At 35.7% G+C, this 72,089-nt stretch overlaps 6 protein-coding genes, 1 non-coding gene and 1 pseudogene across 7 annotated transcripts in view; 4 read left to right on the top strand and 4 right to left on the bottom strand.

The window, feature by feature from the left end:
• The first annotated feature begins 27,591 nt into the window (after positions 1-27,591).
• LOC113718055 (receptor-like protein Cf-9 homolog) lies at positions 27,592-31,938 on the top strand (annotated as a pseudogene).
• Positions 31,767-38,795, bottom strand: LOC113717954 (putative late blight resistance protein homolog R1B-17). Its single transcript, XM_027242813.2, has 4 exons — positions 34,040-38,795; positions 33,423-33,567; positions 32,336-32,538; positions 31,767-32,199 (listed from the first exon to the last, which is right to left on the bottom strand). Exon 1 carries the CDS (start codon positions 38,527-38,529, stop codon positions 34,054-34,056), a length of 4,476 nt encoding a protein of 1,491 aa, XP_027098614.2. The 5' UTR covers positions 38,530-38,795; the 3' UTR covers positions 31,767-32,199; positions 32,336-32,538; positions 33,423-33,567; positions 34,040-34,053.
• A 2,781-nt stretch (positions 38,796-41,576) lies between these two features.
• Positions 41,577-45,052, bottom strand: LOC113719191 (small ribosomal subunit biogenesis GTPase RsgA 1, mitochondrial-like). The gene is made up of 5 exons (XM_027244317.2): positions 44,152-45,052; positions 43,257-43,478; positions 42,949-43,143; positions 42,608-42,801; positions 41,577-41,958 (listed from the first exon to the last, which is right to left on the bottom strand). Exons 1-5 carry the CDS (start codon positions 44,884-44,886, stop codon positions 41,766-41,768), a joined length of 1,539 nt encoding a protein of 512 aa, XP_027100118.1. The 5' UTR covers positions 44,887-45,052; the 3' UTR covers positions 41,577-41,765.
• A 262-nt stretch (positions 45,053-45,314) lies between these two features.
• On the top strand, positions 45,315-46,807 carry LOC113719192 (signal peptidase complex subunit 1-like). The gene is made up of 2 exons (XM_027244318.2): positions 45,315-45,446; positions 46,372-46,807. Exon 2 carries the CDS (start codon positions 46,372-46,374, stop codon positions 46,648-46,650), a length of 279 nt encoding a protein of 92 aa, XP_027100119.1. The 5' UTR covers positions 45,315-45,446; the 3' UTR covers positions 46,651-46,807.
• Positions 46,808-51,850: 5,043 nt separating this feature from the next.
• On the top strand, positions 51,851-51,923 carry TRNAK-UUU (transfer RNA lysine (anticodon UUU)). Its single transcript has one exon. It is a non-coding gene; the product is annotated as a tRNA-Lys (tRNA).
• Positions 51,924-55,139: 3,216 nt separating this feature from the next.
• LOC113718056 (peptidyl-prolyl cis-trans isomerase FKBP17-1, chloroplastic-like) lies at positions 55,140-64,864 on the top strand. The gene is made up of 6 exons (XM_072071936.1): positions 55,140-55,196; positions 55,348-55,421; positions 55,737-56,070; positions 59,238-59,354; positions 62,448-63,854; positions 63,950-64,864. The coding sequence occupies exons 1-5, from the start codon at positions 55,140-55,142 to the stop codon at positions 62,568-62,570; spliced, it is 705 nt and encodes a 234-aa protein (XP_071928037.1). The 3' UTR covers positions 62,571-63,854; positions 63,950-64,864.
• On the bottom strand, positions 64,108-68,058 carry LOC113718057 (putative late blight resistance protein homolog R1A-3). Its single transcript, XM_027242979.1, has one exon. It carries the CDS (start codon positions 68,056-68,058, stop codon positions 64,108-64,110), a length of 3,951 nt encoding a protein of 1,316 aa, XP_027098780.1.
• Positions 68,059-71,978: 3,920 nt separating this feature from the next.
• Positions 71,979-72,089, bottom strand: part of LOC113718058 (putative late blight resistance protein homolog R1A-3) — a 3,784-nt gene continuing 3,673 nt past the window's right edge. The window contains exon 4 of the mRNA XM_072073042.1: positions 71,979-72,089. This exon is cut by the window's right edge and continues 400 nt beyond it. The gene's annotated coding sequence lies outside the window, so the exon portion shown is untranslated.

Genomic DNA, 72,089 nt, shown 5'->3' with positions numbered 1-72,089 from the left:
TCTTTCTGTCCATGTTCTTTCATTCCTCCATCTAATTACATGTACAATCTTCCAAGTTACTTAGGACCATATTTCCTGATCTGAATCTATACTCATGTGATCCTTACCAAATGATAAATAGATGTGTCCTTTGTCCCAAAAATTCTTCAGTGGATGAAATTAATGAGATGATGATTGCAAAATTCCCTGGATGTCTTCACAGATATATAAGCTGTGATAGAACTGTTGATAGGAGATATCAAGCGGATTATCAGGACTTTCTAAATTCTCTGAACCCAAAAGGTCAGCCTCCTCATGAACTCTTGCTCAAAGAAAACTGTCCTACAATACTCCTCAGAAATGTGAATCCAACGGATGGTCTTTGCAATGGCACCAGATTAATTTGTAGACAATTGGCTGACCACACAATTTCTGCCGAAATTGTCTCTCGTCCTCATAGAGGTAAAAAGGTTTTCATCCCAAAAATTCCTTTGCAAACTTCTGACACCGAAAAAAATGGTATTCCATTCATACGGACACAGTTTCCTGTCCGTTTATGCTTCGCAATGACAATCAATAAATCTTAGGGTCAAACTCTTGACTATGTCGGAATTTACCTCCGTGAACCGGTCTTTTCTCACGGCCAGCTTTATGTTGCTCTCTCTAAAGCTAGAAATTCTTCTGCAGTTAAAGTTTTGATTGCTCCGGGTACTTCTGATGACGTTAAAACTTATTGTAAAACAAGGACTGTTGTCTTTCAAGATATCTTTAAATTCGCTAACATATGATATATGAGGTATGATCAGTCATACCATTGATTACTTATTAGTTTATCGTTTAGTCATTCGCACCCTGTTGCTAATTTCTCATTTTCTTTCTGTTTTTCCAAAAAACATGTAGGATGCACGATGTTATCTCGATCAAAAACATCCTGCCTGGATCTCAGGGTTGGACCTGCAAAGTAACTGTGCAAGAGAAGCAGCCGATAACTGGCTCAACAATGACGCCAACAAAAAAGCAAAAACTTATTTTGCTGGATCCAGAGGTCTTCTTTCTGCTATCATTTATATCTACTTGTTCATACTGCATCCCTAAGCACTTCGCTGTTAAAAAAGCCGCATTAATCTACTCCTTAGATTTCCCTTGTCATTAGAACATGTTGTGTTTTTATGAGCAGTTCAATACATCCATAGCTGCTTACTTTGTGAATCTTTTGTATTTTCCTAGGGATCACAAGTAGAGGGAATTATATTCAATAATGACATCCCTAAGATCAGCCCTCGCCTTCAGATTTATAAAAAGCATCTCATTTCAGATGCTATTGTAAGACTAATTCCAGAAAAATATCAAACTTCTGACCTGAAGATCCAGTGCGTTATCACCAGCCGAACGGTCATTGAACGAGCCAATGATGATGATGACATTCTCCTTGTGAAGTTTAACTATACAGAATTCAGCAATCTTGTGAATTTCATCGATGACAAAGAAAAATCAGTTGGTCAGCTTCAGCATTGTAATTTTTTCATTTACTCACCAGTTATGTTACTTTTTTCTAATTGCTATTGTATTGTTCTCCACCAGATGTTCTTGGTATAGTTGTTCAGTCACTAGATGTCGAGAAAATTCTTAAATTGTGATGAAAAAAAAAATTATTCTACAAAGGGGGTAATTTTTGAAGTTGGTTCCAGACTTGTGATCTTCGCATTTGTGAAATGCGAGTTCAGATACCTCGCATTTCACAAATGCGAGGCAAGTGTTTCCACAAAAAAAGAAAAAGAAGATCGCATTCTCCAAATGCGAGTAATAAGCTCGCATTCTGCAAATGGAAGCTTAAGAAGCTCGCATTAGGAGAATGCGAGATTATGTACCTCGCATTTAAGAAATGCGAGGTACTCGATCTGAAAACAATCAGAATTCCCAATTTCGCATTTCTCTTCAGTCTCACTCTCCCTTCACTCTCTCCGTGCAGCCAAAACTCCTCACTCTCAAAATTATCTTGGTCTGAGCTTTCTCATCGGAAATCAGAGTCACAGCTTTGTCGTCAGAATCTCTCGGCCTTCTCCTCGGAAGCTCTTCAATTTTGTAGAGTTGCGGAGTTTCTCCTCATGTGAAATCAGAAAGGCGGCATTTCTTCTCGTCCGAAGCTCTCATCGGAAGCATCGGAAGCTCTCGGCCATTGCAGAGCTTCCCCTTTGGGAACCCATCTCTGGTAGCTAGCTCCATTTAAGTCCGGCATCCGACTTTCTCCATTTGCCATTCCTTTCACCAGAAACAGCACAAGAGGTAAGAATTAAATTTTTTTCTAAGTTGTAATTTTTTTCTGGGAATTTTTGTTTTCCGAATTGAAGTGGCTTTTATGATTTGGCAATTTATTGGACATTGTTGTTGTTTCGGTTGGTCTCTTATTTGGACATTGTACATTGCTTGTTATCGGAGCTAAGTTTCTTCTTGTGGTTGATTACAAGAATGGCCTGTCCTAAGAATGTCTAATGATAAATGTAGACAATAAAAGATAAAAGCTTTTGCATTGATAACGCTGATCCTTTAGGATCACTAAGAGCAAAAGAATTGTTTTTCCCTTTCCAATACGCTTAGCAATCTGCTGAACCACATCAGGTTGCTGTTCTAGTCATTTACTTGATTGTCCTCTGGTCATCTCAACTATGTGGCTTTGTACAAGAAAAAAAAACTAGTGCAAAGTCTCTGGCATAATTAGAGATAATGATGAAGTACACATGGGATGGGCTACATCTATACCCCTATAACCTAAATCCAGCCCTCTAATGCATTAATCATAAGTACTACGAGCATGATAATTTGTAATAGGAGCATTAAAAGTTATATCAGATTTAAATTTAGACCGCAGTGGTGAACCAACATAATAATACCCAAAAGGCCTTTGTTTGGAAAGCCATTTTCCTAGAAACTACCAAGTTTTAACCCATGCACAGCACCGGGGAGTATAGTCAGTACATTTCATTTAAGGAGAGAAAATGTAATTAGTCCAGTTGATTTGATTGGTTAATTAAGAGAGAGAATTCTTGAAGTGATTTTTTATTTACCACGATGCATTAGTATCTTTGATTGCGTAAAAGGTATCCCGCTTTCATTTTAATGTAGTTTTAGTGGTGGTCACATTTTCTTAGCTTTGGACACGTTGCTGGAAATATTGCTTGGATTAAATGTTGTCTATTTTGGGTTTGCTGGCAGGGAGTTTAGTCCACTTTTAAGGGGAGACTCTGTCAAAATTTTTTCAAAATAAAAAATATATATTAATCATAATAAATTACAAGATAAGCATGTATTTAATAAACTTATATTCAATTTAATTAGGAATTCTTGAATAACATTTTGGCATGATGCGTAATAATGTATAGGGGGTTAGAGGGAATATTAACTTAAAATATTAACTAAAAATATGTATACAAGACAAGCATGTATCACATTTTCTTGTACTACTAAAATATTAACTAAAATATTTGTACCATAGTCATGTGCTACTAATTCTAATTTATTTTTCCAGTTGCAGAGAATGGACACTCGCTTGGCACGTATAGATGATCATTTAGGCATTACTCCACCTCAGGGTGGAGCTGCAGATGAAGATGACGATTGAAGCTGCACCATTAGGATCACTATATTATTTGTACATGGATTTGCTTGCATTTTGTTTTTAATCTATGGAATGTTGGATGTTTAACTTGATTTTACTTTTTCTATTTTTTAATTTACTAAAGACTTGTGCTTTTGCAGTGGTTTGTGATTATTGGCTGACAAGTTGTTGGAAATATTGCTTGGATTAAATGTTGTCTATTTTGGGTTTGCTGGCAGGGAGTTTAGTCCACTTTTAAGGGGAGATTCTGTCAAAATTTTTCCAAAAAAAATTTATATATATTTAATCATAATAAATTACAATAAACAAATAAAATGTTTTTCAAATATCCTAGTGAAATAAATATATGTGGTTTGGGAATATTTTTTCTCATTTAATTTGAAAATGATTATTATGTGATTATAATTTTTGCATTTATAGGAAAGTATATCTTTTAATCTATAAGATAAATAATCACATAATAATCATTTGATAAATAATCATTTCGCAAATGCGAGGACCTCAATCTGAACACAAAGCCAAAGCTTGTTTCCAACCGCATAAAGAACTATACATGTATAGTTATTTCTTTACAAAATTATTTAATAATAAAATTAGGTGTTTTCAACCATATGATTATCAAATCTTTTAATCTATAAGAAATATAACTTTTTGGTTATTTATATACAAAGAATTACTAGTACATAAAATTTTGTACTGAGACCTCACATTTGTTAACTTCTAACTCATGTGAGTTTTAAAATAAAAAGGATTTATTCCTCTATGATAAAATGTCAATGCAAAAACAAAAATGATTGTGTGCTCCTAATTAAAAAAAAATTGAATATAATTTTTTAGGAATTCGCTTTTATCGGATGTGAGATACAATAAAGCCGAAAGCATACTAGTTCGGTTAAGATTTATTGCCCCAAATTATTATCAAGTATTGATGGCAATATTATGGGATCTTTTTTTTTCCAATTTTGATGAATTTACAGCCTTAGGTAGTAAAATTTGTAGAGATTTTCATTGCAAATTGTAAATCATTTTATAATTTGCAGTGAAATCATAAAGCAAGGGAAGGCCTGCATTGGAACTGAAGCAAAAAGAAAAATTATGGCAAAATCTAGATTCATGTTCTTGAAAATAATTTGAAGATGGTAAATAGTGAATTTTGGCTCCAGTTTCATCACTGGCATGATGAAACACGCACGGCTTCTAACTTATGTCAATTGTTTGAGCAGCCTTTTTATGTAAAATTGCAGCTTGCTCACGCTCACTGGACCAGGGGCTTCTTTCATCACAATGCTCGCTAAATGCGAGCTGAGTTGCCTGGGCGAGAACCTCGCATTTAACAAATGCGAGGTCTGTTTTTCTTTTTCTTTTTTTTTTATTTGGATGCTAGGAAAATTCAAGGAAACCTCGCATTCAGCAAGGAGCTCGCATTTGCTGAATGCGAAGACCCCCTCGACGGAATCCCATACAAAAAATGCCCCCTTTGTAGAATTTTTTTAAAAATCATCGTAATTTTAGAAATTTCTCCTAGATGTCAAACATATCAACAAAAATGGAAAAGATTCAGTGGTCTAAAAGTTTGTCATTGTTAACAAAGAGTAAGTTTTTCCTTACAAATTTCTTCCTTATTATGTGATGCCTTTCTTTTTTCCTGATTTTCCAAAATTTTATCTTTTCCGTGTATTAGTCTGCAGACTGTTGTCTTGTCACTGTGGGATGATTTTGTAACTCATGAAGGCTATCAGATGACGCATACCATCCAGAATCAGCCTATTGTTGTTTGTCGCAGGTTAAAAGTTAGCTTTTACAATGGTATGCCGTTTAACATTTCTATAGTATGTCCCTTACATTTAAAAGCTCAAGTGCTTATTCTCCATATATCTTCTTCTTTTTACCTTTTCCCTCACAACTGCCCATATTTTCCTCCAGGAGTCACGCTATCTACCTGGTTTGACTCTGCAATTCTTATTGATCCTCCTATAGAAGAAGCTGGAAACCTAAAGAAATGGTTACTAATTACTCTTTTTGCTTTGTTCCTTTCTTTAACATACTCATCATAACCACTTGTAATTATTAACTGATTTCTCTTCTTTTACACAGGGCTAGGAAAAATTCTCAGGTACTTAGTGACCTTGTAACTAACGCAGCTTACATGAAGTTCAATCCTGATGTGACTCTTAAACCAGATCAGAAAATTACTAAAATTATCCTTTTAAAACCAGCACAAAAGGTAGGACTTCTCTATATTATACAATTTACTGCCATTCTCACATGCATTTATCAAAACTGCCTCTTCTTTCTCTTTCATTGCTACTTTTATGGCAGAGCTCGTGGGTCAAAGTGTCCTTCTCGTTTGAGCACATCTTCCAGAAATTCTGGTACATGGGATGCAAAAAATGTTTCCGCTCTACAGCAGCTCCGCATGGAGTCATTTTTACATGTAATTCATGCAGAGAAAGGCATCTAGCTGAACCAAGGTCTTTACCATACAGTCCACCACTTTTAACTGCCTTTTTTTTAGTCTCGCCTGCTTTTTGATACTAGGATTCCATGTGCCTGTATTTCTTTCGCTTACCTTTTGTTAATATATACAGATGTCGCTTCGACATTGATTTGACTGATACAACAGGCACGGTCACTGCTTCCATTTTTGGTGAATTAGCTGAAACTTTGCTTACTTTCACTGCACTTGAAGCAACGGACCACTTCACTCAGGTTAACATCTGCACATATAATAAAGTATATATATTTACATAATTTCCCTTCACAACCTTTTCTATACTCATAATTCTCATGCTCTCTTTCCCCTGTGTTTTAACTACCAGAACATTGAACTTCCCTTAGAAAAAACTCATGCTGAGCTGAAACAGAAGCTTTTTCTAGCTCATATAAGACCTGTTCAGTCTCAACTGGCTGATGCAAAGCAGCGTTACACAATTATATATTATTGTGAAACTACTGACCACCTGGAATCTGAGTTGCTAGATATCCAAGAAATGCCTGATAATGTTTTGACCTATAATGAAACTGCAAACAGTGCTTCAATTGCTTCAGGACATATTTTTACATTTGTGCATTCTGGCTTTTATACCACAGCTTATTATAGTGTCACTGATCCCTGTTTCCCTTTTTTAATATTGTAGTAAACGAAGGTTCTTCTTCAAGAGTTAAATCATGCCTTGCTAAAAGATTTGAAGAGTCAGAAGGTGACTGTAGACACCAAATTTTTGGTGTAATTTCATTTACTGTTTATTTTTAGTTTTTTATTTGTCGTGCTAGTTTTATTCGATTTTTAGTTTTTAGTTTATGGTTTTATTTTTATTTTTAAGTTATTAGCATAGAATTTCTTGAAATGAAAAAAGAGGAAAAGGAAAAATCATGAAAAAAGAGGAAAAAGGAAAAGAAGAAATAGCATTTTTGTTTTTATGTATCTATTTTAGTCATTTCTACTTAATTTAAATTTTGTTTTTGTTTGATTCATTTAGGAAAAGAAAAAAAAGGAAAATGATGAAAAAATTGCATTTTGTTGTTTCTAGTTTGTGTATTTTATCCAATGTTAATTAAGTGGGTTTTGTTATTATTATTGTTATTATTATTATCATTTTGGGTTTTGTTAAAAAAAAAAAAAAGAAAAAAAGAAAAAAGAGACAAATGCAGAAAGCTGCGTTTTGTCGCAGCTTTGCAAGAGAGGACCTGGGCAGTCCCTTAGCTGCAAATATAGGAGAGATGGCTGGGGTTTTAGGGTTGGAGATGCTGGTATAAATAGCAAAGGCAGCAGCCGCCGCAAGGAGGATGGCATTGGAGCGAAGGTTGAGCAAAAGAAACCCACGGAGGATAGGGGGGACGGCTAAAAAGGAAAAACGGTGAACTGAGAATAGAACAGAGAGAAGGGGAGAGTTCTTTGAAAAGAACGGCAAAAGAAAAACACAAGAGCCAACGGGTAGCAAGAGAGAAATCTGGGGGTAAGGCGGCGAAGGAAGAAATCAAACAACAAAAGGCGGCTGGGTAGACTTTGTGGCTTACGAAAAGCATTGAAAGCTGAGAGAATCAGTGGGCTAAGAGTAGAGGGAGTGTGTGTGACCGGAAAAGGAGAACCAGCAAAAGGAAGGTGATTTTGGAGAAGCCATGAAGAGCGGCGGCTGAACAAGAAGGAACGTGGCTGTGTTCCAGAAATTTCTTCACCAGAAACCTGTGGCGTTGAAGTTGACATCCTCACGCAAGTTATTCGATTTCTGCTTGGTTCACAGGATCCCCTACGGTGCTAAAGGTAATCCCTTTACTTTATATCTTCTAGCAAGCCCAACAAATATGAGAATTATGTAGGTTTGAGACTAGTTTTGATTCATTCTTGCCGTTTCTTTTTGCTGTTTCTGTTTGTTTCTGTTTGTGTGCTCTTCTCATGACATTTAATGGTTGGTTTCTTGCATTTTTGGGATCGTGTTTGGGAGTTTAATGGACTTGGATGATTAGTTTTCTGGTTGGTTTGAAGGTCCGAGGGAGTGAAGTGGTCACTTCATGGTCCGAGAATGTTTTCCTGGCTGCATTTTCATTGCTAAAACAGATATCTGGAAAATTTGTGTGCATTTGATGATTAAATGGTGGGTTTTAATGAGATGTTTTCCAAAAAGCCTACGATGACATTTCAGCTTACATAAGCTTTGTAGCTACAAAACTTCTTCGCAAAAACAAAAAGAAGCTGCATTCTCTGTTTTTTCTATTCTGTGATTGCACATTCGGTCCTTTCACCAAAGTTGCAGGTTTAATCTGTTTTGTCCTGAGGTGGGAAGTCTAGTGTTAAGATTGAATGGTTGGGTCCAAAAATATTTGAGCTTTGGCTGAATGTTTGCTGAAAACAAACCAGTCAGGATTGCCGACCTTTTGCCCAGAATTTTCCAGTTTTTGCATGATTTTTCTGCTATGTTTCGGTTGGTTCGAATGTTGAAATGGTTATTATGACACTTAGATTGGTCTTGGGAGTTTGTGTTTAAACAAACTTGAGTTGGAATTGAATGCTTGCTCGTGACATAGACAATGTGTAGCCGAATCATTTGCATGAACCAAGAAGATTGCATCAGTTTCTGCAATGTTTTTTGCTTGGTTGGTGTCCTTGTTTTTGTTTGCTGCATAACTGGGTCGCCATGGACATCTGCTATCAAAGCTGCATTTAGAATTTTCCTGTTGGAAACTTAGAGACAAAGGTCATCAGCTCTTTTTCATGCGTGAAACCAATAGGGAAAAGCTGCGTTCGTTTCTCATGTTTCTGTTTTGTTTACGGTGCTAAAGCTCATAAGCTGGTTTTCGTCATCCGGTTTGCTAGTTCAATCTTGTGTTTCAAGGATCAATGATGAAGTTGCACACTTGAATCTCATTTGCATTAATCGACCTCTATGAGGTTTTCCTTTGTTGGCCGCCACAATTCATGTGGTTTGGGACCAAAAGCCTCACAAGAGACATCGTAGAATCTAGGATTGCATTTTTCTTTCCGTTTTGCATTCATATGGTCATATCCAACATGCGAACATACATTGGGTAGAAAACTAGGAAAGGTAAGGTTAAGTCGCGCAACTAGCCTTGGCTAGGTCGGAGGGGTGCCTTGGATTTTTATCCTTGCCTTCCCCTTCGTCAAATGTGACTCCCGAACCTTTTTCTTTGGCTTACGTGGACTAGGAGTCGTTTTAAAAAGGGTTTTGCTACTTTGTCTTTAAAAAACACTTTTTGGGTGACTTGGTACACCCCAAATCTATACCAAGTGGCGACTCCATTTTCATATTTAAAAAACCCTTTTTAAATTTCATTTGGCCAAATCGTCGCTTTCCAAAGTCCCATGGCCTTTTACTTTTCATTTTGCACACGTTCACACCACACTTCACACATCATCACACACGATTCAAAAAGTGGGGCGCGACAGTGACTACTCATCTGCATCGCCTCTTGAAGCTGCCAATTCGCCTAAGAGAGCCAAATTATCTTAAACATGCATAGTCACTAGCCCATTAATCTTGCTGGCTTATTATTTTGTTCCTATTCAACAGTACTGCTTATTTTGTGTTACCCATTACATGTTCAGCCTATCTTTTGACTCTGCTTTTGTTACAGCTTGTTTTTACTACCTCTGTTTCAAAGTAACCTTCTTATATTTGACGCATTGGTAGTTAACTGCTGCTTTCATCGTAATTCTATGCATTATCATGCCTATTGCTATATCCTGTTATATTACCTTGGAATATATGAACTTCATTTACTTAAATTGTGATAGATATAAATCAAACATCCTCGCCTTGAATTAGACAAGGCATTATCTATTCACTCTGCAATATACATTAAATAAAACATCTGATTTTTCGCCGGCCTTATCTCTAAAATGCACACATTTTTTTACCTTTCGCACACAACAAACAAAATCTGTCCCCCAATAACATAGTCCAATTACTAAAGTCCAATTGCCCAATTATGTCTACTAAGTTTCTATTATTTCTAAAGCAAAAACAAAAAGACATTATTATGCGAATCATATGAGTTAAAAAGGTGTCAATGCATAAATGCAATTTTACGTAGTGATATTAAATTAAAAATTAGTTTTGCATTCATTATTTACGGAGTTAATAGCTATAATGCATACATACAAGCAATATCAATCCTCAATTGGCATGCAACTTGCATTTATACGAGTATGCCAATGTACTTTGTCACCATGGCCTTTATATGTGCCAAAATCAACTATGAATTTAACTTCCGAATGTTACAACCAAAGCTTCACATTTTATTATCAAAATTAAGGATGATACTATCTAAAACACATGATTCAGATTAAATTGACAAAACTCCGATAAAAAACAAATATGACAAAGGAATTATCAAATAAGTAAAGACGCCAATCGATTGTTAGGCCATTGCTACTATTCTTACTTATAGTAAAATTACTTTTCCTTTAATTGTACCTTTATCCACACTATCCCGAAAACTTTCAATTTTTTATATATTTATTGGTGACAGATTCTGGAATCATGTTCTAAACTTAATCTTCACAAAATAACACTCTTCTAGAAAAATAAAAAATCAAAAAAAGGACAAAAAAAACAGTCTTTGCTTTGAGTTGATTGAAGCTCAAAAATCACAACCAAAAGGTTCCGAATAAATTTAGTTACTTAGCTTTCAAAGAAATCTTCAATATCAAAGGTTCCAACAGGTTCCAGAAAATGCAGCCAATAGTTTCCAAAAAAAATGAGTTATTTAGCTTCCAAATGAATCATCAATATCAAAGCAATATAAAAACAATTCTCTTTTCTGAACAAGGAAATCCATTTTCCAAATAAGAGTAATCAATAACTTTATAAAAAGAAAGAAAAAATATTACATTACAATGAACACACCATAAAAATAAATTCACGAGGAATACAAAAGTATGAACTCAACGCATGGAAGTTATATTTACATAGAATCAACATCAGGACAGATATCATTTCAACATAACAAGTAAAAAAAAAAAAAACAAAGGCCCTTTGAAAACTCCAATATTTCACATATACTGACTTTTTGGCCAACAATTCTCTTTTCAAAACCATTGGACGGTTGGGCAACCAGAAACACTGTATTTGCTGCAAAGGCTCTCATACTCATTGCAGTCCACCTACAACAGATATAATTTGATAAAAGTTCAAAACCTAAACTTATTTTTGTTATAATTCACAGTTAAAACATTGATTAATCTTTTAAGTACTGAAATTAAATCAAATGCAAAATAGAAAATTCACAACAGCTAACAAAGTTAAATTGATATTGATGCCAACAAGCAACCAAATAGCGATGGTGAGGAACTCTCACTGTTTCTTTCCTCTCATTTTTGTCTCTTTGCTTATGAAAACTGATAGATAGTTCAATGTGACAGGTTATTGGTGTCATTCTGAACAAACTTCAACTCATTTGTCTTTTATGAATACATGAATGCACCTACTATTACTATATGGCTGCACAAATTTCAATTGTATTGTCTTTCAAGAAACCTGTATTATACACATTTTTCTGTGTTGACCAAATGCATTTCTTAATACATATCAGTAACACCTTTGTTCACTTTTGAGTTCATTTCAATCAACGCACCCTATATAAGTAGTAAGCCTCTTGTTTCATATATTCATTCACTTCTAAAATAAAGCATCAAAGTAAACTCTTTGCTATTTATAAGATTATTTCTGCAATATTTTCGATGGCAATGGACATACAGGGCGAAAATTCCTCCGGCCAGCAACGTAATCTTTGCAATGTTATTGAAGGTTGTTTTTTTTTCAGGTGCAGCCAGCATAGAAAGGTAACAATTTTCCTCCCACATGTAAATATACCACCCAGGAAAAAACCTTCTATTCCAGCCCTTCATCGCTTGCACTTTGCACTTGCAGATTGTAACCCCCAGCTTTCACTATATGCTGCAACTACATCAAAAAAGTAGCATAACTATCATTCAAGGGCATGAGAGTTGGATTGTTGAAGTTATAGACCAAAAATTTGCAGCTGGATGGACAGAGTTCCAGACAACTAATTTACTTAACGAAAAGAGCTATATTCTGCTACGCCACATCAGAAACTTAAAATTTGATGTTATTCAGTTCACAGAACTTAAAATGCACACTTATCTCAGTTGGACTGTTCCTCTTGCTAACATTCTCCAATTGTAGTATTCTGCAAACACTCATGGTCAGTACAGATGGTATGCTGTTTCCTGTCCAAGCTACCTAGAAATTTATTTTCCCTTATTTACTCACTGTTTTTCATCTCAGGTGATATCAAGCCTGCATATATTCTGTACCAGCATGTATCCTCTTCCATCAAGCCAGATATAACTCACGACATTATGAATTCCATATCTTTTTATCAAGTTTACAATGAAAAGAACAGCCACAAATTTGTAAGTAACATTCTTTTATATATATATATATATATATTGTTCTTTTATTACATATTTTCACCATTGTCATTTTCCTTCCACTTCTAGAAAATACCAAAGTTCGTTAGCGTTTTCATAAATGAAACAAGAACCCCGGTGATTACTCTCAGAGCTGGATATAAGCTTTTTCAAGTAAACATAAATGACCGCGCTTTCACCGACAACTGGTCTTCTTTTGTTCTTCAACATGATTTGCAGCTCAACGAAAAGTTGGTTTTCATACCAGAGACTGTTTGTTCATTTACCGTCCAGGTCTACAAGACGGATGGAGCCGAAAAAATTTTCCCCTGGTATCATAACTACTATGTCCATTCTTATCTTTAATATCCGCCTTTGTAAAATATATTCGCATATCAATCCAAATGTTATTTATTATTTCTCCTTGCAGTTTGATCTTCAACCTTATTTTCATTAATAATAATGTTACTGCTATCCTCTCTCACTTTTTTGCAGTTGATTAATTCAGTATTCATACTGTTTGTATGAATAATAAACTATCATCCCTTACACGCCTTCTCCTCCTAATCTGCCAACATGGGTCACTTTTTTTCAGTTCATTAATCTATGTTTGTGTTCTCTTCCCAACTTCCCAACTGCTGTACTTTATGCCTTAAATAATAAAGTATCTCAATTTCATTTACCAATCAAACCACAGACATTGCTGTCAGCTTTAATTCAGTTTACAAACTATACAAGATCAGCTAGAAATACAATTTTACATTCATTTTCCAAACTAACCTTTACCATATCTATGTCACTTGAACTCAGTTTACTGCACTTCTTGCCTTTTCTTTTTTTCTCCCCCTTTTTTTTTATTCTTCCTTTTCTTTTTCTTCTTCTTTTATTTTTGCGTATTTGTCGATTTTGTTAATTCAGTTCTCAAGTCCCATGTAAAATCTGTTTCCTTAATCCACCATACCAACGGTGGCCACGACAGAGTTCGACAAAGCAATTATTACTATTATTCAATCATATTCAGTTAAGTGAAATCAAGTACATAAATTCAATTACATTTTTCATGATATACTAAATCTGTATTTTGCTCGCTACAAAGTTTATGATTATTGCTAATCAGAATGAGATAACAACGTATATTAATTTTATATTCAAACCACTGAGTTTGAATACAGTATTATTCAGAATAATTATCATGCCACTTTTTATAATACAATGTGTGTAAGATAAAAAAATAGTTAGAAATATACAAAATATCTTGAAAAATATGTTTATAATTCAAACAAAATATTATATGAAATAATACAATGTTTACCATACAGTGAAATACTACATAAGTGTAACAATGGAATGTGATTATTAAACTTATTCATATCACGTAATTATACATCCACTTTTATCTTATCAAATCAAAACAAATCTTTTATTTTATTGCATCTAATTTTATGAATGCCTGGCATATTCAATATAGCCAATATTTTTCGCATAACTCATCCTGCATGATTTTTTTTAAAAAAAGGAAACTATCACTTTTTAACGCCATATTATCAACTATTCTTTTTTTAAATATCAACGTGAACATTTGCCTGACTCAAACCAATTTCTTGGTTGATAATTTGATTGGTCTAAATTTTACAATCACTTTTTTCCTTCTTTGACTCTCAAACTTCCCTTTAAAATCAACAAACTGGCTAGGCACAACAGCTCCACTTTAGTCATCCATTTGCATCGACAAAGAATCCATGCTCACCTACAATATAATACCAATTGTGTTATCCAAAGCTCGATACACTTTCTGCAACAAATTCAAGCAACACCGAATGCACTCTTATTCTTCCTCCCAACAGCAATGTTCCGCTATTGACTCATCGTCTGCAACAGTCAGCTATCAATCCGTCCCCTTGCAAAATCTCTTTTATCATTTCTCTGTATCCGTCTATAAATGTTCTATATTTAAAATTCACTCCTCGTATATTCTTTTTTTCCCTGTTTGTGCAGCAAAATAAAAACATCATCCCAAAACAAAAATATTTTTAAATCTATGAATTAGCTTAACTTCAAGACCAACTTCAGGCAAATATTGCATTTTTATTCACCAAATTACCACTCGTCCCTGCTATCCTTTCCTGAACTTTCTGATAATGCCACGACGACAATTCAACAGCCTAGCCTACTATTCACGTACCGCTCCTCAATAGACAATAGATAACCATCAACATAAATGCCCCTACTGTGCAATTTCAGCTTTCACGTGTATGCACTCAAGAATTTTCAGACACCACTGGCTTATTCTTTATGGATTGCCAATATACACACATGTAACTACATGAATCGCTTTGTAAAACCTAACACCACACATTCTATCTTAGTTGTCTTCTCTACCATGCTACATCTTTGTCAATCACTTTAGAACCCAATTCATAAATTTGTTCTCTTCCCAACTTTCTAAGGCTGCTTTTTACACACACAACAACTCCAGCTCTGACTTTCTCCCTACCACTGTACCGGCCTTCCTTTCAAGGTAAACTCCTTTCCCCTCTTTTATCTCTTCATTTTTTCCGTTCAATGTTATCTTCTTCCATGTCCCTACCAGAACAATCTAAATGGCGATCACATAAGCTGATAATTCTCTGCTCAATTCACTACTATTTCTGGTGGAATTCTATACGCTGCTTCCCCCTCAATTCACTATTACAGAGCTTTTCCCATGACTATCCTTATATCATCTATTTATATTTGCTTTGTTTTTGTAGCCTATTTAAAGCTCGCTCCTTTGACCTCCTATTTTCTCCTATCACACTTATCTTCTATAGTATACAGCTGCCTGTGCCTGTGCCTGTTTTTCGTTGCAAGCACAAAACTTTTGTATCCTTATTGTCAGTTGTCAAAAAACTGGCTTTTCTAATTCTAAATATTCATAACTCCAAAATTTTTTTGAATTTTAGCACCTAATCAAATTAATAACGCCATCTTACCGCAGGTTTTCTAGTTATGGAAAATACTATCGTTCCACTCTCAACCATTGATCCAAGTCTGTAAAATTGGACAACAATTGTCCAGGTTATTGAAAAAATGCATGTCATGCGTTTCGGTGGACCTCAGACTCATTATCAACAATATACACTTGCTGATCCACAGGTTTGACAGTTTTTCTTTTTCAGATTATTGGTTTCTCCTTCATTTACCTTTTACCTACAGCTAACAATGCTAAGATACAGGGACTTAGAGTCAATATGCATGTACCTGCCAACTATCTAGATCAATTTGCCAGCCTACTTTTACCTTTTAAAACATACTACGTTTCAAACACAATTGTTCGCCCATCCCTTGCCGATATCCCTCCCGGAGATTACCCATACTATTGGGTTGCCGCTACCAAGACACGCATTCACAAACTGCAAGAACTACAGCGCCCTTCTCTTCCAGCTTCTTTCAACTTGCACCCCTTTGCCATGCTGGACACAATTGCTAATACAAATAATTTGATAGGTACACGGATCACTTCCCTTTTATTTAATCATTTTTCCCCCACACAGTTTAACCCTTGTTTTATCCACTATTTTATACTCTTTGTTGCATGTGACTGCTACAGATATCATGGGAAAGGTACTGCATATCCTGCCTAAAAGAGAAACAATTGCGCGAGGAAAACTGACCATCAGTAGAGATTATGTAATTGCAGATCAAAGGTTACAACCCCTTTTTTCCCCCATATTTCCATAATTCCTTTCAACCCTGATATACATTACCAGTTCTGATTCCCTTTTCTTATACTTATACAGTCTCCGTTCGTTACTTCTCACTCTCTACGATCAAATTGAAGAGACCCACGGACCTATTATTGCTTCCCAACATGAAGCCTTTCCGATTCTTATTGCTATTAGGATCAAGGTCACAACAAAAAATTGTAAGCAAGCATATTCTTCTGTTTCCTAAATATTTTTATACCCTTTCATTTCACATGACAATATTATTTTTGCATGCCACCAAATCTTTCCTTGTCAACTCAGCCATCATCTGTCATCCTCATTAATCCAGACATTCAAGAGGCTGTAGACCTACATGACTGGTTCCAGTTGCAGCTTTCTACTATCTGCTTTTACTATTGAAATCACTACCTAATTTTTATATATATTCATCAGGTTTTATGCTAATTCCACCCAATCGACGCACCTGCTAACCAACACATGTTATATTGATCCCAACCTCCTCCTTCCCCCTCCCAATGATAATCAAATCCTGGATATTACTGCTGCAAAACAAATTGTAAGAACTCACTCTATTGTGCCCGCATTTCATTCAACAATTACTATATTATATACTGTTCCTATGTCTGCTTAATAGGAACTTGGCACAGCATGGATTAGAGGCTCTGCTAAAATAGACTTCACAGATTATAAAATGTACCGTATGACATGTCCTCATTATGAAGCACCTCATTATTCCACACATGCAATACGAACATTCTGTCAGCATTGCGAACATCCTGTTCAACTATTGCCCAGGTTTTTACACACTCTTCCACTATTTTTAAATGCTCAAACTCATGATCCCACCAATTTCATCTTTCTATAACAATTATCACTTTTCCCTTTGTAGAGCATATATTTCAATTTTTCTTTCTGATGCAACTAGTTCGCTGTATGCAACAGCCATGGATATTGAAGCTGAGAAATTGCTTGAATATTCAACTGCTGAACTTTATCATGCACACCACCAAGTAATTTTTTATTCCTTTTATCCACACAAACAATTTTTTCCCCTCCTTTTCCATTCTAACCGTTATCATTATTCTTTCTTCTTCGACTGTCAAACAGAATACGAACATTATCAACCTCGTTGAACAGAAATTACACAGAAGAACAATTATTTGCTGCATTCAACCTCTTCCTCCATCAATCACGCTGTCTCAAGCACCTGCATTCAACATTGTAACTTCGTACTTTTTAGAGGATCTATTAGGCGTTAATCAACTGAACTTTCACAGCCTAACCATTCAAGATAAAAACTAAACTTGCTTGCTTTACATTTTTACAATGACTGTATAATTACACTTTCTTTCCAGTACAACTGCTTTTTCGCTTTTATTCCTGTGTAATATACCTCCATTTTCTACCGCTAATCTTCATTCTCGCGAATATCACTAACTAAACATTAACTGGGCATGTATACCACCGCGCAAAGCGCGGTGTTACCACCTAGTACATCCATATAGACCCATATCTATGCATTCAGGAAAGGACAAGTTATAAACTATTAATGTTACAACACTGGACTCAACCCATTTGCATAGAAGCAAAAGATTTGAAAAAGTGGTAAGCCAAAACTATTTATACAAGAATACATAAACTAAAGAGTTTAAACTTGTCATACTATTTCTCCCACAAGTTGCAAAGCATACCAGAGGCAAAAAACTTGAAAGAGCTATCAATGAAAAAGCAAAGTTAACAAATCATAGAAGTTACCTTCCATGACATCATATAGAAAAGAGAAACACTAGAGGAGGTAAACAAGTATTTCATCATCAATTCAGATTTAATACATAAATATCGTAACCTATGCACTTGCAAAATATGAATTATTATTTCGAGGCGACTGTGGATTCAATCGAAAACAAATCAAGACCATGGTACGGTGCATGTTAGCAATGTAGAAGATCAATCGTTAAAACATAAGATAGTGTAGAATGCCTCAATTGTGCAAATGTCAGATCCATTCCCAAGTAACATTTTCCTATGACACAAATAAAAAATAATTCTTCCAGTTTCAAGGTCTTAAACAAAAATCTAACTATATATACACACATGAAATAGATATTTTTTAAATTTAATTGTTGTCCAAGGCAAATACACTATCAAAATTACATTGTTCAAGGATGTGGCAGCATTGTACATTGGATGCCTTGTGGAAGATTACATTGAATCAATTAAATAGGTGTAAAGATAGTAATTAATATGCATACCAATAGTAAACACACATGATATCTAAGACAACCTTTTGCTATTTTAAATGGCAGAATGATGGCATATCAAAGTTCATCGGGAGGCTAAAGTCAATAACTACAAAAGAGTACAAATGTCTCGTCAAGTTAGACCAAAAAGTAGTAACACATAATGGCCAATTATCAGATGATGTAGATGATATTGAGTAGGTATTTCACAAATGAAGTACAAAGAATGAAGAAAGTACCACAACATGAAGACAAAGAAGAAAGCTAAAACGTCAACAAAAAGAAAACAAACACTACAGAAGATGATGAAAATAAAGTATCGATCCTAGAAGATGACACAAAGTTATTTCAATATCTCAAACACTCAACAATCAAAGAAAATGCAAACCATGACAAAACTCTCAAGAAGAAGATAAAAAAGAAAGAGGGCTAAATAATGGTGATTGCTAGATGCATTTTCATATCATTGTGTATTTAATTGTTGGTTTCATATTGATGATTGTTTTCAAGAACAAACATTGACACTATGATATGATCAGAATTATTTATTATTATTCTTTCATTTATTAATGCGTGATACATTAACTTCTCATCAATTTTAGAAATAGTTGTCATCCATTCTAGAATCAAAAGCATGTTTCAAGAATGTCCTTAATTAAGAAATTAAGTCCATGTCATTAAGTGAGAAATTAAGACAAGTTTGCAGTTCAATTTCCTTATGTTCATGTGCTATAAAACATTCCAATTTTATAAAGAAAGTGCAAATATGAAAACCACGAAACTGCACATGCGACTCACGTGCAGCTATCTAGTAAATTAATAAGTGGGATCTTTATGCGTTGACATGAAACTGTCTTATTGATGATGGACCAACCACTAGGCAGGCCATGTCTGGTAGTTAGTCCAGTTCGACGTAAAATTTCTCGCCAGGGGATGAGGACGTAACATTCGATGTTGGCAACTGTTGAACAGTTGAAATTCATCAATAAAGTACTTGGCAACGTAATATATTATGCAAGAATATGAAACTAGGCACAATTGACTTGACTTTACATTCAGAAACAAAGATGAAATAATTTTATGGGATAATTTTAGAAACCTCCCTTGAGGTTTCTAACAATTTCACATAAATACCCTCTAATCTTAAGAATTATATTGACATCCCCTTGATTGACATGTTTAATAACAAAGTTAGCCTTCATCATAAAAATTAACCTCAAAAGTGAAGTAAAGTGCTGGCACACAATTTTCTTCCAATTTACCCTTCTTACTCTAGAAGAAAACAATTAATACTTTTGATGAAGAAAATGTCAATAAAAATACAAAAAAAATTGCCATCAATCTGATCCTCTTAGGACATCAATATATATATATATATATATATATATATATATATATATATATAAGATACACTTTTGGCCGTTAAGCCTGAGAAGAGCCGTTGGTAGTGCAACAGATCTTTTATACTAGCATATAAGGCTGGTGAAAATACAAAAAAAAAAAAAAATTCATGCCAACTTAACTAAAGATATTCTATAAACAAAGTCATCTGTAACCATCGTTAAGTAGTATAGAGGCACATTCATAAGTACAACATTTAATCTTCTAGAAAGTTTAAATTATTTCCATAACAAGCATTGGGTGCCATTAACATGATAAATAACAATCAATACTTAGAAAACTTGTAAGTAAGAGTAATAAACCAATAAAAGTTTTGATCTTTTACCTATAGTGATTTTGATGGATTCTAAGTTGTGGTATATTAGTCACCCTTTTGTACAAATCTCTCACCAAATGAAGTATCACGAGTGATTGAGCCTCTAGTTCGCTGATTTTTTTTCAAAGCTATTTTGATTTTTCTCAGATAATATTGTTATAGGTGCTACTTGGCATTTTAAGGATATATACCTACAACTTTTTGGAGCCAAGTAGTAGAAAAAAATTATATTTTAAAACAATTTCTTTTTCTCATATTTTCAATATTTTTTGGCACAAGTTTTTAAGGGCAATTTGGTCATTTGAAGGCTCCTGATGGTGACATTAGATCAAGTCTAATTGAAAGGGGAGGTCAATGTAATTTCTAATATTGGAAGGTAATTATGTGAAATTGTCAAAAACCTCAAGGGAGATTACTGAAATTATCCCTAATTTTATTTTGGGTAAAATACACTAAACTCCCTTGTGGTTTGGGTTATTATCATAAAGCCTCCTCATTGTTTGAAAACCCCCAAAGAACCCTCTCGTGATTTGAACTAATTTGGACAATGAATGGAAATCGTCTAATTTGACGGAAAATATGAAATTCCTATATTAACCTTGTTTCAATCTATACTAAAAGTTAGTTCAAGATTCACATAAGATTTTAAAAATTTTTTCACTTCATTTGAGAATAAAGAAACATCAAGTAGCTCCTTTGAAAATTTCAAAACTTATCATATTCTCCAAATTTCCACTTTTTCCTTCGACAACAGTAGAACAGCCACCAATTACCACATCCACCATTCAACTGAAAACCCATTCTCCTTCAACTCAGCCTCCATCACCGCATGCACCTCAATCGAGCCCATGTCCACTGGCGTCACAGCCGATAACACCCCTCCCAAACCATTATCCGAACCTAGAGTTGCAGCTGTAGCGGAAGCAAAAACTGAAGTTGAAGGTGCCTCCGGATCGAAGGAGGCTTTGGCGATAAGAAGCTCCGGTAGTACTGGTGTATGTAGACTGGAGGGTCTGAATTTGACTGGGAACTAGAAACTTCCGGTGAGGAACGAAGTTGAGGATCTTGAAAGGGATGCGAAATTGGGGAAAGTTGGTGAGGGGGTGGAAATGGATAAATTAATAGATTGCGACATTTTCCGGTGAGGTTTCACTAATTAAGGTGGCCGTTGATGGAGTTGAGCTTACGCCCGGAGATTGCAGGTGTGTGACGTAATAGCTAAAAATGGGAGAGACAAGGATGAAGAGAGTTAGGGTGGAGTCGAGCGTGTGAGTGTATGTTTTTTACTAATTTGGAGGGCGGAGAAAACGAGGTGAGGGAGGCACGAAGCTTTGAAGTTTCAGTCTAGAATTTGGGTGGAAATTGGGAAACTGTATTTGTGCCAAATTTCAGTTCAATGATAATAAAGTCCATCTGTATCACCGCAAATTGGAAATTGGGAAACTGTATTTGTGCCAAATGATAATAAAGTCCATCTGTATCACTGCCTGCAGTTCCAAGCCCGGCACTAAAACTTCAAACCCACCTGGTAGCGCCGGAGTAATATTACTGGGCAGAGAGTAAATTCACTAAAGGCGGTACTGGAGTAATATTATTGAGCAGAGAGTAAATTCATTGGAATTTGAGTAAATTCACTAAAGGCGGTACTGGAGTAATATTACTGAGCAGAGAGTAAATTCACTGGAATTTGGGTGAAGTTTCAATGCCATATTCCACATCCCAAACCCACCTGGTAGCGCCGGAGGAGGAGGATTTGTCCCGCCCAACAGCCCTCGAGTTTACAACTAAATTCATCTGCTACAGTGATGGAAGTGTACGAATCAATCTATCAATGGTAATTTTTGCTGCTTCAATTGCCATGGTAACTGCCTTCATCGTCATTTTCAACACCATTGGGTCTTAGATTTCATCTAAATTCATGAAATTTCTACTCCAGATGGTTCAGGAGAAAGAAGAAAAAGGAAGAACAAGGAAAAAAAGAAAAGAAAAGAAAACGTAAAATTATCACATTACCCTTGATGTATTGTTATCACACTCGCTTGTCAAACATGTGTAATTCACTTTCCGTCAAATTGGATGATTTCCGTCCATTGTCCAAATTAGTCTAAACCACGAGGGGGTTCTTTGGGGAGTTTTCAAACAATGATGAGGCTTTATGATAATAACCCAAACCACAAGGGGATTTAGTGTATTTTACCCTTTTATTTTGTATATGTGTGTCTAAATAGAGAAATCCTATTGTTTAATTTTAGTGTATAAGCCATTTAACAAGCCATTGGGTCTTGTCGGGGGTCAACTTGCACAAGGATTTTTCGCATTTCTCTATGCTGAATTTCCAAGTCTGTTTGGATTGAGGGATTTGGGTGGATTGGATTTCAAATCCTTCACCCAAATTCCCCAACTTGTTTGGATAACAAAGGAAAGATTTGGATTTGAAATCCATCCAAAATTTTTCTTGTTAAAATGGATAGAATTCAAATTTATCCAAAATACAGGTTATTTAAAGAGTAAATCTTATATACACTCACAGTGCATACACTATCACCGTTGGATCCATGACACATGTGCAAAAATTGAATTTCAAATTCAAATTTTGCATAATTGTCATTCATCCAATACTGACAGTGTATGCATTATCAATGTAGAAAAGATTAATCCATATTTAAAATCCCCTCTTTAACATTTCTTCTTCCCTCTCTTCTTTCCCTCTCAGAATATCATTTCAACTTTCAAGACTCAATGGAGAAAAAATTGGCTACCAGCTACCATTAATCATCTTATCATCGAATATAGTGACCATCTCTATTCAATATTGTTTGAGTCCTTGAGTACCATTTTGAGTAAGGAAAGGATTATTATTCGATGATAAGATGATAAGAACCACCATGGAAGGATTTGTATTTGCGTTGGTAAAATACACAGAGAATAAGAAAGACTTTTAGGCTTGGAGCTTAGGTTCAATCGTTCAAAATAGGGATGGCAATGGGGGAGGAGAGGGCCCTCGCCCCCCACCCTGCTGCCCACTAATTCCCCCCGCCCCTCGCGGGTGCCCCGCGGAGCTAATAAAAAGTTGTCAAATAATTTTTTTTATAATTAAATTTTAGCAAATAATCAAGTACTAAAATATCAATACATTATCAAATTATTATCCATTGTAATTTCATAATTGAAACCCATAAAAACAATCAAACAAGAGTTATTTGAATACAATCCAACATCATGAAACAAATATAATTGAAGTAGTCAAATTTTTACTTTTGACACAAATATAATTATTAAATCATTAATGTGTTTTTTTTTAGGAACAAAGTGTTATTGTGTTAAGTGTAATTAGGAATTTAGTATAAATGTATTAGTTAATTTAGTTTAACTAATCAATAATTTCGATTAGTAGACATGTATAATTATTAGTATAATTGATAATATCAATTATATTATATATACTAATATCCATTATATAATACATATAACTAATAATATCATTATTATAAATTTGTAACTAATTAAATTAAATATTATATATATAATTATATACATATATTTATTTATTTATTTATTATTTTTTAAGTGGTGGCGGGACAGAGGGTAGGGGGTATACCTGCCCTGTTTCTATACAGGGGGAAAAAATTTCCCCCGCCCTGCCCCACCCCACCCCACCCCACCACCTGCCTCAACCCCCGCCCTGTTAGCCTCCCGTAGGGCCGGTGCCTGCAGACACCTGTCCCAATTGCCATTTCTAATTCAAAATCCAATTGAGGAAGAAGGGAGAAAAAACCAAAAATTTGATTTCAACCCTTAAAACTTTCATTTTTTGTTTTTTACCCATTACTTTTGTTAACTATAAACTATCCCCATCTTATGATAAATGGCATCCAAACAATGTATTTTAAATTACAGTAAATTTTATATCTATTCATTTCAAATCTTTTCAAATTAAATCCTTCCTTGAATCAAAATCCACCGACCCAAACGGACCCAAAAAATTTGAGACCGAAATACTACACCAGGCACCAGCGAATTTTGAGGTTTGTCAAAATTATTTTATATTCCCTAATATCTAGTTCAGTAGATGTCAGTCCCCTATTTGGATTGCATAAGATTGTGTCAGAGCATTCTGTACTAGCACTCACCTTAAGAAACCCCCAACTCAACAAAGAGGGAAAAATACACACCTGACTAGGCAGAAAAATTTCGTAAAGGTTAAAAAAATCTTTTAATGACTTAATTCTTAGCCAAATTAATAATTGATTAATACAAGATATACTGTACATATTGAAATTTTGTTTAGTTTTATTTAATTTGAGTTTATTCTATATAATTTTGAGTTATAATTCATAACTGCATTCAGTATATGTATTAATCTCACCGATGTGGGTTGCCAGTAATCATATATAAAATAAATAAATAATATGTTAAATGACCTCTTTGGAGCCTATTTTGAGCTTTAGCTGATTTGACTTTTTCTTTTAGAAAAAAATTGCAAAACTTGATACTACTATTACAGATAGTTGTTTTGGTTTGAAATTACTTTTGGATGTATCTTAATTTCAACTTCGTAGACCCTTAGGTTTTCTTTTCCTGTATCAAATTTAAAGTCTAAACACCCAAAAAAATTAATTTAGTACATAATTGTTCTTAAAAGTATCCAATGTTTAATATTTTTATTTGCTACTCTCCAAAATAAGCACAAAAGCTAACCTTTTTTTTTTTTTTTGTAAGTGGGACTCTAGACTTTACGAATTGAAAGAGGTAGAGTGCGAGAATCGAATTAGAAACCTCTCAATCACCTGACTAATGTTCCTATCAATTGAATTTAGTTTTGAAAACATGTCTAACAATACATGAAATATGTAATTCTGTCTTCTTTTTATGATTGTTAGTTCACAAGGCACAATGTTATACAAGTTGGCAAGGTCGAACAAGTTTTGTTTTTTTAATCATTTTATGTAGTAGCTAAGGTTGAAATTTCAAAAATTAGAGATCTTGAATTTTAATCATCCTGTTTTCTCCCCATATCTTAAATCTCACCCCTCTGCCACTAGAAAAAAGCTTAAAGAAAAAGTCAAACAAGCTTTTAATCACAACTAAAAAGGGAAAGATTCATTTCATGACACAGTAAACAGCTTGGTTTTAAAACTCAGCCTGGTCGAACCGTTAATTAGGCCACTTTCTGGGCTGATCTAGACCTCAAACCCTGAAAGCTTTAAGAATCGATTTGTTTCATGAAAACTCGAAAAATCAGACAATAGACCGTCAAACTAGAAAATATTGGATCGGAATTTTTTTTCGAGAACTGTTTGGGTTCAATATTGGATGGAAAATTTAATGAATTGCCTCGATTCTTACCTTGTCTGCCCATGTACAAATCTATTTAGTTTTTTCATGTGGTTGGTTAATTTGCGAGCCAGCGTTCTTTTTCCATATTATTTCAAATTTGCCATTCAATTGCACTACCAACAATAAAATTATCAAAATACTATTTTTAAAAGCACCAAAAAACTAATTTTTTTCTTAAACATTGATTTTCTAACCTCTAACTTAATGTAAGAATTAATTTTTTTCTAAAGAGGCGAATAGCATCTTGACATTAATAAACAATACGTTTACTGGTTCTGCTAGGCATTAATTTTATGTAGGTCTTTTTGTATCTTTTAAATTTTCTTTGGATTAGCACTTTCCTCTTAAAAAGATAAATTGAAGAATTATTTAATGTATATTATCATTCCAAATATTTTCTCAATTGGATTTTTTTTTTATGTAAGCCACTTGACTACACATAAATATTTATGGCACTTATATTATAAAAGAAGTTATAACATATTTATGACATCATGGGTCAATTACAATTAACCCAATGGTTGTATTAATGATCTCCAACCCAATCTTTTTCCGGGTAGATGTCCAATCTGGGTTTCAAAACTTTGGTCAGCAGTTAATGTGAGCAATTGCTTCTTCCGAGTGTCCTTTTATGGGTCTTTCTAATGAATTTACCATGTAAATGTACAAAACAAGAGTTATTACTATCCCTTCTATTTGTACTCATCACTTTTGACTTTAATTTGCTAAAAAAATGACAGCTAAATTCTATCTTTAACAAGTGTCATCTGGGTACTCTTTAGATAGATCTTTCTTGTATAGATCATAAAATAGCTTTCGCACGTAATAAATATTTATCTCACAGTCGATTACATTACCTTAATATAGTCAATGGTTTATTGGTAAAACCAAATAAGTAATATTTTCTAAAATATCAATTTTCTATGTGGATCATTTAACAGAAGGAATAAAAGTCAATTGGGTTAGTAGATGGATGCCACTCAAGCAAAAGTAGTAGGAGAGAGGCGTCTGAACATATTTCATAATCGATATTATGTTAGTGTATAATTTGAGCATCCCATGTCATTTAGCAAGAAATTCGTAATAAGGTCAACTCAAATGATTTGAGTATCTCATAATTATTCCGGATAAAATTCAGTTGAATCTATGCCAAGAAATGTTTCTCGCACTCAAGGTTTATTTCCTTCACATGGAGTGCAAAAAATCACTTTGAGATTGGAGTGCATTGACCATTCTGATTATTTTTAACTTTTTTCATACTATTCTACATAAAAATGAAACTCTATAATTTGCATATTTGAATTGGAAGTAAAAAAAAAAAAAAAAGACCACCAGCAGCGTGTGGTGGGGGTAATTGTTGCACAATTGTTTAAGGCAGACATTAAAGTTGGTCTTGGACTATAACCAAAAGAAAATTAAATAAAAGATGAACAATAAGCATATAGAAAAAGGCATTTCATAAATGACTCAAATTTTATTAGTGATAACTCAATCATAGCTAATTAAATGAACTTCCAATATGGTAATGCGGCTTAAATTCTTAAGGTTGATATTGGAGAGTTTTCACTAGTCCCTCTTTTGATGTAATGAGAAGAAGATAAAATTACAACCAATTTAGTGGACGCTTGATAACTACCTTGATAACTACTAACAGCAGCAAAAAACTGACAATTTTGAGCAAATGATCAGTAGTTTTGTTGCTCTTGAATAGAAATTACCACCAATTTAGTGGTCGCTTTAGCAACAAGAATATGTAATTAAAGTTCGTCTCCATCATTACACTTTCTAACAAAATTGCAAGGTCAAAACTTTGAATGGCTCTTGATGGTCCTTGCTTCTTTCAATTCAATGCATATTCAGTGACATATGCAGAAATGTAAGATGATTTTTTATTTTAATTTGATTAAAACCTAATCAAAGTTTGTATGCATCTTCATGCAATATATGGTACGGGTTTTTGCTGAATTTCTCTGTATGTATAAAAGCTAGCTTCATGTTAAGTAGTAATCCAACCAGATCAAAGTTTTAGCTCATTAATATCTGAAGCATTTGATTTAGGTAAAATGGGAAAACGTATTCAACTTATTTTGGTTTTCTTGCACTATCAAATGGTCTTTTCTTCATCTCCCACCAATGCAAGCCATTTATGCCTTAGTGACCAGAGCCAGTTCTTGTTGCAATTCAAGAAAAGCATTGATATAGACAACACAGCTTCTTCAGGCTGTGATTCCAATGGTGTGCCTTCTTATCCGAGGACGAAATCTTGGAACAGAAGGACAGATTGCTGTAGGTGGGATGGAGTAACATGTAATGAGCTAAGTGGTGAAGTTATTGGCCTGGATCTTAGCTGCAGCCCGCTTCATGGGGTAATCAATTCCAACAGCAGCCTCTTTCAGCTTTCTTACCTCAAATGTCTCAGCCTTGCTCACAATGATTTCTCTTCTTCACTGATTTCCAGTAAGTTTGGTGGGCTTTCGAGTTCGACACACCTCAATCTCTCCAGCTCTGGATTTTCAGGTCAACTTCCATCTGAATTCTTGAGCTTCTCCAATTTAGTCACCCTTGATCTCTCACAGCCTTTGCAATATATTAGAATCCAACCGCCTGTTTTTAAGTTGCTTCTTCGAAACTTAACACGGTTAAGAGAAGCTTTTATTTACAGAGGTAGATATTACTTCAGTAATTCCAAGTAATCTGTCAGCTTCATTAACAATTCTGAACCTTGGTAGCACAAATTTGTATGGCAAATGCCAGGCCAGCTGACATTTTCGAACTACCAAACTTGGTAAGAGTTGAGTTGACTAACAACCATGACCTTTATGGTTACTTGTCAGATGTGAAATGGAACACCACCACCAGCACGCTGAGTTATCTAGCTCTTTCTGAAAGCGGTTTTTCTGGAGAAATACCAGAATCCATTGGATATTTGAAATTCTTAAGCTATTAGATCTCTCATCCTGCAACTTTTGGGGTCCTATACCTGAATCTCTTGGGAATCTCACCAAAATGAATTATTTGATGCTTAATTTTAATAATTTGAGTGGCCAGGTACCCTCCGGACTTGGAAATCTTGAGCAACTCATTTTCTTAGACTTTTCATGGTATAGTCTTGAAGGCCAAATGCCCCAATAGTTTCAGCAATTTCAACAATATGCAGAAATTATCTGTAGGTACTAACTATTTCAGTGGTTTTTTTCCTGCTTCAGTGATCAACTTGACAAATCTTGAGGGTTTAGATTTGTCATAGAATTCCTTTACAGGTCCAATACCCTCCCACAATGTTACCGGATTGCAAGACCTAGCTTTACTCATGTTGGGAAGCAATTTCTTGACCGGTGCAGTACCCTCTTAGGTGTTTAGCCTTCCCTCATTGATATTTTTAGACCTTGAATCCAATCAACTTACTGGCCAACTCTATGATTTCCAGTATCAGTCAATACAGAGAATTTATCTGAGTGGAAATAAGCTGGATGGTCCTGTTCCAAAATCAGTTTCAAAACTTGTAAATCTAGCACTGCTTGATCTGTCATCAAACAATTTCGGCGGTGTTGTGCAGGCTAGCATGTTTTCAAACTGCAACCAGCTTCAAACTTTTGATCTTTCTAACAATAACATTTTGCTGATCACTGATGGTGTTAATTCTACCTTGCCTCAATCTGTTGCATTTCTGTTTTTGTCCTCTTGTGGAATCAAAGATTTGGATTTCTTAGTGCCTGCAAATAACCTATATAAGCTAGATCCTTCAGAGAATTTGCTCCATGGTGATATATTTTCAGATAAAAAAGGGTATAACTGGAGTCAGCGTTTGTTCTATTTGAATCTCTCCTACAACTCTCTAATTGATCTGAGCCAAATTCCACTCCCAAATCTGCTTTATCTAGATCTTAGTTCATGTTTGTTGCAAGGGCCTGTGGTTATTCCACCTGCCAGCGTACAGGTCTTCATGATTCCAGATAACTATCTTACTGGAGAATCCCATCATCAATATGCAAATTAAGCTCACTCGCTATTCTTGATTTGTCGAACAACAACTTGAGTGGCAGAATTCCTCTATGTTTGGGGAACATGAGCATGGACCTCTCCGTGTTAGATATGCACAAAAATCACTTTCATGGGAACATTCCAGCAACTTTTCCAGTAGGAAACAAACTGAGTACTCTGAATTTGCGTGACAATCAATTAGAAGGAGCACTGCCAAATTCTCTTTCGAATTGTAAAGAATTGAAAGTTCTCGATCTTGGAAACAACAACTTTAGATGGTTGGGAACTCTTCCAAAGTTGCAGGTACTAAGCTTGAGATCCAACAATTTGCAAGGCAACATAAGAGTTCAAAAACTGTCATTCTCTTCCCTGAGAATCCTTGACCTTTCAAACAATAACTTCACTGGGAGTTTGCCGGCAAGACTCTTCAACAATCTCAGAGGTATGATGAGAATAGATGGAACTACAGCACAGTTGAACTACATGGGGAATAACCTTTATAAAGATTCTGTAGTGGTGATAATTTTTTTAAGGGCTGGAACTTCAAATGTTGAGAATTCTGTCCGTCTTCACAACCATTGATCTCTCAAGTAACAACTTCCAGGGGCAGATCCCACAAGTCATTGGAGATCTCATCGCACTTCGAGGGCTAAACTTATCTCATAACAGCCTTCAAGGTCAAATCTCAGAAGCATGGCCAAATTTAACTGTTCTTGAATCATTAGACCTGCCGGGGAACAAACTCGATGGGGATATTTCCCAGCAACCTGCTGCTTTGTCTTATCTTTCAGTTTTCAATGTATCTCACAACCATCTTGTTGGTAACATACCTAGAGGAAAGCAGTTTGGTACATTTGATAACCGTTGTTACACTGGAAACAGCGGATTATGTGGATTTCCTCTGTCAGAAAGTTGTGGAACTAATGAGTTGTCACAGCCAGTACCGCAACCGGAACTGGATCAAGAAGATAATGAGGAAATTTTCAGTGGATTTACTTGGACAGCTGTTTTAATCGGTTGTCGTTGTGGAATGGTGATTGGAACAATCATAGGATGCTTCATTTTCTTAACCGGAAAACCAAAATGGTTCAATAAAATTGTACAAGAAGCAGCCTCCAAATTGGTTAGAAAGAAATGGCCCAAGTTTGTGACTTTTGTGATTTAGTATTCCTTCTTTTTTTTTTGTGTGTTCAAGTCAAATGGTACATTGAAGCTGACCAAAGTTGTAACATATTCATAGTTCATACTACTCAACCTGATGAGTTGGTAAGAGCAGAGAAAGTGCCTGTACAAATGAGAAATGGCAAAATCAAAGTTATAAAAATGATTGGTCTGGTGAATTATGAACTTTCCTGTAATGTAATTGAATAGAATTAAAGGTATCACCATTTGAACTATTTAGACTTGATATTTTACTTTCCATGTATCCTTGAGAATCTTTGTATTTTTTACAAAGTAAAACAAGAAACACCTATGATCAAATTCGATATCCATGTGCAAGAACATTCCATCCCAAAGTAGAAATAAGCTAGCCCAAAATTTGGGAAAAAGTGTTGCATTTTGTTTGACTACTAAAGGGCACGTTCTTTGCAGGTAGAGGGAGATCATTTGATTTGACCATTATTTTTATGGATCTTCTTCTAAGCTATATAGTATAGTCGGATGGAGCTTGAAGGAGCATTCGACACACCTCTATAACATATGGTCCTTTTCTCGCGACAGTATGTCGAAATTATTATTCATCTTTGGCCTTTATTTTGGATTGAAAGGATGACTGGATAAAAAAGCATAAGAAGAATTTGAAAAAGAAGCAAAGTAGAAACCTAAAACATATATTTTTTTGAATATAAAACTGTCACATTCAAACATAAATTGTAGGAAAAGCAGTAAAACATATGCAATAAATATTGATTATTAATAGTTCAATTTTTCTATTGTTTAATCCTCTTGTTCATTTCTCTGTTTCGAGCCATTTTGTAGTTTTTAGAACTTATATCGAAACACCATCTTTAATTTTGAACGAGGGACTCCTACCATTGCGAGTGCAATAGCAGGGTATGCTAGACTAGATCTAAGCTTTCCAATTTAAAAATAAAACAAAAAATTTATTGTTTGAAATTTTGAATTGGACGGCTCAGATCTGACCATCAATGGTGGATTGCAGTGGCCAGTCCATTGGCAACTGTAGAAACCCTGTATCCTTCCAACTTTGTTATCCGCCTTGTTCATTGAGTAGTACGTTTAAAGCTAAACATATGCATATTCCAAGCTTCTTTCACATTCATATGCTACATTATCGAAATTGTGCAACATAGATTCTTTCGACTGAAATCATGAAATTGTTTACATCAGGGGATCATAAGTTGTTAAGCAAGAAGTTTGAGCATACTCCTTAACAAGTTCTACTGTCATTTGTACAGGCAAGGCCTACTGTCATTTATTCTGACAAGGAGCAGAATAAATATGAATCATAATATCAAAAAACTGCAATCAGGATATCTTTGCATAAAAATTGTAGTCATGTGCTCATTATTGTGCCTAGAAAATTATGGATTTAGAGACAACAAAATTATGGATTGATCCATAAACACACGTACAGTTTTTGCACCTCCGAAGCTACTGTCAACACTTAGCAATTAAGTACAACCTTGGCTTGTCAAGCTTCCAGTCTTGTCAACTCCATCTGCTATAACCTTAAAGATTTTCCTTCCCCATTAGGCCATAAGCTACTTTCCCTGGACAAATCACATAAGTTGATCAGCTAAAGTAGAAAAAAATATTGATTTGGCAAGAGCTGATGCAGTTGCAATGGACCAAAAAATAAAGTACTAAAATTAACCAACAAATCAAGAAGCATAAGATGTTTGATACCCTTAATGCTGAAGTCTCTCTTGGTGCCTTCACTTAATTAAGGTCAAAGATTGCTGCAGATTCTGAAGCACTTCGATCAAGTTGTCCCTTATGTTAGGCTTTGCATTCAAAATCATCAAATTTATGGATGTCACATAAAGCATCTTATTCCACACAAAATTGTGTTTGATACGTCTGCTTGGTATTGAACCTCCACAATAAGCCTGAAACGAAATGACATGCTTAGCTATGCTTCAAACCGACAAAATGTCAACACTTCATTGAAGAGAAAATAAGGACATGAGGCAGCCAAAAAAGTTATTCCATAACAACTGAAATACTAGCATTCATGATACTTATGACATGTGAGATTGGAAAAGAATCTGTCCAACTCAAGTGGAAACTGGAAAAGAATAATAAAACTGGCAGATTTCACACCACATGTTCCCTTTTCAAGAGATTAAACAATTGGAATTCGCACAATTTGCACAATATATAGCTGAAACTGTACTTTATTTTATTCTTGTAAAATTGTTCTCAAGAAAGACTGCTGAAAGTCACAGCATTTCAAGTTTTTAATGCATTATAAAAGCTCTTTTTCATTTGTTCAATAAAAAACTGAGCTAAAATTTTGGAACATGGTTCCATGCTGAAATTTACAGTGCTTGAAGTTTGAAAACAACTTCAAACTCAATTTAAGAATCTTTCCTATCTTCCCCCTTCTCCCTTCCAGTTTTTTCCAGTTACAGAAATGCCCTCATTCCACAACGTTTATTTCTTCTCTTAGACTTATTCTGTAGATTTGAATTTTCTATATGTTTTGCCATCTCTGATGGATAAAAGTAAAACTCACTTAGGATCTGATTCTGTTTTATTCAAAAGGGACTACATAGACATGCAAATGCAACACACCAGCAGGATCAGATGCAAAGACTCAGGAGTTTACAGTAAAAATGTCAAGCTTTTGTGAAAGACACAGGCATGTTAGTGTGACATCTCATGTTCCTCATGCAAAAACAATAGAAACTGGAGAAGATTTTCAACTCGAAAACTCATAAGCATCAGGAAACAATTAAAAAGATTGCTATGTCATGTGCAAGAGAATTACCCAGACAACTTATCTAAAGCTGCAACTTCTTTCAGCAGAATTTCCCGCTAAGAAGCTGTCAAATTCCTTCCTTTTTGACGTTTTAAGATATCTCAAACTCTTCCATTATGTTCAACTCCTCAAAGAAAAAGTCTTCTATTTCCATCTGCAATGGAACAGAATACTGAAATTGTTAACAACAAAGCTTATCAATCAAACTATCAATGAAGGTTCACTTTTAGGGGATATATTGGAGCACAACAACTTTAACCTCTTCAGAAAGCACGCCACTCAAGCTAGCTTGTAGAAAAGCCAGTGGTATACGACAAGACCTATTTTGTATTCTGCCGACATTACCATAACCGTGCTTTGTAAATGAAGAGCTATGCAAAATTACAATGGCAAAAGTCACTTTAAAGAAACTAAAACAAAGATGTCAAAACAACATGTTCCCAGTTGAAAGTCTTAAGTTCCCAAATGCTTCATATATTAAAGCTAACATTTGACCTCAAGGTAACTGATTCTCACAAAAATGTCACGAGACAAAAGATTCTGATGCACGAATAATTTGCTAAACTCTAGTACTTGCATGACTAGAAGTATGTGGTAAAGTTTCAATCCAAAATCAAGATGATTACCTGAAATACAAATCTTAATGACTGATGAAGATCTTGAGGCCTTCAATCCCTTGCTCCTCAATGTCCCTGACTGACTCTTCTGTGGAAAGGCCACAACGTTGCACTTGAATCATCAGCAAGGTAGGAATTTCCCCAAAAGAGAATGGAACTGCCTCAAGTTCTTTGCAGTGTCGCAAAAATAATTGCTGAAGGTTGGGAAGGTGATCGCAAGTGGCATTCCACTCAACAACATTCAGAGAATCTAACTTCAAGAATTTCAACTTTAGGAACTCCCCTTCCCTCATGTCCCATATCCGGCCCTCAAAGGCATTAGAAAGTAATTTGAGAACCTCAAGGCTCTGTAGTCTCCCGATAGCAGACATACGTTTCCATGGCAGGCGAAGCCTAGACAAAGTCAATTTTTTTAAATTCAGGGGGAAGCTCAATTCTCCCTGATTAAGGGCCCTACCAGAGATGTTGAGTGATTCAAGCTGATTTAGAATGTCAAATTGTGGAAATTGATCACATCCCATAGGAGAACTCGGAGATTCAAAAACGATGCATCTTAACCTGTGAAGATTGGGAAATCTCCTCAGTATCTTCAATGTCTCCTTCCCTCCAGAAAGAGCTGGTGTGGAAAGAGTTACTAAGTTATCCAATACCAAGGAACTTTCAAGCTGGTCGTCTTGCAAATCGAACATTGCACAACTAGTTACATGAACATGTGTTAACATTCTCATGCTCCAAATAATAACAGGTAACACAACCATACCTTTTAATCCCTTCACAACAAACGTCTCTAGTTTCCAGAGGCTGGCTATTGATGGTGGAATAGAATCCAGATCCCCACTGACTGCTAAGTACCTTAGTTGAACTAATAAATCAAATCCAATGGGAAAGAACATCCCCATATTGATGGATTCCAAATCCAACACCCTGAGAAGTTTAAAATTTTGAAAAATGAATGTGATATCATATGGGCATCTGGGATACCTATCAGCAATTGCAGAAAATAGCAGAGACCTTGTTCTTGGACCAGAAGGTTTTGATTTGATGAAATGCCTCCGCTCCAAACAAATGCAAAGCCGATGTCTTTCATATATTAATGGTTTTGAAGGGTAATAATGATCAAAATCAACATCATCATCTAAACCATCAAAAGAAGCAAATGGTTCATCACGCTTGGTAATTGGCTGGAGAAACATTTCTTCCTTAGATCTTGACAGGCACAAATCATGTAGCATGTCATGAACTCGACATGTTTTGACCCCACCTATGGATCTTCTTTTAGAAACCAGTACAAGGCTTCGACCGACTAAGTCCATTAGGTAATCCTCTCCAAGATCCTCTAAGCTTTTCTCTTCGCTTTTCTTAATAAAACCTTCAGAAACCCACAACCGTATCAACTTGCGCACAGAGATATCTTTGTCCTCCAGGAATGCTCCGAAATAAAGGAAGCATGCTTTCAAATTGTATGGCAACTGCTCATAACTCAGCTCTAGGATTTCCTTGCACTGGGTTTGTGGATCATCTATTAACCTTCTGCTCAAACTGTCAACAATTTGTTTCCACAAGTCTGGTTTCTTTTCGGTCCTTTCAAGGAGACCAGCTACTGCAACCACAGAAAGAGGTAGTCCTTTACATTGTTGAGCAATTTCCTTTCCAACTCCAAGCAATTCTGTTGGGCAACCTTTTCCATGAAAACTCTTCAGTTGTAGTAAGCTCCAACTTTCATCATCAGTGAGGAGACGAAGAAGATAAGGATCACTATTAGGTTTAGCATTCAAGGCCACATTCTGGATACGACTTGTTATTAGAAGTCTGCTACCATTTTTATCATCTGGGAATGATCTTTCCAAGTCATCCCATGCCTCTGTGCTCCACATGTCATCCATAACTATGAGATACCTTCTTCCTTTTAATTGCTGATACAACTCCAGATCTAAATCTTCATCAGTCATTTTATGAATGTAGTCAGTAAGCCCACTAATGTTGCTTAATATGTCGAGCAACACCTGCCTTTTACTATATACTTGCGAGATACAGCACCATGCACGAATGTGGAAGTGATAAGTAACTCTAGAATCATTGTACAACTTCTTGGCCAAAGTTGTCTTACCTATTCCTGGCATACCCACAAGAGAAACCATATCTTGTTGCAAGGATCCTTTTATAAGCCGATCAATTATCACTTCTTCCTGATCACTGAGACTTACCACCACTTCATCAGGTTCTGGGGCACTAACTTGTGATATCATATGGGCTGAACTTCTGGTGACATTATGGGGTATGCCATCACAAGTCTTCTTCTGGTAACTTTTGACTGCCTCCATCTTAATATGGCTAATATCTTCTAAGAGAGAGTCAAGCCATAACAGATGTTGTAAGTGATCACCAATGCCAACCTCGATTGAGTCAATGACGTATTCCACCTTGTATGCCACCTCTGTAATGCGTTCACCAAGACCTTTCAGTTCTTGATGTTGAGTTCTTTCCTTTACTCTATCATTGAGGAAAGATCTAAAGAACTCCATATCCCCCTGGATTCTTTCAATTTGATTCTTCACAGTTGCAATTGACTTAGATTTATGGGTTTGCAGCTCCTTAAGGTTTCTCAACAGAAAATCAACACACCCCAATCCATTGGTCTTGGGGAAACATGATCCTTGAACTTGGGGATAAAGCTCTCTCAGCTTTGCCTTGTTAACTTTAATCTGATCTAACAACTCTGAAAGTGTAAGGTACATTCTTTCGATCAACTCTTCAGCGATTTTGTTGGTTAGAAATGAGTGATAGAGATATATTATCCTTTTAGCCACAGCTTCAATGTTTGTTAAGATGAATTCCAAATGGTCTGAACTCTCCTTTGGTACATTTGCGACAAATGTCATAAGCAACTTCAGGCCCTCACGAACAGATTCAATTCGATCTTTTGCAAGGGACAGCAAATTTGCATTACCATTCAGTATCTCCAAAAGATAAAAGTCTGCCTTGAGAACCAAAATCTTTAAAAGCAGTAGCAATAGTGATTCCCTCATCCTTTTCTCTGTGATTTCTTTGGCAGAAAAGGATTGCAAGACAGATTGTAGCTCCCTAGGAACTTCTTCAACCAGTGATAAGTTCTGTTTGCAAAGTATTGTCCTGACCTTGGGTAGATCTTTCGAAAAGCTTCTCAAGTTTTTTAGTCCCTTGTCAAGTGATGTAATGCAAGACTTCCAATCCCAATATGGGTTGTCGATAAAGCTTGTATTTCGTGGTCCTTTGAGGAAATGTTCTGCTTTCAGAAGCCAAATCTTTTCCTCGAGGAGTCTAATCTTAGCAACCTCAACCTTAGGAGAATGTGCACATACTCCATCAAGTGAGTTACTTAGAGAAGCAGCCTCCCTAATAACTGCTTTAATTTCTGTCAGGAAAGTTTCCACCTCGTTACAGGGCTTCTCTGGTTGGCTGATAACAAGTTCTATCAAGTACTTCAGCTCATCAGCAACACCAAGTGCCCCTTCCTCGTGGAGGAGGAGATAACTGAGAAAACCAGTTACCTTATTCCTAGTTATTTGGCCAGGCTGAATTTGGTTGACAGCTCTAAGAAGCTTCAGATTCATTTCTAGAAATTCTGCAGTTGAAAGGTCAATCTCCTGTTGCAAATTCAAAATCCCAATGATCGTCCTTCTTTTCTCATCAGTGTCCACTTCCTTGAACCAGTAAAGGCAAGAGAGGTTTGCTAAGCGAATGGCCACAGAAGCTACATGCTTTATCAAACTATCAAGTATGTGACTAGGAAGGAATTGTTTCATAAATGATTCAGGATCTGATGCCCACATCGCTGCATCTAATTCACGCACCTTAAGTTCAGCTAAGGTACAGAAACAAACTACCACACATTGAAGGAAAGTTCCAAATGACCTTAGCTTAACTTGAAAGGCTAAAAGTGGTGCATGAAGATCTGTATCAACAGTGTCCAGGAAAGCCTTAAGACTGCTTGCTAGAGTAAAAACAGAATCTATCCAGAATGGATACTCAGGCAGGTGAGAGGGTAATTCAAACTTACCGGTGAGCAAAATGCGATTAGCTTCTCCAATTTCTGGCTTCATGCGCTCAACCCTTTGTTGTGAGTGGCGAAGGAAATCCATCAATCTCGAAGGGCTTTTGGAAATGTAATTCTTTTCACGAGCAAGCCTGATGTCCTTGGCAATCTCAGACAGCGCTATACCAACTTTATTGAGCAAAGGTCTAAAAGACAGCTTAGCCCAGAAGGAAACATAATGCTCGAATGCCAACAGAAATGGCACCTCCATTTGAAGTCGATCAATAAGAGCAGCCAGAGCATCATACAACACATCATCCTCTACCTCGCTCGAATCCTGCACAATCATCCTCTTAACTCTAGCCAAAAGCCGTAGAGATCCATGTTGATGCTGCTGATCATGATGTTGCTTAAGTCTCACACTCTGCAACTGGTCTTGGAGATCTTGCAAGGCAGGACCAAGATTATCATGATATTCAGCCATCATTCAATCCTCAGCAGCAACAGAGACAAAAATGGGGGCCAATCACTTTGAAATCAAAACCGATTAGTCTGTATTTTGCTTCTCAGATTATAATAATATTCTCAAGTATACAAGTACCTTATAGTATATACGAATCAAAGTCAGCATTTAACTGACAATCCAGGAGAGAAATTTTAGTATTTTGCTTCTCTTATACAGTAATATTAGTAGTATTTTGATAATCCATGGACATAAAAGTCAGCATTCGGCAAACCACGCACAAGAATTTCTCAACTCTTTTACAATTTACATTCATTTTCCTCTTTGTGAAGCTGTTCACACGCAAAAGGCAAAGAATAGGCTTCCGCGTTATTTGGTGCGGCAAAAATGAAACCATTAGGAATGAGTTGACTTGCCGGACAGTCCTACGGTGCGGATTTCGTTAGGTGACTTGCAATAAAATATTGAGAGTTGCTGGGAACATCCGATTTTCTTTTCTTTTGTGATAGTTTAGAGCCTTTTGCGATCCTTTTTGGTGAATTAAATAACTCATTCAAAGGTATATGTAACTTTTCCAACTAAATCCGTAAGATTTTCATGTAAAATGGTAAGTTTTAAGTACTTAAGAAAATTTACCTTTTTAATACTGAATCTTACCATTTATGTAATGAAATTTACTTAATTTACCTTTTTAATATTGAATCTTATCATTTATGTAATGAAATTTACTATACTTTTTGTCAAACTTACTCACTTTAGCAATAGGTAGATTTCTGATGTAAATTGCTCCCTCCGTTTTATTGAAAGTATCATACTTTTCTTTTTTGATTGTTTCAAAATATTTATCATGTTTGATATTTCTAACTACTTTATACTCTGAAATTTCCTTTATATCCTTCATTAATTATGTATAAAGACAAATGTGATGGGATTGCTTTCTACTTCTTACTTTTGACTAGCACATGATTAAGGGCAATAGTGGAATAAAAGGAAAATTTTTTTGATAGAGTGTACTATGCATAAAAAGTACATATCCCAAAAAATAACTAAATATACGAGACCGAGGGAGTAGTAAGTTTGTCCAATAAAGTAGTAAATTTCAAAAGTTATATTTTTATTAGTAAAACTTCCTATTTATCTAACAAAACTTACTATTATTTTGATTAAACTTACAAATTTAGCTATATGTAAGTTTTTCAAGTAAAATAGTAAGTTTGTACAATAAAAAAATAAATTAAAAAAATTACCACTTATTTAGACAAATTTACCAATTATCTAATAAAACTTACTAAGTTCAAATAAAATGGCAAGTTCAAATTGATCTCATTAAACTTACTAAATCTAGTTGTATGTAAGTTTTTCAAATAAAATGGTAAGTTCAAACAAAAAAGTAATAAATTTTAATCATCCATATAAGATATTTGATCGTCCTTTTTATTTCAATTTATTTTAATTTTTTTTTTAAGCATAAAGCTTCTCTCATCCAGATGATAATTACTGCTGTGAGCCTAGTTCTCATGCCCGTTATTTTGCTTAATAGTTACTTCATGCAGTCTCGTGCTCCGCGGATTATCTCCCGACTCCAAGCATCCTTTTACCAAGTCATGGTTTCTCACTTCTCAGTTCTCACCCCCCATTTTTGTGGGGAAGAAATTCATCTTCATTTTCCGCTGCACATAATCCCGTTTGGACAGCCATCCGAAAAATTGCATCGTTTTCCGCGATCACATTTTCCTATTAGAGCATCCACAGTGGTTTACATTCTTTAGAGTGTAATCCACATGTCAGTTCTCACCCCCCATTTTTGTAGGGAAGAAATTCATCTTCATTTTCCGCTGCACATAACCCCGTTTGGACAGCCATCATTCGCCGAAAAATTACATCGTTTTCCGCGATCACATTTCCCTATTAGAGCATCCACAATGGTTTACATTCTTTAGAGTGTAATCCACATGTCACGTCAGCATTCCACTTTCTCTTCTTTTATTACACTTCCACTCACAATAGATTACACTCCAAAAGGTGTAATAGTATGAGTTCACAATTAAATCAAATATTTATTTTAATAATGCATGACTCATATCCCATAAATAAATAAAGTAATTTTTAAAAATAATTTGTTATTTTTAAAAATAAAGTATTAACTTTCATTAAATTTTTTACCTTTTGAATTTTTTATTTTCTAAAAATGATATTATTGATTTTTAAGTTTGAACAATATATCTTTTTCTATCTCTCAAAAATTATTTTGTGTTTTTTTGAAACATAATTATGCAGAAAATTAAACAAATATTTGATACCTCAAATGTGAAGATATCATAATAATCCATACTTAATTAATAATTTTGGAATTTGGAAATGGGTAATTTTGGGTAATTTGGAAAATTTGGGGGGTTTTGATTTTGTGAGGATGATGAATTTTCTATATTTGGAGCATTTAACATATTTGTAAAACTACTAAAATTTTCATCCATAATCACAGAAAATGAATTAAATGAGTGAGAGAGTAAAAGAAAAAATAGAGTAGAATACTGAGATATGAAAAAAAAGTGTGTTGTGCATTTATATAGAGGGTTAAAATCTGACCATTGAAAAAATTAACATTTCAAATTTATCGTTGCAAAAAATGAATCTAGTCGAAGTTGCTGGCCAAAATTAGAGTCAGGCTCTTAAATTTTGTAATGGGTGTTACACGGCCATAATGCGTGTAATGGGTGGCCGTGTAACCAACCCATTATAATGTCAGACATTACACCACCATTGGAGATGTTCTTACCTTTTTTCCTTACATGCATCAAATCGCTACAATAATTTTTCTATAAAAAATCCAAGAAAATGCAATCCAAACAAAGTACGTTCCACGTATAAGTTATGTTTGAAGATGTTCCTCATTATCTGGTATTCTCCTATCCCAACTTTGGCCAAAAGAAGTCAACTAAGTAATGCCCTTTCCAGGTAGAGATTTCTGCCATGGTGCCTCAGCAACAGAAGCAAGGAAAATTTGCTTTTCATGTTGGAAAAATCCCAGCTGCGCTGTCTGAGCTACGACTAGAACTGACATGGGACATAAGTTCGTTAACATCCAAAAAGTCTTCAATTGACAACTGCAATCCGGACAATTAGAATGAAAGGTCCTAGACCACAAACAACTTCCCCCTGCCCCTTACAAACTGTACAACGAGGTTTCAACCTAAAAGCATCCAGCCTAAAAGCTTAAAGAGCTATATACTATGGATTATGTAAGTCGATTACGACTAAGACTACTCATTTTCTTGCCTCATGGCCCTCAAAATGAGATCTTCATCATCTGCTATGTTTTCATCATCATCTTCATAATATTCATCCAGCTCATCTAATATTGACTGATTAAGACTTTTACGCGATTGCCTTCTGTGCTTCTTTGGTTCCAACCGTGGCTCTGCTTGCTTGACACCCTTGCCTCCCACCTTGTACCTGAATAGGAAGTTTTGAACCAATGTAAGCTCCAGAGAACATCCACAAAAGAGGAAGAAAATGCAGAAGAATAGGAAAAAACTGTCAATTCAGCAAATGCTGCAACAGTAAGATTGATAATCGCTTCGTTGACAAAGGTGTAAACATGCAGGAAATATGACTCTAGTCGTCTATTCTCAGCTTAAGAAAGATGTAACACAAGGTTCATATAAAACTTCAAATCATCTGTTGCCAACACTTAACGTGCTATGTTATAACGGAAAAAGCTGTTATTTCCAGATTATTTTCCAGAGGTTGAAGCGAGTCAATCTCATATGCTTACAATCTCCTAAAAATGTAAAGATCGCCATGTAACTATTGTAACATCATATTCATTGGAGAATTGTTTTGATGGAACAAATCAGAAACACTATTCTGAGATGAAGGACTTCTATTTGCAAATGCTGATGCTGCATGTGATCCTGATTCTCTTCTAGTTTGAAATGCATTAGTAGTCTACTAGAGTCCAGACACAGGAGTAACTATTAATATTCTTTTCCATCACATCAAATAAACATGCTCAAGTTGTAATAAAGTATGCATACAGAACTTGAAAAATTCACATAACAGGGAAGCAGACATTCAAAAGTTGCAAATACTCTCAACATACCTTACATCACCTTCTTTCTTAGTTCCTATTGTCCTTAGTTGAAACTGCTCCCTGATTTTAATCTCATCCAGCAGTTGAAGATAGTAAGCATACCTCTCCCAATCCCCACTTACAATACACCCAGGTTCACCAAGGTGTAAGCAGTCACTAAATGAGCATTTTGTAGGTTCCATATCCTTGAGCATTTTACGTATCTGAAGAGAGTTAAATAAAATGTAAAGCCCCTTTAAAGTAAAAATTCAACCAAATACTTCATCATGGAATGAAAACTGGAAAAAATGGCCTCATCAACTTCAACAGGTGAAAAAGATAACAAAAGAAAGTAGTGCAAGAGAAGAAACCTCTGGAAAATGTTGAGCAAGAGATTGCTTCGTGACTTTAATCAAACTTGGCTGGTTATATCCTGGTGTATCAGCAAGATAACCCCCGCCCATCAATGGAAGCAAAGAAACATGCCGAGTAGTATGCTTTCCTTTTCCACTTCTTGTTGACACCTCTGCAACACGTTGCTCTTCAAACCACTTGCTGCCAAGAATCTAAGAGATAAGGGTAGACAGGATCACAGAGAGAATTTAGAAGGGTCTACACAACCTACAAGCAATAGCCATAAAGAAGGGCGAAAAAAGGTAAACTAAGAGGAAGAACCCACTGGATAATACCAATTATCCTGTTCAGAAACGCCCACAAAATGTTTATTGTTCCTCAAAGCATTGATCAAGCTGGATTTCCCAACGCCACTTGGACCTACGATTACAGAAGTTTGTTCTCTCAGGTTGAATTGCAAGGTGTCAATTCCATGCTTTGATTCAACACTACAAAATATTGGTTCATAACCCCAACTCCGAAGCTTAGATTTCCAAGTAAACAGCATCTGCAGAAGTTTGTTGTTTTTTGTTTAAGTAAACAAACAATGGGAAGAAAATATGGGAAAATGAGGAAACAGCCACCAACGATGGAAGAACGAGCACAGAATACAGTGCAATCCCAATTCCTAGATGACCAGGGATTGATGCAGAATACAAAATGGAACAGAATCTAACGGTGAAATTTTTCAAAAGAGGCCTTTCAATCCAAAGTTTGATCAACCAAAATGGGAGGCATAGTACCATAGAGAGTTGCCTCAGTGATATGTATTATATCCCCCTCAGATAGAGAGTTGCAGATAGACTTAGTAAGAAGCCTCAGAAAGTACGAATAAGGTCGCAGCCCAAACAGATAACAGCCAAAATAGAAAACACAACATAACTAGGCATGGAAGATGCAGAAAAATCCAAACAAGTTTACAGATCATTGAGATCAAAACAAGTTTATATTTAGGGCATGCATAACCTGAACTTCAGCGACCAATAGCAAACACATACTAGCATTTTATCCTAAATATGAACTTTATCAACTAAAATTATGATTAATACAAAGCTCGAAAAACGAAGCACATTTCACAATAAACTTGGGTATGAGAATCTCGCTAACTTGCAAATAGGTAATTGAAATCTAACTAGTGAATAAGCAGAGCATCACTAGGAAAATGTGTTGAATCTCCGGACCTCTTCAGTAGCAAGTTCAGACTTGTTGAATGCAAGAGTAAAAGGAATTCTGGTGGATTCAGCTTCCACCAGAAACCTCGTTAAAGCAAGCGCCTCCGGTTTGGGCTGGTCCATGGAGAAAAGAACCAACAAATGATCCACATTTGCCACGGGCGGATCAGCGGTCTCCGTCTTTCTTTGGAAGACATCTTCTATCATCCCCCTCCTATCAACCCAATCAATAGAGCCTACCAAAACCTTATCCCCAACTAGTACTCTCCTTTTTATCTTTTTCAATACAACCTTCACCACACACAGCAATTCCATTCCAATAGCTCCTTCTCCTGCTGCTCCTCTTCCTCCTCCTCCTCCTCCTCCTCCAGAATCTGCTAATTCATTTTCATTCTCTTCTTCAGGAAGCTGTTGGACAATGACGCGCATGAAATTTGCTTGGGAAGCGGCCACTAGCCCGACGGCTTGGCTTTTCGAGAGCCGAGGCTTATTGTCTTGGTTCAGAACCGGAGCCAAAGAGGAGAGCTGCTTAACAGTTTCGCGAGCTTTGAGGAGGTTTTTGTTAGGTTGATCAGGCTTCCTGGACACATTTTGGCTAAGGTTTTGGGAGTGGCGCCGAGCCGCTGCGGCGAAGATGGAGAAATAGCGGTGGCAGCCATCAACCGCGAACAGGGCTGAGGAAAGTGGAACTGTTAAAAACGTCGTCGTCCTAAGGCGGATAAGTGAAATGGGACGGATCATCATCACCGGAAGAGCTAGTCGGAAGTCTGTACTTCTACTACTAAGTAGTCACTTCCTATTAGCGAGAAACAACAGCGAAGAAGAGTAATATCGCAAATTAGATCATCCGTTTTATCTTAGTGGTGAGGATTTTACTGGAATCTTTATTCAAGTGTGAGAATTTCATTTTCATCATCATCATCATCATCTTCTTCTTCTTCTTCTTCAGTGCTTCTGGATTTCTCTCACGAAAATTGGAAAGGCCGGCAGTTGGGAATTCTATTGTGAGTGTGCCCACGTGGACTGGGCCTTCTGAGGCTTCCGAACTGGGCCACCTTCCGCAATAATTTAGCAACTCAGCTGGGCTCGGATGCTTCTAATTTGCGTTTCATGTATTTTGTTGGCCCGCACCTATTCTTTCATTTTATTATTTTTTTTAAGTATTACTATTATATCTCTTCACGACTTCACCTATCCGTTTCCTCCATTTCTTGGGACGTTTCCTCCTCTTCTGCGCGTACTCCCACCGCCTACTCTCGCAGCTTCCCCCTCAGGCTCACTTCCCTCACATTTCCATTTCCCAGGTAATTTTTTATATTCCCCATTTTTTTTTTTAAATCTTCATCTTCTTTCTTTTTTTCGTTCCTAATTATCAGTTCCGTGTGATCTTTTGTTTCGCTCTTCTGTCGCCATACGGATGATTTCGGTACTACTACTGCCATATGAATCTTCTGTCTAAATATTGGGAATTTATGTCAATCATGCCTTGTCCTGCTTTTAGTCTTCAGCTAATTTCGTTTGGGCTTTTTTCTTTTAAATATTTATAGATCTGTTCTTTTTTTTTAAATTCTTTTTAATGAAATTCGAGCTGTTTATAGTTTGACCTGAGCTACTTTTGTTGGAGTCTTAATCCGATTTGAGCATCTAAAATTACTCTTTCCCTCAAATTTGGATTTTTTTGGGTGAATTTTTAATTACAGGGAGCTCGTTTGACCTCTTTTATGGTGTCTTATAAATCTTGAACTTGCTCGGCATTGTATTTGTTGATATTTGTATTGAGCTTCTCGATTTAAATAGTATGTGAATTATGAGGATGCCATTTTAATCCTTGAAGATCACTTTTGCTTCACAATTTAGTTAATTGACAGTTTTCAATTGCTTTGATAGTTTGTTGGTGAAGTTTCTAGTTGCTATTGCAAGCTGGGGTTGTTAGATCTGAATCGTAGTACTAGTTTTCATTGTCATGTCGTTTAGAGTGCTACAAATTTTAGTATATACTCTCTGCAAGATGAAGATATTCTTTTACCATTTTGATCCCAGACTGCGGATTCTTTTACCATTTTAGTATAAGCCTCGTGGTTCTCTGCTAGAATAGCATTTGTGTCCCAAGGAATTGAGTATTAGTGTACTTCGTTCTTGGATGTGTTGCCATCTATCTCCAGTTCTTATCCTCGTTCTTTATGTTATTGATTTTTTGTGTGATAGACATTTTATGCTATCTATTGATAGATGGATTGGCAAGGGCAGAAGCTAGCAGAGCAACTCATGCAGATAATGCTGGTGAGCTTTGCTGTGGTGGCATTTATTTCAGGCTTTGTTTTGGGCTCATTTCAGATAATGCTGCTGATATATGCTTCTGGCGTTCTATTGACTTCTCTCATTACTGTTCCCAATTGGCCTTTTTTCAATCGCCATCCCCTCAAATGGTTGGACCCAAGTGAAGCTGAGAAGCATCCCAAACCGGTGTCTGCTAATACTAGCTCAAAGAAGAAGACTGGCAAGAAGTAGGTCACTTGACTAGTTTTGCTTAGCATTTTGCTCAGATATTTGTGATGGGAGGTTTATTAGCTATATTTTAATGCCTTCATTTTTGTGCGAACTAACATTTTGCTGAATGTGGCCTACATCTGACTTTCATACATTGCAAATGTTTCTAGTTTTCACATATGGCTTCTACTTTGTCTTCTAGTTCTGGTATGCTTCCATGTGTGCATGTATCAGGATCTTAGATTGTCAGTTCAAGTGCCTACTTGTTTTTGGTGGGTTATCGAATTGCTTGTTTATTTTCATTATAATTAGTCAAGATTTTTTCCGGTACAATCCTTTGTATCATGGTCAAAGCAGAAAGGAACAAGTTTGTGTTGAAAGTCTTGCATAAACACTTAGAATTTTTGGGTTTATTTTGGGGTACTTACAGAAGTACAGTGTTGCAAATTTCCCTTGTTGCATGATGGATTTGGTTTATCCATCTGCGTCTCTTAAAAATGTACTTTCTCTCTTAAAAATGCACTTTCCCATTTAAGGCTTTCGGTAATTGAGTTTTGCGAAGTGTTTGGATCTCTGTCCTGCTGAACCTATTTGGATTCTTAACTATGTCAAAGGGAAAATAAATGGGAAGAATATACGTCCACACCTTGAGTTATATCTGGTGCATGCAATCTGGAACTCTTATGTTTCTAATTGTGATTGACTAGGTCTTTGAAATTGCTCATACTGCTCATGGGATAGGATGAGATGCAATGCGAATGAGTTCTCTCATTAAGTCTATGTATATTGTAGGTCAGTTATCTGCTTGCCTGTAGTTAATATATTTGGCATCCTTGATTTGTAGCTGTTCATAGTCAATTCTTGCATAGCTAGAGATCATTAGTCAGTGTACTAGAGGCTAGAGATCATTAGTCAGTTTTTGTGACATTGAAAGATTACTACTTACAAGGATCAAACTGTTTTGACCAGGTAGAACAGCTTGTCTTTTCTCCTCTATTCTTCCCATTTCCCTGAACAAATGATCCTTTATTACATACTTTCTTGTGATGTACCTTTTTTTTTGCCTCTCTGTGTTGTTTTTTTCCCCCTTTTTTCCTTTCGGGTTTTTTTGTCTGGGGTTGTTTTGTTGGTGGTGGTGGTGGTGGTGGTGGTGGTGGCGGTGGTTGTGGGGGGGGGGGGGGGGGCGCAAGGGAACGGGCAGCTGGAGGCATTGTTCATTGTACATGGAGGGTGGATGCTTAGGCAATTGCGGCTCATCGTTTGATATTAATCATGCGTCGCCTTCACTGGTTATGGTGTTCTAAAGAGGAACGAGCATTTTTATAAATTTCATCAGGGTGAGAGTATTTAGACCACATCCAAGTGGAACAAACAAATGGATGACATTTTGGCTCAGCTTTGATTGAATGTTGCTCAGAATTGGCATTCGCGTGACTCTAGTGAATCCTGAGAATTTGCCTTGACCATGCATCAAGAAGAGGTTAAGATTTGGTTTTTGGTTAATTTGTTGTGTCATTCTACTCGTTTAGGTTGGGGTGTAACATTTCAAATCAATTTGATCGTCCTTTTTATTTCAATTTATTTTATTTATTTTTTTAAGCATAAAGCTTCTCTCATCCAGATGATAATAACTGCTGTGAGCCTAGTTCTCACGCCCGTTATCGAGGCTTTATTGTTTAATAGTTACTTCATGCAATCTCACTCCCATTTTTCCCCATTTTTGTGGGGAAGAAATTCATCTTCATTTTCCGCTGCACATAAAAGTGTACCGACGTTCCACGTATAAGTTATGTTTGAAGATGTTCCTCATTATCTGGTATTCTCCTACCCCAAATTTGGTAAAAAGAAATCAAGTAATGCCCTTTCCAGGCAGAGATTTCCGTCACGGTGCCTCAGCAGCAGAAGCAAGGAATATTTGCTTTTCATCTTGGAAAAATCCTATTTCAGGTTTTGACAACAGCATGAAGATGTTTGAAGAAAATTAAGAGTGAAGGATCCTGAAAGTTACCTTCTTAATTCCTTGTGATTAACAAATAAACTTACTTGTGCCAATATAATCTCACATAAATGCAGTCTAAGGAGCAGTTTTTTGTGGGAGCGCAGCTGCTTGTGACGGATTAATTTTTGCCACTACAGCTCTAAAAAAAGTGCCGCATAATAAGTACATTTCTGTCAATTAGTTTTTTTTTTTTTTTGTTTAAAAAGCCTACCATCAAGCTATTCACAGTTTTTACTTCAAAAACTGGCATAGACATAATGGTTCGTTAGACAGTTGTAATTCATGTCAAAAGATAATTTGTATGCTTCATGAATCCATAGATAGATGCACATAATTGGTGATTTTTTGAAAATATAAGAAACACGCATACTCGGCAAATAGACACATGCAAAAGAAACAAATTCTATCTAAACATAATCCTAGTTTTAGTTTTGTCTTTGTGTTAAAGATCACTTTTTCTTTAATTTCCATTGAATGTAAAAGATGTTCGAAAAGCACCAAATATTACCCATTGGTATGAAAATATTTTCCGTACCAAAGCCCTATTTTTCAAGTTATGGAGAGTGGACTAGTTACATTCTGAAAATGCTTTTATTGTCTAAGTACCTTTCCAGCAACAGCACTGCACCCTCGCATAGCACTGGAATCAATTGACTTCAATTCAAGACAAAATTTTGAGGAGAGGCCTTGTTTGGATTGCTTGTTTCCGTCGGAAAATATTATCGTTTTCCGTGATCATATTTCCCTATCACCTTTTTCCCTCACATATATCAAATCGCTACAGTAATTTTTCCATGAAAAATGACGAAAAATGCAATCCAAACACAAACTTTTTTCGTTTGTTTATGTACGATAATTTGCATAAACAGAGCATACTTGGTTTTGTTAGATTACCAGTATCTAAATACAATACAGATACTTATGTAACAATTGATTGGGAAAACTATGGCGAATAGCTCAAATTATAGCAAGGGTGGGAGAAACTCCTCAAGAGTTAGTACTGTTTCCTAAACCCAAATACAATTGCATCGCCTCTCTCCTCAAGGGTTAGTACTGCCTCCTATACCCAAATACAATTGCAACACCTCTTTTCACTCATGCCAAAATAACATGGCCTTCCAATTTTAACGCAAGACCGCAGGAAACACCCAAAAATCCTGCAGACTACTTTGACCCGGCCTGAAGACATACTAGGAGTGAAACTGTCCAAATTGCTAACCAAATTCTAGCATTGCTAAGAAGGTTTGACAAAAAAAAAAAAAAAAATATCCAGACGGGTGCGTAGTGTACCTGTCTGATCCTGTGGTAGTTCAGTTTTCATCAACTCTCCTAGACCCAGTTGAGTCTCCCCCTTCGATTAGGATAGTATAGGATACTATAAATAAAAAGTAACAATTGACAAAAAAAAAAGAAGGTTTGAAAAATTGTACCGTGGACAAAGAGCCACGCTGAGCCTCCGAAGAGATCTCGAAATCTAGAATCTATGATTTAATTAGTTTAAAATTGTAAGGTATGAAAATGACAATATTTATTTTCAAATCAAATTAATATAAAAGATGAAATATATTATATGAGGAGTATGGAGAAGATGTGAAAGTCATTAAAAAGGGAGAAAAGAGAAACTAAAAATCATTAGATAGAGAATATTAGATTGTTTAATTAGATAAGAAATTTGAACATAATTAACAAACAAGGGTAGATTTGGTAGATAATATAAGGTAATTGAAGTAATTCTATTGATTCTTTTAAGAATTAAGCATTCAGTTAGGATTCTTGTGCTGAAAAAAATACACACAGGTTCAGCACTGCTTAACAAGTTCAACAAATAGATTTTCATTTATCAAACACTTAAAACATCTGAATGTCTGAAAAAATTTAGATTCAACACTTTTTTATGTTATCAAACAGACCCTTAACCACTTGACGATTCAGCATCTGCAACAAAATCAAATTTCCAGTCATCCTTGTTCAAGACATGATCCAAAAACTAAATTAAAAATGCTGAAACAATTAGTAGAAATCGAATAATTTAGGAATTATATACAAAAAAAAGTATCAATATAACAAGAAGAAGAAAGCAGAAGAGGCCTAGAAATGTAGATTCCAAATGTAACAGTTTGAGAAGCATTCAATTAGAGAATTGGCAAAAATCATCAAGAAAAATAATCCATTAACTGTAGTGCCAGCAAAAGGAACTTGTGGAAAGCAAGAAAAAGCAGCTGCCATTTTCAACTTATAGAAAGAGTGATGAAATGGCTCCACATATATAAAATAACATCAAATAAGTACACTGGCAACCAGAAGTCAATTTACACAACTAGGTGGAAGAGATGAGTCATAACTGGATTCAGTTGGTTGATTACGAGAGATCAAGCTTAAAAGTAGCAAAGCAGAATATCCTCAAAAACTACGTAGAAGAAACACAAAGGGTCTGTTTGGATCTCTAGTAAGATGAACTACTACAAAAACTTGCATTTTTTTTTTTTTGGACCAAGTCACACATTTTGTCATAGTCACTACCAAAAGATGCTTTAACAACAAGAGAAAAGAAAAAGCTCCTGAAATCATGCCCAAAGTTTGAAGGCTGTGACATGATTGTCTTAAAATATACACTTCTGATAAGTTATTAGCAGAGTATTATTAGCTTCTGCCTCTTGGTAACCTTAGTTTATGTGCTGTCTAACTAGATACAATACAACGAAATGCTTCCTTTTTGAGAAAGTCAACAAATGATAAGCTATGAATAGGATAGCAGTAATTTAAATGTAACCTTTTAAATGCCGAGTCACTATCATCATTTCCAAGACTAGAATATAAAAACTTTAATTGACAACAACCTGGCGATCACCTGATGAAATTTTCAGGCAATAATGACACCCTCGAGGTTGAACTGTTGAAGTTCACCAGCAAATTGCATTTCATTGTTCCTTTAAGAAAGTAATAAGAGCATAAGAAACCTATCTGATTTGCGCCAACCAACCGACATCCACAATCTGCGGCTGGCTGCTCTGCTCCTCCTCCTCCCCTTCTGCCTTAATTTCTGTTGTTGTTTCCATTATTAGAAGGAAGATATCAATCAAAAATGGGAATTTGAATTCAGAAAAAAGAAAAAAAAGCTCAGCCGTTGAATATTTTTTGCTCAAGAGTGCTGGAAGGAAAAGAAAACGGAGAAGAAGAAGTCTTTTATAGATATTTACTCAAAGCTGTGAAGAGTGCTACAAAGCCGTCTTAGCTCAGCCGGTAGAGCGCGTGGCTTTTAACCACGTGGTCGTGGGTTCGATTCCCACAGACGGCGAAGGTTTTTGCTTTATGGCGAATTTGTGCCGTGGACAAAGTCCCTAAACTACGAGTTTACCATCCTTTGTGTTTTCTAACCATTTCGTTTTTTTTCAATGCACTAATTGACTTCTTTTGGCATATTTTTGTCCAACAATTTGCCTCCTTGCAATACTTGAAGCAAGTCAATTATGTAGTGTGTGATTTGCCTTTTAGTGTTGCCTAGTTAAGCAAAATGTGTTTTATAAATAATAATAATAATAATAATAATAAGAAATGTTGATCAGATTTATATCTATACAATTGGACCTTGCTTTAATGAAAGGAATATATTATTCATTTTGCTGTATTGCATCAACAAACTGACGAAAAGCAAAAAGTCCCACAGGTTAAAAAACAACTCCAATTGAACCAACTTCAAATTGCAAGGGTTCTTATAGGAATAAAAAATATGTTTTAGGCTGCTTTAATAATTTTGTGTTTAATTCTCTATTCAAGTTTGAAACTAACTTAAGATATAAGAAGATAGGCGACATACTTTTTATTCAAAATCTTATATTCCACTTTTGTCTGGTGAGTTAAAAAGATTAATTTTATGTTAGGCATGTCATTGTTAAAAAGTTTTTTTTTTTTTTTTGCAGCTCCATCTTCTTACAAACAAGTAGCATCCATCTAACAACATTGCAATCTTATACTTTTATGGTTTTACCTAGTGATTTAAAATGGATAATTTTATGTTGGGCAATCTACAATTAGATAAATTAAAATTTTATAGTTCACTTTTGTCCGATAAGTTAAAAAGATTAATTTTATATTAGGCATTTTGCTGTTAACAAGATCTTTTTTTTTCTTTTTTTTCTGTGCAGCTCCATCTTCCCGCAAGCAAGTAGCATCCATCTAACTTAACAATGCAATCTTATACTTTTACCTAGTGATTTAAAATGATTAATTATATGTTAAGCAATCTACAGTTAGATAAATTCTTAATGAGTTTTTTTTTGGTACGTCCATCTTCTTTCGAACAAATGGCATCCATCTAACAATGATGCCGTGATTTTTCATTATTAGTGAGGTCGACCTCTTTGTCTTTTGCTAAATTGGAGAGAAGAGAAAAGTTTTGTACTCCATTAGGAAAACATTTTTAACTTTTAAGCATGAAATTCAGATACCCAAACATTCTAGGGGCCATTTGGAAAATCTTCCGAGTGCTAGTTTTTACGTTGATTTGAGGATGTGCTTTGTGCTATTCGAACGTTTGACTACTGAGAACTGAGGAATCCGTTTGGATTAATAGTAGGGATAATTTCAGAAACCTCCCCTGAGGTTTCTGACACTTTCACTGACATCCCCTGAGGTTCTCAAAATTTCACTTACCTCCCTTGATAAAAAATTGGGCCCCTTTTCTGACGTCATCAGGGCCAAAATTACAGATATATCCCAAGTAGTTGGGGTTAATTACTACCGTTTATGTTTAAGTTACATAATGAATTTTCTTATTCTTTACGTACCTATTCTTGTCATGCAAGATTACACGCCTGACTTCAAATTACGTACTTTGCAAGAAAATGTCTGTGGAGTCATTTGTTACAAGACAAGAAGTTCAATCAAATAAGAACAATTTATGTACACAGGTGGGATTGGGAATTCAAGCTTGTCCTTTTTGGTATTTAGGATAATGTTTTTATATGAACTCAAGGAAGATGGATAGCCTATTTTGCAAGGTTATTAGGTAATTTACCTTTGTGGAATTCTTGATATCAAGCCATTTGATTGCTAATGTGGACAGGTGGCTTAAGCGCGTAATAAGTGCCATGGATTCGAAGTTCGGCTGAAATATCACATATCGAACGAAGTCTTTATTAGAAACCTAATTAGAAACCTATTAGAGTTCAGTGAGCTCTCGTACTAAGCTCCACCGCCAACCCTCCATTTCGAAAAAAAAAAGACAAAAGCAAAACAAAAGCAAACACACGAAGCGCAGAATAACGTTGAAACCCGCAAGCGGGATTATGTGTTTTTTCTATTTCAAGGTTAGCTCGCATGCGGGTTAATGTTATATTTGAGCGCGAGAAGAAAAAATTGGTAATTAGGCTCTTTGGGCATTATAAGTAAATATTTAAATTAATGGCAGTTTTATTACACCAATATTATTGTATTATCATTATTATGATTATTGTATTATTTCTTATGCAAATATAACATTTAATTATTTAAATTTGATTTTATTTTTACAATTTATAAAATTTTTATCACTTATATAATATTTTTAAAACCCTAATACATCTAAATTTGATTTTATTTTTCAAATTTATAAGATTTTTATTTAAAAAAATGGGATACGGATAAGATATCCGGTTGGTTCGATTTGCATAGGTGCATATGAGAATATCCGAATACTCCTGAAACCCGCAAGCGGGATTCTGTGTTTTTTCTATTTCAAGGTTAGCTCGCATGCGGGTTAATGTTATATTTGAGCGCGAGAAGAAAAAATTGGTAATTAGGCTCTTTGGGCATTATAAGTAAATATTTAAATTAATGGCAGTTTTATTACACCAATATTATTGTATTATCATTATTATGATTATTGTATTATTTCTTATGCAAATATAACATTTAATTATCCAAGCAGTTTGATTTTATTTTTACAATTTATAAAATTTTTATCACTTATATAATATTTTTAAAACCCTAATACATCTAAATTTGAATCTAATTTTCTACAAGTCATACTTATAAATGCGAAATCTAACAAAAAAGTTAAATACAATTTTTGCAGGTCAAATTTAACAAATGCGAGCTATTTGCAAAATTTTAAATATTTGCAACATTTTTTAAAACAAAAATTAGAAGCTTTCTGCAAATAATTCCCTACCTCTCAAAAAATACCAAAATAAAAAAGATAAGAGCTCGCATTTGCTTCCTAGAAATAATTCCCTAGCTCTTAAAAAAGGAAAAAAAAAAATTGAGAAGAGCTCGCATTCGTGGAATGCGAGCTCAATAACCAGAGCTCGCATTCCACGAATGCGAGCTCTTGTAAGCTCGCATTTGTGAAATTCACAAATGCGAAAACCCCCCTGACGGAAATTAAACCCAAAATCACCTCTTTTGTAGAATTTTTTTAAAATTCATCACAAAGTTGGAAATTTCTCAATAGAAATACAACTTGTCTGGATTCCTTTCACTCTCTAATATCATTACGGTTGCTTTGCGATTACAGCGGCAAAACCTGTTTTTAATGGAGAAAGATGTAGGTGAATTCCATGATTCTCCCCTATGGCTTGAAGAGGCCATGGTTGCAGCTAAAACTTTTTACTCAGAGCTCTAATTGTAGCACAGCAAATGCACTTGTTATCACTCCAAATTAGTAGCAAAGAATGTTAATAGCTTGAAACCTCAGAGGTAGTTAAGTTGCTTTGCTTTATATGCTATTGCTACTGAAACAGCAAACCTTCTGGCCGTTGCAATTTGCAGCTAGCCGTTGCAAAATCTGCCAAATAACTGTTGCATGGCACATCTGGTGCATGCAATTTTTTGTATTGCACTTACCCCCCCTCAACTTTACTAATTAGTCCAAATCATTTATTCTTCTTTGAATCTTCTACTAATACAACTTCTGCAAAGGGTAGCTATGGAATAAAAATACCTTCTCACACATGAAAATAATATTTTAATCTGATTTGGACTGGATTGTTACCACAAAATCAAAAGCAAGGGAGGTAAGTGAAATTTTGAGAACCTCAGGGGATGTCAGTGAAAGTGTCAGAAACCTCAGGGGAGGTTTCTGAAATTATCCCTTAATAGTATACTGACTGCCTAACGGCCACGGTGATAGCTCGGGTACTGGAATTAGTGGAATACCACTGTCTTCATCTCTCTTTGCATGCAAAAATCAGCCCATTTCTTCTTCTGTCCCACAACTTCAGAAAATCTCTGCAACTTCCCCTTCATCAGCATCATCAAGAACAGCTACAAGAAGAAGAGCTTTATCTGTTTTTGTACTCACCACATCTTTCTCTGGCTTTACACAACAATTGTCACTTGACAATTCTTCAACTTCTTGGTCCAAGCCCACAGGGCAGAATTTTGTAGAACTTCCCAATTCAGGTGGGGTCAAGGCCTTGGACCTTCGCCTTGGTGATGAAGCAATTCCTGTTGATGGTGATAAGGTACATACCACTGGGCTGTGATCTTTTTTGTATATTTTTCATTTTTTGTTCTTCTTCTGATCATACGAGAAGGCTGCTATTTATCTATGGAGTCATCGTTTAACTGTTTTAGGATACGTAAGCTATAATTAAAAAGTAATTGCTTAGTTGAGGAAAGTGATTAAATTTCTTTAGAAAAAATAATGTTCAAATATTCAATTCAACTGAAAACTTACAACGATTGATATTCTGCTATTGCCAGTGGAAGGTTGCTCTATTGAGATTTAACTTCGTTGTGGAGATTTGAACTTGACGCCTGTATCTATATGCCAGGTTCTTACCAACTTCAACGGCATAGCTGTCTGGACTATATTGAGATTTGATTTAAAGGCTTAAGTTTAGACTTTTATCTCAAGATTTAGGAAAAATAGAGTGGTAGGGATAGAGGATATGTTTGTTAAATTATTCCCAGGTACCCAAATTCACTAGCTTTTTATTAAGTAGTTCTTGTAAATTATTGGCATTCTTATGCTAATTTTTCAGCTTTGAGATAGCATTGTGATTAGATTTGTCACTTTTCGTTTTTCCCTGATAGGTACCATTACCTATTTGCACCATTAATTTTGTTTCATTTCATAAGGTTGTGAATGAAAAATTGTTTCTGCCAAGTGGAGAGAGACATTTTCTTTTGTGCATAGCAAGCGAATGGCAACAAGTATGGTGTCAAACTATCCCAAATTCATGACCTTAGAATCTCCAAATGTTCTTTAAGAATTAGGATCATTGCAAATAATTCATAGACTAGATTGAAGCATACTGCTGCTCTGTTGTGTTAATAGTAGGTTTTACATATACAAGTAATGGGGAGGTTTGCCGCAAAGTTTTGGCATATGTCTAGATAAACGAACTATTATCCTCTCTGTCAGCTTACGAGATTAGATTAGACAGTATCCTGTTAAAAACGAGGCTAACTACATGAATTTTTCGCTTTCTGAGAAGCTGGACACCAAATTGATCTTTTGCAACAATACCACATGCATTTTATTGTTTGTCTCTTGCAAGAAACTTTTCCATTGTTTAGCATATGTTGCAGATTAAGTCAGACTTCTGGATCAAATTCCAGGTACTCTTGAACACAGCTACACTCATTTCTCCTTAAACAAACCTTATTGATGCAATATGCAATATACCACTGAGGATACCTACTTTTTGCTTCTAATGTAGATTCTTTTTCTCTTTGTCATCACGGCTATAGAATTTCTATTACTAATCATGTTGCTATTGAAGCACAAGAAGGTCAAGTCATGGTGAATGTGATTAGGACAACCAAACTCTTTTATTTGTCAATTGAAGTCCACCTTCCTCCAGAAGAGGTTAGAATAGAGGGACTTTCTCAGCTCTGTTCATCTAAGTTCTGATCAATGTCTATCATATGTGTAAAAACGAGAGAGATGCACAGTTTCCAATAAACTATCTTTCTAAGGAATCATTAGATTAGAGAAAGAGAGGGATACTCTTCAATTGTTTTAGCTGAGTATCAACTTTCCGCGACAATTGCTGCATATGTAGAGTATTATGTTTGGGAATTATGTTCTGATTATCACTTTCCCTTCCCTCAAGATCCTTGTGAATGTCATACTTGAGTATGAATCATAAAATCCTTTCCCTATCGAGCAAATGAGGATTTTGCTTGACCCGAAAAATGACATTATTGCTGATTCATATTGCCTCTTATCTACATTGAGTTAGTTTATGGTGCTTTTAGTTCCAGAACATGTTGCCTTCTTTTGATCTAATAGTGCTCACTTTGGTTGTGTTGATAAAGTTATCTAGTATGTGCTGTTTATGGGGGTAATTGAGCAAATATATGTTGTGGATCCCCTATATTTTCGTTTGGTGCTCTTTCTGAATTTGGCTGTTAAAAAATATGTAGCTGAATGCACAATGATGTAATTCTTTACTGTACTCCTTGTGTACATGTGTCTGTAGGCTTTGTGCTGAAGTTGCATTTATGGTATAGAAGGGAACACTGCAAATTAAACCAAGCTATTTTCCATGTTCACTTAAGTTGCAATACATTACTATGGAAGGTTAGCAGCAAAACAAGGATGGCGGTTTGATTCTACATATGACCACAAGTACACCACAGGCGAACAAATTCCTTTTGAGTTCATCCTTGGTTCAGGAAAAGTAAGTCATTGAAGGATTGTCAAAAGAAACCTCTTGATGACATTTCTTTTCTCTGCAATCCCTGCTAGGTGTGAAATTACAGATCGATACAATGATCCCTAACCTTTTATTCTGGAAATAGCTTCTCATCATCTTAGATTTCTAGTTAATTCTCGTAACCAATTCATGACATTATGCCCTTCTTTCCCCATGAACATCAAAATATGAATTTCAATCCACTTCTATAGGACAATTATCTCCCTATTAGCTGCATTTTACAAGCCAATAAACAGCTAGTAATCCTGCATGGTGCCCATTATATAATGATTTAGACAACATGTAATGGTGCTTAGACAACATATGATGGTAATGGTGTCTGAGTTCTGTGATCTCTTATTTTCAGTTGTACACTAAATCGGTATACTATAGTTTCTGTTCTTTTCCTGAAATATGGTAATTTATTTAGGATTTTAGGAATTTGTAACCACTTTCTATTTTTCAACAAACATAAGAAAGAGACTTCAACCGATTTTTTATTAGATACTCTAATCAGGAATTGCAAAATGGAAAGTGGAAAGGTGAGGAAGCCTTGTGACCGCACCAGTATTACTTCTGAATGCTCTTGCTGCAAGTCAAGCTATAATGATGTTCTTGCTGTACAGGGTTGTGCTTCAAAGATGCTTGAAAAACTGGGAATGTGCATATACCTCTGGTACATGAATGGGCTGTTAAAACTACTTCCATTTGCAGCTCTAGATTCTAGTTAATTCCCACCACATGTAGAAGTATAAACATGATAAACTTTTTGTATGGGAGAAATAGATCCTGCATATTTTATTCTTTTAACTGAATTGCATCAACAAAATAAATATGGTAACTGAATGATGCCTCTTCTAAACAGCATTATTCCCTCTGTAGAGCTTCCTGTTCCTCTCTCTTCTTCTTTTATTTATTTTTTGTTTTTTGTAACCCCCTCTTTGAGTGGCACCAATTGAGGTGTGTGAGTAATGATCTTGCAGGTCATATCTGGAATCGAATCAGCAGTCAGATCAATGAAAATAGGAGGTATTCGTCGTATCGTTATTCCACCATCTGAAGGGTATCAAAGCACATCTCAAGAGACCATTCCACCTAATGTATGTATACCATTTACAGAGTCTTGTTCTTTTGTTTCCTAATTGTTGCTTAAGTATTTCAAGAGCAATGAATATGAAATTTGGAGTGCTTTCCTTGGTATTTCTCCAAACATACATGCAAAGTAAAGAAAGAGTTTCCAAGTTCACAGTGAGACATAGCAGTTTTACTTACTGAGTTCATATCAAGCACTATTATTGGTAATTTCTAAGTGAAGTGAATTTGTTGATGGAACATAGGGTACGATTTGACTTCAAATGGCAATTTGATTGGCAAAAAAAGAAATGAACGATAATTGAAATTAACTCTTCTATTCTGGATTGTTTTGAGAGTAACATAAATGAGGCACTCGAAGATTGAGAGTAAAATAAATAGTGTAAGGGACTGGATGTGTTACCATGATTTATTTTATGTTGTCATTGGCTAACTCATTTCTGAAATAGTTAAGAGTCCCTTGACTGTTTTGTGGGAATACTGCTGCTAGGAGTGTGCAAAATCGAAAAATTTCGATTTACCAACCGAATTCAACGGAATTTTGAATTTGGTAATTCGGAATAGAAATCGGAATATCCGATTTCGAATTAGACGAAATTGGGTCGAATTCGGTAATGGGATTTTTCAAATCGGAAATTCCGATTTCGAATTCACAATTCGAAATTGAAATCAAAATCGGAATTCGGAATTCCTATTTCGATTTCAAATCCATTTTGCATATATATATATATGTAATATAACATTTATATAATAATAATAATTTTTATATTCTTGAATTTGGTGATTCGGAATTCCTATTTCGATTTCAAATTCATTTTCATATATATATATATATATAATATTTTTTATATATACATAATATAATATTTATATAATAATAATTTTTATATTCGTGAATTCGGAACGAATTCGAATTCAGACTTGGTGAATTCGAAATCGAATTCGGTCGAAAATTCTGATACCAAAATTCTGAAAATTTCCGATTTCAAAGTTTCGAATTACCGATTTCGATTCTGATTCACACCCCTAATTGCTGTTGCAATTCCTATAGAATGGTAACATATAAGATGATTTGTTGCTATTACTGCTGCTGTATATAATAAGCATTGTTTGAGCTGATCAGAGTGAACATTCAAGCAGATGATATTTTATTTAATTTTATTTCATTCTACAGTGTACACAAAAAAGGTCAAGCTGCAAATATCTTAGTGTGCATGTATCCAATTGACATTGTCTCCGTGTCCTCTAAACAAAGATCAGAAATTTATTGGGAACTTCTGAAGCTGTTGTAGTGGTGGGATGAAAGGTGCAGATGGACGGTGAATAAAGGAAATCTAAAAAGACAAAAAAGTTTTAGACTTGAGGAAACCATTAGAACAACACATGTAAAGTGCATATATATGAACTGGAATTTGTTTCACTCCGTCCGTGATATATAATTCGGTCAACTTGTGATGGGTTGCATTCTGCAATGGCTTCCCATGATATCCTAAATCTTATACTGTTTGGCTTGATGCTATGTGACTGTGGAGGGAGGGAGATTTTTTCTCTAGTTTAGTTATTGGACTTCTCCCATTTTTTTTCCTTTTTCTTTTTGGTCTTCTACCTTCTTTCCCCTTTTCTCTCTGAGAACCGTTGAAGGAGAGAAATGGTGATAACATTACAGGTGTCTAGAGAGTAGGAGAAAGTTTGATTAGAAGAAAGACACAGGTTGTATGCTGAGCCTTATTCAGAAAATATTGTAATGACCAAGTGAGTGAGCAAGAAAATAAAGGTTAAGGCCCTAAGCAATGGAACTTCAAGGAAATGAGGAGACCGTTGCAAGCATTTATTAACTATGATGATAAACAATCTCATTCTATTAGAACAGATGAACGTTCTCCATTTGCCTAAACCTCAATGCTAACACGAGGGTAAGAGGGTTCTGCATGTAGTGTGCCTAAAGCCTAAAGCCTAAAGCTAACATAAGGGTGCATGTAGATGTAGTGCCAACAATACAAGCTACAAGTTCATATTTTAAACTCTATTACTGTCAGGTCAGGCAATTAAGTTACGTAAAACTCTGCAGGACTTAAAAATTCAAAACCCAGAGCTCATTTCATAACTTAAGAAGTTGAATCTTAGGTGCATCATCTCAGCATTTTACACAAACTTCCTCCATCATACATATTCTACACCTTGCCCTTACACACATTTGCTCTGTCAAAATATACCGGAGATTTGAAACTGCGCATGTTGTGCACCCTATATGCACACTTACACCGTGGGTAGAAATGAATCAAAACCTCAAAAAAATCAGAAGAGAGTGAATGGTTTAACAGCTTGAGAAAAGATGCATGTTACTTATGAAGCTTTGAGAATTTGAATTATCATTGATCTCTCTTTAGGATGTGGTACTCTCTTTTTTCTCTCCGCTTCTATCCATATAGGCAGTGGAAAACTGACAAGCGAGAATGAGTTTAGACGCTTCTTTTCATAAGTGAATGGTTAAACAGCTTGAGAAAAAATTCTTGCTGCTTATGAAGCTTTGAGGATTTGAGTTATCACTGATCTATCTTTAGGATGTGGTATTCTCTTTTTTCTCTCCCCACTCTATCCATATAGGCAGTGGAAAACTGACAAGTGAGAATGAGTTTAGAAGCTTTTTTTCATGAGTAATGTGAGACACGTGCATTTTCCTTCCAAGAAAGTCCTGGCATGTTCTGATTTCTAAAGATCCATGTCTGGATAATTTCACCAATCAATGCATTAGCTTTTCCCAGCTTGGGAGAAGTGGAGGTTTAGACGAGGCAATATTGCACCTATATGTGTCGCAACATAATCCATTAAGTTTGTTCGTGTAAATGATCTTTAACTAGAAGATACAGTGAAGGTCTTCTGTTTCTATGAGACTAAATATCAGAATTTTAACTTAGATTTTGTCTGAACAAGAAGTTGCATTGGCAAGTTTTAAGTGACATCCAAGGTAAAATGGAACATATTTTGTAGCCAAGTTGACCTTAATTAAGCTTCTTTTCTATCTCATCTTATGTCTCCTTTACATACTACAACTTTTGAATTAATTTTTTTCATCAAATTTCTGCCTTAATTCTGGTGTACAGTTTTTAGATAGGCAGAGGCTCTTTACTACCATTTGCAATCCAACTTATCTTGCCAATGGAGAAGGATCAACATTGGGGACCCTTATATTCGATATAGAGTTGGTCAGCTTAAGACACTGGTAATCCCATGATAGAGGAATTAACTTCAAATCTCTATTGTAATCTATGGTAGTCACCATAATCTCAAATTCCTATGCCACTTCATGGTTTCTGAGTATGCTGATAAAGGTATTCTTGAATTTCCGTGCACACAGTTCTTAGACCAATCAATGTTTTTATGTGGTCACTTCATATCACATGTTATTCTCAGCTAGGCATTTGACTTCGAAATTGTACAGAAATTTGGGTAGCCTGCAGCTAAAATTTTCAGCTGAAGCAGAAAGTGCAAAGGAATAGAATACAGATGGTGATCTATGTTGTGTTATACGTCCAATTTATAGCAATACTTTTACATCTCTCTACTGTGAGTGGTATTACCAGTCATACCAAGATAAACTTAAGAATGTATCCACATTCTTACATGAAGGAAAGCACAAAAATCCTGTCTTTTTGCATTATCTCGACATGACTTAGCTGGTTTAAAACTGCCTGATTTTCTTGTTTGAATGGAAATTTTCATGCTATAAGCATGCACGCTATCAATTCTACAAATACCATGTTGCTAATCTACGCTTGGAACGGGTCAACAAAAACTTAAAAGGGAGTTCTTCGAATTTTCTGCAGTTATTCTTTGACTTTTGCTGAAGTATTGTAAAGTCTAGATCATTTTTCTTACATAAATTGACTACCTGCCGATGATAGAGTGATAAATTGACTGCATATCAATTCAAAAAGAAGGAATTGTAGCATGAGATGAGTTGACAGAGCTGACTGAGCTTAAGTAAACCTGAGCAGTTTCAACATGTGGAATAAGGATCGTTTCATTTGCTTGAAATTAATGATACAGTTGTCAATGAACAATGTTCTAGTTTGCAGAAACTTTTGTGAGAATACAAGTTTTTACTTTCAGCAATCAGCATTCTGTTGCTTAGAATACAACATAGTAGTTTCCATTACTCATTTCATTTTGCTTCCAGTGTTTCTTAATACATTTTGGCTTCACTAATCAAACTAAACGTTGGCCTGCTCAAGGTGACAAAATCCTAATCATATGCCTGTAGTTGACTTGTTAAGAATTCTAAGATATTTTTACCTGGGTTTTATATAGTTCATGATAGATTAATTTTGACAAAAAGATTATATTCTCCTTAAGCTTTGGTTTTTGCTGATGATTTTGTTCCAATCTCCTCTTAAGTGATGGCACCCCTTCTTACATTAACATTTTGGGCTGGCAAGTCCATTTGTCTCCAGCAAACAAGTACACCATCACGTGTGACTTCAATTATTCACCGCTCATAAAATTAGTAGGTAGTGGCTGCCGTTGTTGATCAGAATATAATTCATTTTGCAAATAGTATTTGATTTTTCTCAAACACATTCAAATTCTGCTAGTTGTTAAACAGATCCAAATCAGTGTGTGAATTTCATGGAGTCATGTTCGTCAAACAAGTTAGTTCAGTAAAGAAGCATATATACATCTTTCAACCAGGAGGCACTTTACAACAAAGGAAGCAACAGTACATGTGAGAGTATGTGCTATCTGTATCAACCAAGAAGAAGGTTATGGGATACCACATTGGGAACCGACAACGGTGACATTGAGCTGATGATTGCCATAATCACGCTGGTCATCTAGAATTTGCTTGACAGAATCCTTGGCTGAAGCGCTGCACCATTTCAACTCAATCAACTGTAGAGTTGAAATTTCTCCAAAACAAGAAGGGATCTCCTCGAGTTGCTGACAGCTTAGCACCACAAGTTGCTCAAGGCAGGGCAGGTGCTCGCCAGAGGCACTCCATTGTACAATATCCAGAGAGTCCAGTTTCAAGAACTTCAGTTTCTGGAATTCACCTTCTCTCATGTCCCATTGCTGGCCCTCAAATGCCTTGCTGAGTAATTTCAGAACCTCAAGGTTGGGTAGCTGACCAATGACTGAAATTTCATCCCATGGTAGGCGAGCATTTGATATTGTCAACTTTTTCAGATTTGAAGGGAACGTAAACTTAAAAGGATATGGCGCCCTAACATGGAAGGACATCTTGAGTGATTGAAGCTCACGCAAGCACTCCAATATTTTAAAGGGATTGCTGGCTTCACAACATTCTTGCCAAGAATTCGAAAATATACATCCTAGCTTCTGAACACTGGGTAGCATCCTCGCCAACTTCTCAACATTTCCATGCCATATATAAATCGTAGACAGTGATTTTAAGTTATCCAACTGGGTAGAATCCTCAAAAAATTCTTGACTGTAGTGTTGGAAACTGAAGAAACAATGATCCATTATAACATCCCGCAAGCATACCAGTTTCCAAACAGCCTCCGGTAACGTGACTCTACCAATTGCTCCACTGAGATGAAAAGTTTCTAAGTTTCGGAGATTGCCTATTTCTGAGGGGATTCTATTTGTGCGAATTTTAATAGCTAAATACCTCAGATAAACCAGCTCAGCTATCTTGACAAGATCAGAAGTGTCGGCACTATTTCGGAATAGGAGATTTGCCAAATCCAAGACCCTGAGGTATTTATACTTGTGAACAGAACCATAATGTAATCGTCCCTGTCGGGTAATTCCACCCCCTGTCGCTGGCACCTGTTCTGTGAGATAAACTCTACCAATGGGACTCAAATCGGTGAATATCACCCGTTTACGGAGACTAGTATCTCCAATTCGAGGAGGCAAATCCCTCAACTCCTTCTGTTTAGGCAGATCCTCTCTATCTCCGGATTCTTTTTGTATATCGGTCATATCATAATACATCAAAGAACTTATCTGTGGCTCCTTGGTTGTAGGAAAAATGCTTAAAAGATTCTGCTCAGGCCTTCTAAAATCACCATAAAGAACTGAAATTCCACCGGGAAATATGTGTTCTTGCATTTCATATCTTTCTTGCTTGAGTATTGCTGAGCAAAATTCTCGTAGTACATCATGAACACGACATTCTTTGACTCCTCCTTTGGAACTTTTTCTGGTAACCAGTACGAGGCTTCTATCAATTAGATCATTCAAGTAACTCTCTGCCTCCTGAATTAAGCTCTTCTGGCCCGAATTTGGCTGATGTATAAATCCTTCAGAAATCCACAACCTTATCAGTTTGGATACAGAAATTGTTGTGCCCCGTGGAAATGTTCCCAAATACCAGAAACATGGTTTCAAGTGATCTGGTAAAAGCTTGTAGCTTCCGTCTAAGATGTCCCAGATTTGTTCCTGTATGCTTTGCGACCTGATGAAGGTTCTAGCAACCTTTTCCCAAGAATCTTTTTCTTTCTTTGTCCTGTTCAGAGCTCCCGCTATCAGAACCACTGCAAGTGGTAGCCCTTTACAACTGCAGGCAATGCGCTTTGAGATACTTGACAATTCCCGAGGACAAGTTTCTCCATTAAACAGCTTTAGCCATAGCAATTCACAGCTCTCTTCGCTGGAGAGTAGACGAAGAGCATAAGGAAAACTATTGGCATGTGTTGCAACGCCATGGCTTCGAGTAGTAAATAAAATTCTACTCCCATTCTCGTCATCAGGGAAAATTGAACATAAACCACTCCAGGTCTCTATATCCCATATCTTATCTAACACAATCAGGTACCTTCTACGCTTTAAACTTTGGTAAAGCATTTGACCAACATCTTCTCCACTGATGTCGTGGCTTGGATTGGCATGCACTTGATCTAATATACTGGACAGCAAGGTCTCTTTCTGGTAAACTTGGGATAAGCTACCCCATGCACGAACCTCAAAGCATGTATCAACAAAAGGATGCTTATACACAGCATTGGCGAAAGTAGTCTTACCTAGTCCTGGCATGCCCACAATAGAGAGAATCTTTAGGTGGCTTGATCCTTCAGTAAGTAGCCCAACTATTTCCGCTACTGCATCTTTCCTGCCCACAAGTTTATTAGCATCTTCCTCTATTTTGATTTGCATCCCATCCTTGGAACAGCCAGGTGCAATATATGGGGGTTGATGAATTTGTTTTGAAGCATGAGTATAAGCCTTGGAAACGCTATGGACGCCACTGTCCAAATTCATCTTCCAAGTGGTTTTCACCTCTTTCTGCAGTATCTTGATATCGTTGGTGATGACAAAGCTGCCCAACTTATGAAGCCAGAGCGATCCTTCACCGGCCATCAATGAATTGAGGACGTATTTGGCTTGGTAGGCTGCATGCTTAAACCGTGTCAAGAGAAATCCTATTTGTGAGTTCCCCATCAGCTCTGCGACTCCACTCAAGCAATTTCTCAAGGTTACCATTTCCTCATTCACCATTTCCATTTGATGCTTCAATGGATAAATGGAAGCTTCCCCAGAAAGCATTACCTCTTTTTGTTTGTTTATGAGGAAATCAACGAATTCCAATTCGTTGCTGCTGGGGCAATTAGATTGCAATGACAGAGGCAAGTATTTCTTAAACAAATCAGCTGCTTGTTGCTGGACATTTTGAACAGTTTCAAGCGAATCATGAAGGCCGAGACTCCAATAATTGGTCATTGTGAATTCTTCATCCTCCATTTTATCAGGACAAAAGTAGACAAAGAATCCAGTGTCCACGATCAAAGTTGCTATCGAGATATTAAGAGATTCTAATTCTTGAATTGGATTCTGCAATAGCATATCCATGAGACTGCTCCTAATAAACCTTAGCTCGTCAGCCAGGATCTGAAGTTGAACTTTTACCTCATCCGTGAACCTAGACTTGGTTGACAGAAGCACTAGTTTAGAAATGAGAAAGTCAACGAATCCCAGAACATGATCATCTGCTAGTCTTATTGCACTAGATCCTCCACCAGAAACCTCTTTCACCTGTAGAAGAAGAGAATTAAACTTTCTTAGCAAATCTGGAAGAATATAATCCATCATATGCTCATGGGCGACGAGCTCATCATCCACAAAACAGAGGAAAAGTGTATGAGAGATTTCCACAGCAAGCTCCTCAGCAATAGCCACGAAATTTCCCGGCTTAAACGGCACAAAAATAAGGCAGAGAAAAGTTTTCAAATATTTTAGCCTCTCTTCGACTACTGCAAGTTTTTCCCACTGGCTGATAATTCTTTGGGATTTACTGATGATACTGATATCCTTCAGATTCTGTAAGAGAGAATTGAAGTAACGTTTCAGATGTTCATCTCCGTACCTCGTACTGTGCATAACATATGGACAAGAGATGTACAGGGTGACAATGCGGGCAATATGTTTCTTCAAACCCTTCAAAGTTTTCAAATTGGAAGAAACAAGTTTCTCATTTCTGGTTGATACATCCTCCACTTGCTTCCATCGTGGTATTGGCCAGGGCTCAAAGGAGCGACTCACGTCTTGGACCACAATGACCATATGCTTCGCCAGCACCTCCATTTCTTGGTGTTCAAGGGGCCACTCGAACAAAAACCTGAGAAAGGGCCTCAAGATGCTTATTAGGAATCTAAGCGTCTGGATGTTTTCCTTCATGTCAGGATCGGAGCACCCATCTTCTAAGTCTATCAGATAGTTCAAAGGATCTTCAGCGTGAAGGGCAGACATCTGCAGTAATAATCTCTACCTATACTTGTAACTAATTTTTTGTGGAGAAATTGATAATCTTGAATTTTATGTCTTTTTTTTTTTGCAGAGAAATTGATTATATCTAGCTAGTTAGGTAGCAGGAGAAACTTCATTTTAGCACGATTATAAAATTGACTAGGCGATACGTTTGCAAAAGTCAAATTTAGGATAGTACTTTGTCATGGAGTGATTAAATACAAATCATGTTCCAATGAGTTAAGTTGGCACAATTGACTGCAAACGTGGAAGTAATCATTGGCCTTAGTTGAAAGGTCAATGTGCAGGAGGAGTTTTTTTTAAGCTTTCCCGAAGTCTAAATTCCACCTAATGCATCACATAAGAAGAACAATGCTTTTTATTTGTAAAAAATTCAGAGGGTGCAACAGTGCAATTATCTAGTTCGGTGGTTCATCCCCCAATCCCTATATAAACCTCTTTAGATTCCTTCCCTCTACTCTTCCTTCCTCTAGACAGAGCAGGAGAAAGGTGTGGTAGCTCAACCCTATACAAATCTCTTTAAATTCCTCTCCCCCATCCCCCCATATCCCTATAAAATTCTCTTTGGACTCCCTCTCCCATCCCAATAACACCTGTACAAGTCTCTTTAAACTTTCTCTCCCACGCCAAGAATCCCTATACAAGCCTCTTTAAACTCTCTTCCCTTCTCCTTCCTTCCCATATAGCAGGAGTAAGGTGCAGTAGCCCAACTCCTCCGTAGAGTAGAAGTAAAGTGTAGTAGCTCAACTCCTATACCAATCTCTTTAAACTCCCTCGCTTTCGCCTCCCCCTTCAAACAGAATAGGAGTAGGTTAAATAGTTGCTATTGCTACAAAAAAAAAAAAAGCCTCTTTAGACTCTCTACCTCCCCTTCCACAACTCCCTACAAGCCTTTTTAGAGTCCCTTTCCCCCTCCCCTCCATAGAGTAGGAGAAAGGTGCAGTAGCCCAAGTCCTATACAAATCTTTTTAGACTCCCCCCTCTCCTTCCCAAATAGAGTAGGGTTAGAAAGTTATTATTGTTGACGGAAAAAAAAGAAGACAAGAAACATGGAAGTTAGCACTAGAACGTAGGGTTATGTAAGGAAAGCACGAAGAAGGTGCGAGAAGTGAATTGTACTAATTAATGTTCTTCCTTATCCCTAAGCTTCCTTCCTTCTCCTTCTTCCCTTGAGTCCATATCTTTGATTCTGATTTTGTAGAAATTTGTTAATGTTCGTATTTGCGATTCCGTAATCTCTATTGAAGTAAATTAATGAAAAGTGAGATTTACGGCTTGTTTTCAACTGGTTCTAGTTCTGTAAAATTTAATTTTGTAAAATTGATTCTTGAAACTTAGATTTTTCAGAATGTAGTAGGTCTGTTTGGATTGTGAATTATTAGAGATATTTTTACTGTAGCACTTTTTGTGATGTGATGTATGTGAGATAAAAAGGTAATTGGGAAGGTAAAAAGGTGTATTGGAAATTGTAATGATGATGTAAATAAATAAATTTTGGGAAATAAAACCTAATCCAAACAAACCATTTTTACCGTTAAAAAAGCCATTTCAATAAATATATAGATGTTCTTTAAAAAAAGTTAAAAAATTGACTTTGACAAAAAAAATGACCATGTTACTTTTATATGCTATATAATTAAAATTTTGTGCTAATTAAATAATTTTATGTAATTAATTACTTTTTTATGAAGATTTAAATGGTGGAGAAAAAAACAAGAGACATGCGAATGAATTTGAAAGTGAAATAAGAATATAAAGATCATAGCAAAGTTATCTAATCTTTGGGTAGTTTAGTAATTATGTTGAAATTTGAAGTAAATTTTGTTAAAAGTAAAATCCAAAACCATCTCAATACCTACTTCTAAGGGTGCCCATGGTTCAGATTTGAACCAAAATCGGACCGAAATTGGGCTGACGGTTTATTGAATCAGAATCAGAACAGGAAGCATAACCGTCGCTAAAGGTTTAGGTTCAGGTTTAGATTCATCAAAATTTTGAATAGAAGTCGGAATTGGCGGTTTAAAATCCGTTCAAAACTGTCTATAAAAACATTTACTACCTAAAATTTGACTAATTTAGAGTTCAACATCAATAGTCAACACTTAATACACGTAGTTCCAATTTAGCCCAACAATGACTAACCTATTGTCCTATTCTATTAGTAAGTCTATATCCCATGATTAAACTAAGTCCAAGATCATTCTAATTTAATCAACAATGAGATTTTTTTTCATAAAATTTACATAATTTTTTCTTTTTCCTTGCACATGATAATACAATAAAACATTATTGTCATATTTTCTTAGAATCAATTTTATAACAAGTGTTTAAATATAACTAAAAGAACTGAAACCACAATCAAAAGAAATTGAAACCGTAACTGAAATACAATCGGAGTCGAAATCGAAACTAGAGGTTCAAAAACTATAACCATAACCATCCTATAAAACCCGGTTCAGCTTCCATCTTTTAAAAGAACTGGAATCATCAATTTTTAAAAATTGGAACCAACGATTGTGTAACCGTGGCCATGTCTACCTACTTTTGATCTTCAGCTTGTTTGGGCCTAAAAAATATGAAATTATTTTTTAAAATCAGTTGAGAACTCAACAAAATAGTTTTTCGAAAAGAGTCTAATAGCTACTCATTGGACATTGATGTAGTTTAAGTATTAAATTTTTGAAAAAGAAAGATTAATTATGGAACGTATATAATTATAAGAGAGAGTAATGTTGGTGTGTATATACATGGTAAGTTTAGTAAAATTTAACGAGTGTCCGGTGGCACCCGTCTAGAAAATCCTTTCACAAATCAAAAACTAATATCATTTTTCTAAAATCAGTTTAGAACATGACTTTATTGCTGAATTTTGTTTTTTTTGCTTTTTTTACTTTAGTATTCAGTTGATTTCCTCCCTTATCCAGCTTGGTATATTCTGATTTCTAAAGGATCCATGTCTTGATAAATTCACAAATTGATGCATTAACTTTTTCCAGCCTGGGTGAAGTGGAGGTTTAGATGAGGCGATACTGTACCCATATGTGGCGCGATGTAATCCATTAAGTTTGTTCATGTGAATGATCTTTTGCAAGAAAAGATAGCCAAGGTCTTATGTTCCTTTGAGATTAAATATCAGAATTTTCACTTAGATTTTGTCTGTACAACAAGTTGCACTGGCAAGTTTTAAGTGGCATCCATGATAAAGTGGACCATATTTTGTAGCAAGTTGAGCTTATCTAAGCTTGTTTTCTATCTCATCTATGAAACCCCCATTGTCTTATGCTTCCTTTATATGCTACAATAAATCTAATTAATTTTTCCATCAAATTTATGCCTTAAGTTGGGTATATCAGTGTTTTGATAGTCAGAGGCTCTTTACTGCCATTTTCAGTCCAACTCGTCTTGCCAATGGAGAAGGATCAACTTTGGGGCCCTTAATTCGATATAGAATTAGTCAGCTTAAGACACTGGTAATCCTATGATATAGGAATTAACTTCAAATCTCTATTGTAGTATGTTGTATTCACCGTAATCTCAAATTCATATGCTACCTCAAGGTTTCTGAGTAATTAAGATTTAGGGATTTTTTGGGCGCATTTATAGGCAATTCTCTCTCTTATCAACAGTTTTACAGTGTGCTGATAAAGGTATTCCTGAATTTCCATGCACATAGTTTGAGTTGACCCCAGATGAAATCAACAGAATCAACTAAAGAACTTATTGGAAGAATTAAAGAAATTGTTAATGACATGGAAATCAATGGTGAAAAGTTAGAAGAAGTTTGAGTTGTAGTTATGGTTCAAGGTCACGGTCATGGTCACAGTCGCGGTCCGGACCGTTCCATATCGATTTCAACATAACAGTCACGTTTTGACGAGACACAAATTTTGAAGTATTTAATATTCTTAAAATTGTGAATAATATTAAAAAATATGCTAAATGAAAATAATTAAAAAATTAGCAAAAAAAATCTGTAAAATGTAAATTTGCCATTTGACTCGGATGAGTTGAAC

This window comes from Coffea arabica, chromosome 11e (assembly GCF_036785885.1).
Source record: "Coffea arabica cultivar ET-39 chromosome 11e, Coffea Arabica ET-39 HiFi, whole genome shotgun sequence".
Taxonomy (NCBI): domain Eukaryota; kingdom Viridiplantae; phylum Streptophyta; class Magnoliopsida; order Gentianales; family Rubiaceae; genus Coffea; species Coffea arabica.
This window is presented reverse-complemented; position numbering and strand designations above follow the sequence as displayed.

Bases quoted from the DNA above. Each gene is read 5' to 3' on its own strand.
- LOC113718057 (XM_027242979.1), bottom strand. From the start codon at position 68,058: ATGTCTGCCCTTCACGCTGAAGATCCTTTGAACTATCTGATAGACTTA.
- LOC113718056 (XM_072071936.1), top strand. From the start codon at position 55,140: ATGGAGAAAGATGTAGGTGAATTCCATGATTCTCCCCTATGGCTTGAA. The intron at 55,197-55,347 runs GTTGCAGCTAAA...CTACTGAAACAG, and splicing joins TATGGCTTGAAGAGGCCATG to CAAACCTTCTGGCCGTTGCA. The intron at 59,355-62,447 runs GTATGTATACCA...TCTGGTGTACAG, and splicing joins AAGAGACCATTCCACCTAAT to TTTTTAGATAGGCAGAGGCT.
- LOC113719192 (XM_027244318.2), top strand. From the start codon at position 46,372: ATGGATTGGCAAGGGCAGAAGCTAGCAGAGCAACTCATGCAGATAATG.
- LOC113719191 (XM_027244317.2), bottom strand. From the start codon at position 44,886: ATGATGATCCGTCCCATTTCACTTATCCGCCTTAGGACGACGACGTTT. The intron at 42,802-42,948 runs GTTTCTTCTCTT...AACTCTCTTCAG, and splicing joins TTGCTCAACATTTTCCAGAG to ATACGTAAAATGCTCAAGGA. The intron at 41,959-42,607 runs GTATGTTGAGAG...CTTCCTATTCAG, and splicing joins AAGAAAGAAGGTGATGTAAG to GTACAAGGTGGGAGGCAAGG.
- LOC113717954 (XM_027242813.2), bottom strand. From the start codon at position 38,529: ATGATGGCTGAATATCATGATAATCTTGGTCCTGCCTTGCAAGATCTC.